Raw genomic sequence first — 72089 nt, 5'->3', positions numbered from 1 at the left:
ATAAACATACAAGAAGCCTACAGGACTCCAAATAGACTGGACCAGAAAAGAAATTCCTCCAGACACATAATAATCAGAACAACAAATGCACTAAATAAAGAGAGAATATTACAAGCAGTAAGGAAAAAAGGTCAAGTAACATATGAAGGCAGGCCTATCAGAATTACACCAGATTTTTCACCAGAGACTATGAAAGCCAGAAGATCCTGGACAGATATTAAACAGACACTCAGAGAACACAAATGCCAGGCCAGGTTGCTATACCCAGCCAAACTTTTAATTACCATAGATTGAGAAACCAAAGTATTCCATGACAAAACGAAATTCACACATTATCTTTCCACGAATCCAGCCCTTCGAAGGATAATAATTAAAAAAAAAAATACAAGGACGGAAATCATGTCCTAGAGAAAGCAAGAAAGTAATCCTTCAACAATTCTAAGAGAATAGAGCCACAAGAACAGAATGCCAAATCTAACAACAAAAATAATAGGAAGCAACAATTATTTTTCCGTAATATCTCTTAATATAAATGGACTCAATTCCCCAATAAAAAGACATAGAATAACAGACTGGCTACACAAACAGGACCCAACATTTTGATGCTTACAGGAAACACATCTCAGCAAAAAAGACAGACACTACCTCAGAATGAAAGGCTGGAAAACAATTTTCCAAGCAAATAGTCTGAAGAAACAAGCTGGAGTAGCCATTGTAATATTGAATAAAATCGACTTTCAACCCAAACTTATCAAAAAGACAAGGAGGGGAACTTTATACTCATCAAAGTTAAAATCTTTCAAGAGTAACTTTCAATTATAAATATCTATGCTCCAAATGCAAGGGCAGCCACAGTCATTAAAGAAACTTTAGTAAGCTCAAAGCACAAATTCACCACACACAATAAGAGTGGGAGACTTCAAAACACCACTTTCATCAATGGATAGATCATGGAAACAGAAATTAAACAGGGACACAGTGAAACTAACAGAAGTTATGAAACAGATTGATTTAACAGATATCTACAGAAAATTTTATCCTAAAAAAAAAAAAGATATACCTTCATCTCAGCACCTCATGGTACCTTCTCCAAAATTGACCATATAATTTGTCACAAAACAGACCTCAACAGTTACAAAAATATTGAAGTTGTCTCATGCATCCTATCAGATCACCATGGTCTAAAACTGATCTTCAATAACAACATAAATAATAGAAAGCCAACATTCACGTGGAAACTGAACAACACTCTACTCAATGATACCTTGGTCAAGGAAGGAATAAAGAGAGAAATTAAAGACTTTTTAGAGTTTAATGAAAATGAAGCCACAACATACCCGAACTTATGGAACACAATGAAAGCATTTCTAAGAGGAAAACTCATAGCTCTGAGTGCCTGCAAAAAGAAACTAGAGAGAGCACGTACAAGCAGCTTGACAGTACACCTAAAAGCTCTAGAACAAAGGGAAGCAAATTCACCCAAGAGGAGTAGATGGCAGGAAATAATCAAACTCAGGGGTGAAATCAACCAAGTGGAAACAAGAAGAACTATTCAAAAAAAATCAACCAATTGAGGAGCTGGTTCTTTGAGAAAATCAACAAGATAGATTAAACATTTAGCCAGACTCACTAGAGGGCACAGGGACAGCATCTTAATTAACAAAATCAGAAATGAAAAGGGAGACATAACAATAGATCCTGAAGAAATGCAAAAATCCATCAGATCCTTCTACAGAAGGCTATACTCAACAAAACTGGAATGCCTGTATGAAAGGAACAAATTTCTAGACAGGTACCAGGTAACAAAGTTAAATCAGGATCAGGTTAATGATCTAAAGAGTCCTATATTCCCTAAAGAAATAGAACCAGTCATTAATATTCTCCCAACCAAAAAAAAGCCCAGGACCAGATGAGTTTAGTGCAGAGTTCTGTCAGACCTTCAAAGAAGATCTAATTCCAGTTCTTCACAAGCTATTCCACAAAATAGAAGCAGAAGGTACTCTACCTAATTCATTCTATGAAGACACAATTATTCTGATAACTAAACCACAGAATGACCCAACAAAGATAGAGAACTTCAGACCAATTTCCCTTATGAATATCGATGCAAAAATCCTCAATAAAGTTCTTGCTAACCGAATCCAAGAACACATCAAAACAATCATCCATCCTGACCAAGTAGGTTTCATTCCAGGGATGCAGGGATGGTTTAATATACAGAAATCCATCACCGTAGTAATCCATTATATAAAGAAACTCAAAGAAAAAAAACCACATGATCATCTCATTAGATGCAGAAAAAATATTTGACAAAAATCCAACACCCATTCATGATAAAAGTCTTTGAAACATCAGGATTTCAAGGCCCATACCTAAACATGATAAAAGGTAATCTACAGCAAACCAGTAGCCTACATCAAAGTAAATGGTGAGAAGTTGGAAGCAATCCCACTAAAATCAGGAACTAGAAAAGGCTGCCCACTTTCTCTCTACCTATTTAACATTGTACTTGAAGTCCTAGCCAGAGCTGTTTGATAACAACAGGAGATCAAGGGGATAAAAATTGGAAAGGAAGAAGTCAAAATATGACTTTTTTCAGATGATATGACAGTATATAAAAGTGACCCTAAAAATTCAACCAGAGAACTCATAAGCCTGATAAACAGCTTCAGTGAAGTAGCTGGATATAAAATTAACTCAAACAAGTCAATGGCCTTTCTCTATGCAAAGGAAAAATAGGCTGAGAGAGAAATTAGGAAAACAATACCCTTCTCAATAGTCACAAATTATATAAAATACCTTGGAATGCCTCTAACTAAGGAAGTGAAAGATCTGTATAATAAGAACTTCAAGTCTCTGAAGAAAAAATTAAAGACGATCTCAGAAGATGGAAAGACCTCCCATGCTCATGGATTGGCAGGATCAATATAGTAAAAATGGCTATCTTGCCAAAAGCAATCTACAGATTCAATGCAATCCCCATCATAATTTCAACTCAATTCTTAAATGAATTAGAAAGGGCAATCTGCAAATTCATCTGGAATAACAAAAAACCTAGGATAGCAAAAACTCTTCTCAAATATAAAAGAACCTCTGGTGGAATCATCATGCCTGACCTAAAGCTGTACTACAGAGCAATTGTGATAAAAACTGCATGGTACTGGTATAGCGACAGACAAATAGACTGATGGGATAGAATTGAAGATTCAGAAATGAAACCACACACCTATGGTCACTTGATCTTTGATAAGGGAGCTAAAACCATCCAGTGGAAAAAAGACAGCATTTTCAACAAATGGTGCTGGCACAACTGTTGGGTATCATGTAGAAGAATGTGAATTGATCCATTCCTATCTCCTTGTACTAAGGTCAAATCTAAGTGGATCAAGGAACTCCACATAAAACCAGAGGCAGTGAAACTTATAGAGGAGAAAGTGGGAAAAAGCCTGGAAGATAAGGACACAGGGGAAAAATTCCTGGATAGAACAGCAATGGCTTGTGCTGTAAGATCGAGAATCAATAAATGGGACCTCATAAAATTGCAAAGCTTCTGTTAGGCAAAAGACACTCTCAAAAAGACAAACAGGCAACCAACAGATTGTGAAAGGATCTTTACCTATCCTAAATCTGATAGGGGACTAATATCCAATATATACAAAGAACTCAAGAAGGTGGAATCCAGAAAATCAAATAACCCCATTAAAAATGGGGCTCAGAGCTAAACAAACAGAGAAACAGTATTTCTCACCTGAGGAATACTTAATGGCTGAGAAGCACCTGAAAAAATGTTCAGCATCCTTAATCATCAGGGAAATGCAAATAAAAAAAGTCCCTTAGATTCCACTTCACACCAGTCAGAATGGCTAAGATCAAAAATTCAGGTGACAGCAGATGCTGGCAAGGATGTGGAGAAAGAGGAACACTCCTCCATTGTTGGTGGGACTGCAAGCTTGTACAACCACTCTGGAAATCAGTCTGGTGGTTCCTCAGAAACTTGGATACAGTACTACCAGAAGATCCCACAATACCTTTCCTGGGCATATATCCAGAAGATGTTCCAACTGGTAAGAAGGACACATACTCCACTATGTTCATAGCAGCCTTATTTATAATAGCCAGAAGTTGGAAAGAACCCAGATGCCCCTCAACAGAGGAATGGATACAGAAAATATGGTACATTTACACAATGGAGTACTATTCAGCTATTAAAAAGTATGAATTTATGAAATTCCTAGGCAAATGGATAGACCTGTAGGGCATCATCCTGAGTGAGGTAACCCAATTACAAAAGAACTCACATGATATGTACTCACTGATAAGTGGATATTAGCACAGAATCTTAGAATACCCAAGATACAAGATACAATTTGCAAAACACTTGAAACTCCAGAAGAACGAAGACCAAAGTGTGGTTACTTTGCCCCTTCTTAGAATTGGGAACAAAACACCCATGGAAGAAGTTACAGAGACAAAGTTTGGAGCTGAGACAAAAGGATGGACCATCTAGAGACTGCCATATCCAGGGATCCATCCCATAATTAGCCTCCAAATGATGACACCATTGCATACACTAGCAAGCGTTTGCTGAATGGACCCTGATATAGCTGTCTCTTGTGAGACTAGGCCGGGGCCTAGCAAACACATAAGTGGATGCTCACAGTCAGCCATTGGATGGATCACAGGGCCCCCCAATGGAGGAGCTAGAGAAAGTACCTAAGGAGCTAAAGGGGTCTGCAACCCTTTAGGTGGAACAACAATATGAACTAACCAGTACCCCCCAGAGCTCGTGTCTCTAGCTGCATATGTATCAGAAGATGACCTAGTTGGTCATCAGTGGAGAGGCCCATTGGTCTTGCAAACTTTATATGCCTCAGTACAGGGGAACGCCAGGACCAAGAACTGGGAGTGGATTGGTAGTAATGAGGGGGGCGGTGTATGGGGGACTTTTGGGATAGCATTGGCAAAGTAATTGAAGAAAATACCGTATTAAAATAAAAAAAGATAATAGAGATACAATTTTCAAAATTTATTTGATCATGTATGTATGTGTATGTCTGTGCATACATGGATACATTGTTTGCTGGTATAGTAACCATCTCTAAAAGGTTAGTAGAATAATAAAATTATGGTCTTCGTTAGGACTTACAAATTCTCTAGCAACATCTAGCTTATTTCAAAAAGCTCATTGCTAGTCTCCAGAACTTCATGGTAAAATCCCGTTGTTGCAGACACCACATACTTGAGATATAGATCATGGAAATATCAAGCTGGTCCTGGTTTGGAAAAGAAATTCCTATTGGGTAGCTTTCATGGTCCTGGGAGATGCTATGCATGATAGCAGAGAAGAAAAGCAATCATCAGTCAGCTTTACACAGCTTTGAATTATGCAAGCTACACTACCAACTGATACAGAGTGGCATATATTTTCTGGGACTAACTAAATATTTGCCTATTTGCTACAGTTTTCTTTTCTTCCCTTTCTCTTTTCTTTGTTTCCCTCTCTGTGTCTCTCTTTTTCTTTCTACGAAAATTTTTAATTTTTTTTAATTATGTGTTCTTGAGAGTACATGCTTGTGAGTTCAAGTGCCCATGTAGGCTAAAGGAGGGTATCAAATCCCCTGGAGCTGGAGTTAATGGAATTTGTCAGCCTGGGAACTTATGTTGGAGCTTCTGCAAGAGTAGTGCATGCACACCAATGAGTATTTAGTTCTAGATTGAGAAAGGGTAAATTCTGGTGGAAAATAATTGTTGAAGGAATTATCTTGAGTGGGAATGAGTTGGCAGAAGAGTGATGATGACTGACAACATCCAAGAAGAAACTATCTAAGGCTGGAGTTATCTTATGTTCATTCATAAAGGGCTGAATGTTCATTTGCCAAAACTCCCAGTGCTGCACTTGAAGTTTATGTATTGGATTTAATATAGTAATTGCCTTAAAAGAAACAACTGTAATTATTAAACTCTAATTGATGATACTGTACACTGGAGATGTTCAGTGGAGATGTGTACCAAAAGAATTTATTTTAAATTAATAGGATAGATTGATGGAGCATGGTAGTTAGGGGAAAATACAATAATTCAGTAAAATAAAAGATAAATTTGGAGTCTAGGAGATTTCACAGGTATTACATATAAAATTCTTACAAATCTTACATAATAAAATGTCAAGAAAGACAAAAAGCACATTTTCTTCAAGGTGCTCTGTTTATTCCAACTCCTTTTATCATGTTCATGTATAGCTCCTTTCTGCGTTTTCAACTCACTCATTTTACATAACCCTTGATTCATTCAGATTCTAGTTGACCACAGAACTCACAAACTCTCTTCTTTTTCTTCTTCTTCTTCTTCTTCTTCTTCTTCTTCTTCTTCTTCTTCTTCTTCTTCTTCTTCTTCTTCTTCTTCTTCTTCTTCTTCTTCTTCTTCTTCCTCTTCTTCTCCTTCTTCTTCTTCTTCTTCTTCTTCTTCTTCTTCTTCTTCTTCTTCTTCTTCTTCTTCTTCTCCTCCTCCTCCTCCTCCTCCTCCTCCTCCTCCTCCTCCTCCTCCTCCTCCTCCTTCACCTTCTCCTCCTCTTCTTCCTCCTCCTCTTCCTTCTCCTCCTCCTCCTCTTTCTTCTTCTTCCTCTTCTCCATCTTCTTCTTCTTCCTCTTCTCCTCCTCCTTCTTCTTCTTCTTCTCCTCCTCCTTCTTCTTCTTGGTTGTATAGTTATTTTCTGGCAATGCATGACCTATAATGTTCTTTTTTTTAATATGCTTTTTTTAAATGAGATATTTTCTTCATTTACATTTCAAATACTATCCCAAAAGTCCCCTATACCATTCCCCTGCCCTGCTCCCCTACCCACTCACTCCAACTTCTTGGCCCTGGCTTTCCCCTGTACTGGGCATATAAAGTTTGCTAGAGCAAGGGGCATCTATACCCAATGATGGCCAACTAGGCCATCTTCTGCTACATATGCAGCTAGAGACATGAGTTCTGAGGGTACTGGTTAGTTCATATTGTTGTTCCACCTTTACCATTGCAGACCCCTTAAGCTCTTGTATACTTTCTCTAGCTCCTATATTGGGGGCCCTGTGTTCCATCCTATAGATGACTATGAGCATCCACCTCTGTATTTGCCAGGCACTGGCAAACCTCACAGGAGACAGCTATATTAGGGCCCTTTCAGCAAAATCTTTCTGGCATATGCAATAGTGTCTGCATTCGGTGGCTGGTTATGGAATTTACCCCCGGGTGGGGCAGGGTCTGGATGGTCCATCCTTTTATCTTAGCTCCAAACTTTGTCTCTGCAACTGCTTCCATGGATATTTTATTCCCTATTCAAGGGAGGAATGATATATCCATGAGTTGGTCTTCCTTCTTCATTTTCTTGTGTTTTGGAAGTTGTATCTTGGGTATTCTAGGTGTCTGGGCTAATATCCACTTATCAGTGAGTGCATATCAAGTGACTTCTTTTGTGAGTTGGTTACCTCACTCAGGATGGTATCCTCCAGATACCTCACACCAGTCAGAATGGCTAGGATCAAAAATTCAGGTGACAGCAGATGCTGGAGAGGATGTGGAGAAAGAGGAACACTCTCCATTGCTGTTGGGATTGCAAGCTTGTACAACCACTCTGGAAATCAGTCTGGCAGTTACTCATTAAACTGGACATAGTACTACCAGTAGATCCAGAAATACCTCTCCTGGGCATATACATGATGTTACAACTGGTAATAAGGACACATGCTCCACTATGTTCATAGCAGCCCTATTTATAATAGCCAGAAGCTGGAAAGTACCCATATATCCCTCAACAGAAGAATGGATACAGAAAATATGGTACATTTACACAATGGAGTACTACTCACCTATTAAAAAAGATGAATTTATGAAATTCTTGGACCTATAATGTTCTTAACATCTATGGTTAAATATACCTATCACAACATTAGATGCTCTGTTGAAGGTTGTGGAGCTGTACATACTATGTACTTTTCTTACTGAAGAAGTAATCTTTGCCAATCACAAATACCTACTATAAATGCCTTAGTAGAAATAGACTTCTCCTGGTTAAGTTATATCTATGGGCTTTTCCTAGTGCAGTGTCTATTCCACTGACTTATGCACAACTCTCTAAAATTCACACTATTTTTATCTGCAGTCTCCAGCTTAAGCAGTCAGTTTTCAGAATCTATGCATGTGACTATCACACTAATCAGAATCTTTGTTCCTTGAAGGTATCAATAAAAGATGAATAATCATTCTTTTATCCTCTAAGTAAATGTCATAACATAGTGATAATGGGTCATCTTCCAAAATATAAGCCCAGGACTTTCTTAATAATTTCAAAGTAAGCAGATCAGCCGACTATGTCCCAACACAGCTAGGACATTTCGACCACTGAGCAAGCTTCCAAACAGGCAGCACCTGGGAAAAAAGGGAGTCTAATGGAGAAGATGGAAATATCTATACTACTCACATTTGTTCAATGTTAGGCCACAAAAAATAACAAAAAGAAGGGTATGTCCCTACTAATTCACTAAACTTACTAGTATTTTTTTCTAGCTGGAGCTGCATTTGGACTCAAGAATTTCTAGCAACATAGATATCTTCCTTAATTTCCAGCTGGCTGTTTCATCAGTGTAATATTAACTTAAATATAGTGTATTCTTGAAATACAACTTGATTGTTGATTTACTTTATTCTCTTTTTTTCCTTTTAGATTTCTTTTTTTTTAATTTTTTAAATTTTTTTTTAAATTTTTAAAAAAATTTTTAAATTTATTTGATTTACTTTATTCTTGATAATGAAGCAGGTTCCTAGAGGACACAGAATGTCAGTAGAAGAAAGCAGAAGACAATGACTGATGTTTTCCTGAGCATGGGTTTAGTGAAAGATATATATCTATGCCAGAACATCCCATCTTATAATATGCAGATGCAAGAAGTGGAAACAGAGGCATGTATACCAGTTTTAGTAGTAACATGGTATTGCTGGAGCTCATGTTAGCCATTAGGCTTCTAATTCTCAGGTGCCATATAGATTTGAGTTAGAAAATTATTGAAGGGACACAGGGCCACAAACCCAAATACCACTGGGAGAGAGCTGGCCTCCCAGGAGTGCCAATAAGACTGTGAGTGCAGGTAAAACCACCACTGCTGCTCAGAGAGACCCACGTGGAACCCTCAGAACACAGGAAGCAAGGAGCCATGTGAGACAGGAGCCTTCCAGTTTCCTTTTGCACCGGGAGCTGATCCTGTGCAATAGCACTACATACACAAATACCACCAGGAGAGAGCTGGTCTCCCAGTAGAGCTGAAACACCTGTGAACACAGGTAATACCATCACTTCTGTTCAAATCCTGGCCCAAGAATGACCATACCAGAGCCATCAGGAAACAGGAATCAAGGAACATCTGGGGACAGGGTACTTCTGGTTTCTGTCTTTACCCCAGAGCTGACCCTGTATGACAGCTCTTCATTCCCAAATTTCTCTCGGAGAGAACTGGTCTACCAGGAATACAGACACACAGGCTTGAAGGAGGGACAAACCACAGTCAGAAACAGCAAGACCAGCTAACACCAGAGATAACCAGATAGCAAAAGTCAAGGGCAAGTACATAAGAAACAGAAACTAAGGCTACTTGGCGTCATCAGAACTCAAATCTTCCACCACAGCAAGTCCTAGATACCCCCCCCCAAAAAAAAAAACCCAGAAAAACAGACTCAGATTTAAAATCACATCTCATGATGGTGTTAGAGGACTTTAACAATGACATAAATAGCTCCCTTAAAGAAATACAAGAGAACACAGGTAAATAGGTAGAAGCCTTTAAAGAGGAAACACAAAAATCCCTTAATGAATTAGAGAAAACCATCCAAGATCAAAAAAATGGAAATAGAAATAATAAAGAAATCACAAAGGGAGAAAACACTGGAGATAGAAAAACTAGGAAAGAGATAGGGAGTCATAGATTCAAGCATCACCAAGAGAATACAAGAGATAGAAGAGAGAATCTCAGGTGCAGAAGATTCAGTAGAAAACATTGACACAACAGTCAATGAAAATGTGAAATGCAAAAAGCTCCCAACCCAAAACATCTAGTAAATCCAGGACACAATGAGAAGACCAAACCTAAGGATAATAGGTATAGAAGAGAATGTAGATTTCCAACTTAAAGGGCCTTTAAATTCTTCAACAAAATTATAGAAGAAAATTTCCTAACCTAAAGAAAGACATGCAAATAAACATACAAGAAGTCTACAGAACTCCAAATAGACAAGGAAAGAAACTCCTCCCGTCATATAATAAATAAAACACCAAATGTACAAAACAAAGGAAGAATGTTAAAAGCAGTAAGGGAAAAGGGTCTAGTAATATATAAAGGCAGACCTATTAGTAAAACACCAGACTTCTCAAGAGAGACCATGAAAGCTAGAAGATCCTGGGTAGATCTCATACAGACCCTCAGAGAACACAAATGCCAGCCCAGGATACTATACCCAGCAAAACTCTCAATTACCGTAGATGGCAAAACCAAGATATTCCATGACATAACCAAATTTACACAAAGCTTCCCAGAAATCCAGCATTACAAAGGATAATAGATGGAAAACTCTAACACAAGGAAGAAAACTGCACCCTAGAAAATGCAAGAAAAAATCTTCCAGTAAACCCAAAAGAAGATAGCCACACAAACACAATTCCACCTCTAATAACAAAAATAACAGGAAGCAATACTCAATTCACTTGCATGCACCCTCCCCCCACCCCACCCCCACCCCCCGCCGCCACACACACACACTCTGAATGGATGAAACAAGACAGGCTCCAACAACTTCACAGGTAAACTTTATGGACATACCAATGCTTGCATTTTGTGGATGGCAGTGTGGGGTAATCAGTGGTGGGAAGTGGGAGTGGGTGGGTAAGTGGAGGAACACCCTCATAGAAACAGGGGGCAAGGGGATGGGATAAGGGGTTTCCAGGAGGCAGGGAAACCAGGTAAGGGAATAACACTTGATATGTAAATAAATTTTAAAAAATTAATTAAATAAAAAAGAAAATTATTGAAGAAGACAATTTCCTTTTCAATGTGATTAACAGTAACAAATAGGCTTGTAGATGCTGGCGAGGATGTGGAGAAAGAGGAACACTCCTCCATTGTTGGTGGGATTGCAGGCTTGTACAACCACTCTGGAAATCAGTCTGGCGGTTCCTCAGAAAATTGGACATAGTACTACCGGAGGATCCAGCAATACCTCTCCTGGGCATATATCCAGAAGAAGCCCCAACTGGTAAGAAGGACACATGCTCCACTATGTTCATAGCAGCCTTATTTATAATAGCCAGAAACTGGAAAGAACCCAGATGCCCCTCAACAGAGGAATGGATACAGAAAATGTGGTACATCTACACAATGGAGTACTACTCAGCTATTAAAAAGAATGAATTTATGAAATTCCTAGCCAAATGGATGGACCTGGAGAGCATCATCCTGAGTGAGGTAACACAATCACAAAGGAACTCACACAATATGTACTCACTGATAAGTGGATACTAGCCCAAAACCTAGGATACCCACGATATAAGATACAATTTCCTAAACACATGAAACTCAAGAAAAATGAAGACTGAAGTGTGGACACTATGCCCCTCCTTAGAAGTGGGAACAAAACACCCATGGAAGGAGTTACAGAAACAAAGTTTGGAGCTGAGATGAAAGGATGGACCATGTAGAGACTGCCATATCCAGGGATCCACCCCATAATCAGCATCCAAACGCTGACACCATTGCATATACTAGCAAGATTTTATCGAAAGGACCCAGATGTAGCTGTCTCTTGTGAGACTATGCCGGGGCCTAGCAAACACAGAAGTGGATGCTCACAGTCAGCTAATGGATGGATCACAGGGCTCCCAATGGAGGAGCTAGAGAAAGTACCCAAGGAGCTAAAGGGATCTTCAACCCTATAGGTGGAACAACATTATGAACTAACCAGTACCCCTGAGCTCTTGACTCTAGCTGCATATGTATCAAAAGATGGCCTAGTCGGCCATCACTGGAAAGAGAGGCCCATTGGACACGCAGACTTTGTGTGCCCCGGTACAGGGGAACGCCAGGACCAAAGGGGGGGAGTGGGTGGGTAGGGGAGTGGGGGTGGGTGGGTAAGGGGGACTTTTGGTATAGCATTGGAAATGTAAATGAGCTAAATACCTAATAAAAAATGGAAAAAAAAAAAAAAAAACAAAAAAAACAAACAAAAAAAAAAAAACAAATAGGCTTGTGAGGTAAATGTAGAAACATGAAATTTAACCATGGGTATTCTGTTTCCATGTTTGGTACATGTTGATGGATTACTAAATGTGAAAATAAATTCATTCCTACCCTTTACTTTCATATGTAGAGTTACAGTTATAAAAGTGTTATATTTTCATTTTATTGGCACATAATATTTATGCTATTTGATTAATTTCAATTATCAAATTGATTTTGCTACAAACACACAACATCAGTGAGGAAACTTTTGAGTGTGCTTGTGAGGGTATTTGAAAATGGGTAGCATCATTTCTGAGTTAATGCTCAGACCGAAGAATAAGGAAGAAGAACAGGAAAGCAAGCTAGGCTCTAGCACTTCCTTTCTTTCTACTTTCTCATTCCTATTGGCCATTTGCCCCTCTGCATTATTATCCCCTCAGGAAGAAGCCAGCCTCTCAGTAGTAAACAATAACCACAGAGTGTAACCAGCATCATAGAGTTGCTAGATTTCTTTTCTAATGTTTTGTTTTTCTTATTCAGCAGAATGCATAAGATCTGTTTTAAGTTATAAAAACATATATATATATATAAATTTCTTAATAAAATATGTTGAAGGCCAGCTTTGACACCACAGGATAAGCTGAGGAAGACCTAGTGTGAAGTTGCTAACTGATCACTCAGCAGACTTTTCTCTGAGAGAATAACATTTGTTTCACTGGGGTTGGCACTCCCTGTGACTAGTGAGAAATTCTTTGAACCCTTTAAAGTCTTTGGGAACCAGGAAAGAAGGAAAAGAGAAAAATGGGGAGTGGGGTGCATGCACACACACACACACGCACGCACACACACAGGCTCCAACAACTTCACATGTACAATTTATGGACATACACATACATGCATTTTGTGGATGGCTAGAACAAAGCTCCAATGACCAGGCTCCAACAAACTTCCCATACATACATACATATACACATACATATATTTAGTGGATGGAGCATACTTTAACAATTTGACTCCAACAACTTTATTTTTTCTCTTAGCCTTTTACACCACAAGTTACATATTCTCTAAAAACAATCCCCACAAAACCATATTCATCAGAAACAGATTAAAATCATTACACAAAAGGCAATTACAACAGAATTATTGTATTCTTCCTTTAAAACTCATACCTAACTAAACATTTACTACCTATCTTTTTCTCCACAAGTTCAATGTTAACTCCAAATCAATAAATTTTTGCCATTAATTAGCAATGTTTAAGCAAGCTGGTCTCCAGTGACACATTCTTTTCCTGTGCCTAGCTGCTGCCAATTTGTATTGACCAAGTAACAAATCATCATCAATTTTATGTTTTAGTTTTGAAGTTTTGTACAGCTAAACTAGTTAATCATTCATACTTTATTCTTATACTTATGATAGAATTATTTATTCTTTATTCATAACCCTGGTTGTTAACAATGTACACTGAAACCTGTGGGAATATCCCCAGATACAAGACCCAGGAACTCTGACCCAACCTAAAATGAAATGCTTTCTTTGATCATCAAATTGTGCCAAGCCTATTTTTCTTCCTAGTACAATTACACTCTTGTAAAGCATGTGTTGTGGATTTGGTCCCCAAAATTGCACAAGGATCCACACGTCTACCTATAAGACACTGAGGGACCCTGTTCCCAGTTGGATTTGATTGGTAAACAAAGTTGCCAGAGGCCAATGGCTGAGCAGGAGACAGCAGCTGGAATTTTCGATTCTCTGGCAAGTGACAGAGGAGTAGCAAGATGTGAGAGAGCTGCCAGGCCAGGAAAGAAAGAAGAGAAACATCAGGCCTGATAGGTGCAGAAGGCAGAGAGACAGTTGTCATGTAGGTGCTGGGGCATTCACGCTGAGAGGGCTGCAGGTCTGAGTCCGGGGCAGACAAGATGGAATATACATTTTTAGTAAGTAGTAACTCAGGAATATCAAAGGGGAGTGTTTTAGCTACATGGAGGTTTATGTGGCTCAGCCATTGAGCTGTTTAAGACATATTAAAATATAAGGCCCTGTATGTGTGTGTGTGTGTGTGTGTGTGTGTGTGTGTGTGTGTGTGTGTGTGCTCGTGTGCATGTGTACGTGCATGTGTGCATGTCTTTCACTCAAGAATCAAGAACATTGGGGCAGATATGGAGGAGAATGCCTCCACTACCACTGCCACCACTATCACCGGGCAGATCCAAGTACAGTTATTTGGGTACAGCAACACACATGAACACTTACTGTACTAATTTTCTAACATAGGCAGCCCTCATTATTTTATAAATTCTCTTAATTCTAAGTTTATTATATCTTTCTGTCAAAACAATTTAAAACAACTCCTGAAACTTCCATCATCTCCCCTAACTTCCTAAAGCTATTTAAATCAAACCAGAAATTCCATAAAATCATTAACGCATCTAAACAATATTATTTTATCAAAGTTCATCTTCATGTTGATATTCAGGAAAATTGCCCAAGAGAGTGGGCTATGACTTGGGAGGTATCAAACCAGGCTATAGGGAGTGAGTGTCTGACCCCATTGCCCAAATCACACCATGCCAGATACATGAGGAATATAGTTCTGATAAACATGAGAAGGCAAAGCAGTAGCAGGAAGCAATCCTTGGTTAAAGCCCCTGGGGCTGTGCCTGTCCAGGGTGTACCCATCACAACTGTGCAAAATGGTGGACTGTCTCCAGGCAGCTCACTTACCCACTGTAGCTCCTTCTGCATGTCATGTTCTAGAGATATGCTAAGGGTTAGAAAGTACAAAATTGCAGCTGGCTGGAGTCCTCTCCTATATCATCTCATGGGATAAAGATGAACAGAAGGTGAGGGGGAAAAAAAGAAGAGTACTCTCAAGCCTGTTGCACCTCTATAACCAACAATAGTCCATTCATGACAATAGAAGCCACACATCTGAAACACCTCACATTAGGGCCCATCTCCCCATACTGTGGCATTATAATAATATTTCCAAAACACACATGCAGCATGATTTCAAACTATGACCGTCCCTGTCTTCTTAGATGGAGTTTTTCAAACTTTGAAAAAACATTTAATGTAAGGTTATAGAATATGAAATGGACATACCTCTTATTATACCCATGGATTTGCATAGAATGTCTAATCCCTTTAGTCATGATTTATCTTTTATAAACTTAGAATGATAGCAATGCCTCATTTAGAGTTAAATAAGATAACATGAAAACAAACATCAAAAGAATACCACTTAGAGAAATAGTACACACAAAGTATTTCAGCAACAACAGTTATTGTTATTTCCTATAATGGTCTCAGACATCCTAATGGGAGGGTTTACTGTTGAGTAGAAGTTCTCACTATAGTGATTGCAATAATGACTTTGGCATATAGGGTCAATTTGAAACTTACATAGTGTCTTCAGATATTATGAGCCTATGACATAACACCATAGTGTAAAATCCATCCTTATGCACTCACACAGAGGTCTGTCTTTCTGATAAATAACTCTATGTTCCTTGGAACAAGTAGTTTCTATGGGCTTCTGGGAACACTGTTAAAAAGATCACTTGTCCATGTTCTATAAGAAAATCTTTTGCTTTCACTTCTTAGACAGTTTGAAATGGAGTGCTCTTGACCTTTAGCCAAAGCTCAGAACCAACCTTGAATGACAGTCAATAGGGATGGCACCAAATGTTCCCCTGGGACATAGAGGATTTCAGTTTTCTGGACACCTGATCTGGTACCTGCTGTCAGCAAACCTTCATTTTCTTATATATAAAAATAAAATAAAATAAGAACCAAGATAACCCTTTCATCTGCTATGCATATTTTGGCTTCCCAACTTCATATATCATCTCATAGTATGTTGTTGACAAGAAAGTTTGATTTTACTTTTAAGATAGATTATATACCTGTTTATATATAAAATCAAATATCCAGCCTGAGAGACTTTCTGTTCTTGTAATCAACTTATTTGCTCAAAATGGGGAGTATCAATGAAGAATTCAAAAGAAAAAACCTGTTATGTGACTTGAGGGTCCTCTTTACCACAGTCAAATGAAACTTATAATTCTGAAGTATTTTTTTTATTTTTGATGATTTTGAAATTGTTAAGAAATATTATTTGGGCATATTGTAGAATGTTCTTCATTAAAATATGTTTTCTATGTAGCATCAGGCAAACTTGATTGACCAGTTTTTTGAGAGTGCCTTAGTTTGGGTTTTATTGCTATGAAGATACACCATGACAAAGGCAACTCTTATAACGGCAAACATTTAATTGGAGATAGCTTACATTTCCACAGATTTGGTCCATTATCATCATGGAAGGAAATGGCATCATATAGGCTGATGTGATACTGGAGAAGGAGCTGAGAGTTCTACATCTTGATACAAAGGCAACCAGGAGAAGGCTCTCTTCCTCTTGGAGACTGAGCGTTGGGGACCTCAAAGTCTACCTACGCAGTGACATACTTCCTCCCTCTCCAATAAGGCCATACCTCCTTACAGTGGCATTCCATATGGCCACGCATTAAAACACATGAATCCATGGGGGGCCAAACCCATTTGAACGACCACAGAGAGGAAGGCCAAAACAAGCCATATTCTTATCCTATCATACCAAGTCATTGGTATGACTTATCAGTCTTTCTATCAGCCTTGGTCACTTGTCTGGGAGTTTTTACCTAGTTTTTCTATTAAACATTGTCCCCTTTTCTTCTCCTTTCCACATTGTACCCTTGAAAACACGATTCCTATTCAGAGCCCATACATACAGATTTGAAAGTTATATAATACTTAATGAAGAGACAGCCTCTTATATGAAATATTGGAATTCATTTCTTCATTCTGTGTATTTATTTATTCAGTTATTGATTTATGCTAGCATGGGTTCAAATTTATTTTGTTGCTCAAATTGTTCTATCTATTGTGATTTCATTCAAATGAGTCATGTCCTCACAGATACTTTCTAGAATTTATTTAGTGTTGATTTAGTTCTTTATTTTGCACTTTAAGATGTTCTGGGATAACTTCTATGTCAGACATGTTCTTTCAACTACTCAATTCCAATATACCTGTGTCATGCCATGTCATGTATCTATTGTTGCAGAGTGATGCTGTTTCACTGTCTTAGAAACTCTTGTATTTCAGCTACAAACTCACTTCTCTTTCTGATCTTATGATTAACAGTGAGATTTTAATCGTCATTATAGTTTTACCTTTCAGACTACCATAAACATCAGAGTCAAGTAGCACATAGTCTTACAGGGCTGACCCCTTTCACTTCATTGGTGTTTTGCAGTGCAATAGATCCTTTGCCATAACTGAATAGAATTCCATGATCGTAATACAGTTTACTCACTTGTTGATAAGTATAATGGTTAGCGTAATTAGTACTAACTGTGAATCAATTTGACACTAGCATGCATGGACAGACTTCCCTGTAGACAAGTTCTCAGTTCAGTCAGGTAAATACCTAGAAGCACTGTTGCTGCATCATATATAATGCTATGTTTACCTTTGTAAGGAAGGACATGGGTTATTTCAAAATATTTTCAACACCAATATTTCATGTTCCTACTAGTACACAAGTATACCAGTCACTGTACTATTGCTGTGAAATGACACCATGACCAGATAAATTTATAGAAGGAAGCCTTTAATAGGCGACTTACTTACAGTTTTAGAGGCTTAGTCCATTATGTCAGGGAACGTGGTGGCATACTTGGTGCTGGAGCAGTAGCTGAGCACTACATCCTGATCCACAGGTAGGAGCTAAGACTCTTCTTAACAACATTTTAGGTAAAAATGAAGGTAAAGAAGTCTGGGGAATGCTTCAATTTTTATCACACTCCACAAAGATATTATAACACACACACACACACACACACACACACACACACACACACACATACACACACACACACACACACACAGAGTCCTAGATATAAAAAGATAACATGGCCAGCAATGTTCATTGTTGTTTCACAATAAAGTCCATGAACAATCAATAGAGGTCTCTGCCTTAGTGGAAAGAGGAGTCTCAAATAGCAAGCCTTCAGTTAGGACAGAAAGGTAGCTGGAAGAGTATCTCACTGATGACACCAACCTCCACAGTTACACATCAGCTGGCTGATGTCACTGTGGAGGTGGCAATATTAGAATTGTCTTATAAAGGTGGTTCTCTGACTGTATGTATATGATCATGCACATATCTGTGCTTATATGCATGCATAAAAGAATATTATGGAAAATTATAAATGTTTTAGTTTTGTGTGTTTGTCTGCATTCCTATGAGTGCACCACATGCACGCCTGATGCCTGCAGAGGCCAAAAGGCACCAGATTCCTCAGAGCAGAAGTAACAGATGATTGTGATGTGTGCCCTGGAAAACAAACCCTAATCGTCTAAAAGAGTAACTAGTGTTCTTAACAATCTCTTCAGTCTTGAGTGGGGAAAATGATATATGATATCACTATGTAGCCCTGGCTGGGCTGTAACCCACGATGTAGGCTAGGCTGGCCTCAGAATCATAGAGATACATCTGCATTTGCCTCCCTGGTACTGGGATTAAAGGAGAATTCTGCTGCGTCTAGACTATGGGAAAATATTTTAAATTAATATAAATTCATATGCAAACTCAATTTTCATCATGAAAAATAATATACTTTTTAAAATTTTTCTAAAGAAATGAAGTTCTCTTTGTGTGTGTGTGTGTGTGTGTGTGTGTGTGTGTGTGTGTGTGTGTGTCTGTAAACTGATTTCCCAGTGATCAGTAATGTAATTTCAGGTCATTTTAATAATTTCTATACCATACACTGAATCTTAACATTCTTTCATTCATCACCTGCCATAAATACAGTGTGGGGTTCCCCACCAAGTTTCCAGAGAACACTCAGTGCAGAGAAGGGATGGCAGTGAGGAGTCTGCTTCTGAACCCCAGGCTCTCCCCAAGGTCTAGTGCCAGGATGCCTCCAACAATACTGGCATCTGTGTCTCTTCCATGACCCTGGCAAAGGAACAGTAGGGGCAAGAACAGCAACTCAATATATCTTCCACATCTACCTCTGAACATGCCACAGCCCAGAGGCCCGCCAGTATTTGTACCAATGCTCAGTCTCTACTAGGATTGACCCTTTGGAAGATGCCCTCCCCCCCACCCCTCACCCCCCGTGTGTAGAATTCTCCAAGTCTGTACATTTATATTTGGGTTTGTGTTCAGAGAAAATAGATTTATAGGTGTGTTGGATGATAAGTATGTGTGTGCTTGTTAGTTATTACCTCTTTGTAGAGAGTGATAAAAATTGAAACTTTACTCAGTCTCCTTCTTTACTTTCATTTTTACCTAAAAAGTTCTTCGAGGAGAGTTAGTTGAAAATATATTCCAAACAATTTAATTTTTGCAAACCTGGCTTTAAACCACTTGCCTCCTCCCGTGGAAGGCTTTAATGAGAGTTCCTTTTGTTTGGCCATGTAATCTGAAATCTCCACCTGTTTTAATTACCACTTCTCTTAGAAAAGGTAATTGAAATATCTTCATGTTTTGTTCAACTTATTTCTTTTTTATAAAGAGCAGCATTTAATTGGAGCTAGCTTACAGGGTCAGAGGTTCAGTCCATCATCAAGGTAGGAGCAGGGCAGCATCCAGGCAGGCATGATGCAGGCTAAGAGCTCAACAACTTCATCTGAAGGCTGCTCGTGGAAGACTGACTACCAGGCAGCTAATGTGAGGGTCTTAAAGCCCACAACCACAGTGACACACCTATTCCAACAAGGCCACTCCTCTAAATAGTGCCACTCCCTTGGCCAAGCATATTCAAACCATGACATTCCATTCCCTGGCCCCATAGGCTTGTGCAAACACATGAGTCTATGGGGGCCATATCTAGCCATAGCATAATAAAAATGTACATTCAGTTCAACTTCCAAAGTCCTCATAGTCTATGGCAATCTCAACAGTGTTAAAAGTCCAAAGTTCAAAGTCTCTTCTGAGATTCCTCAAATCACTTAACTGTTATCTCTGAGGCAAAACAGGAAACCAACTGGACAAACTCTAAACATCTCCATGTCTGATATCAAAGTGGTGTTCAGATCGCCACTCCTTTTTCATCTTTGTAGATTGCAATAAAGTTTTTTCTCCTGGATGGTTCCACTCCCTTTTAGCACCTTTTGTCAGTAAGTATCACACAGCTCTGACATCTCCAACATCTTGGAGTCTTCAAGTCAACTTCAGCATCACAGCTCCTTGTTTCATGTCTGGGATCCACACATGATCTTCTGGATTCATCCAAAGGAGTTGGGTCACTTCTCCACTCTACCCTCTGTAGCACTCTAGGTTCTGGTTGATTTCACTCCACTGCTGCTGCTGTTCTTGGTGATCATCCCATGATACTGACATCTCCAATACTCTGGTGTCTTCCACTGAAACTAGGCTTCACCAATAGACTCATAGACTCCCTTCAGATTGCCAAGCCTCAAATCCTTTGCATGATCCCTTCAGTCCTGAGCTGTCAACTACTACTGAGGCTGCACCTTCTTCAATGGCCTTCCGTGGCCTCTCACATTGCTAAGACTCAGCTGCTTTTCATGTCCCCTTCATGTCTTTAAAACCAGTACCACCTGAGTGACTCTTACACATTACCAAGTACAGCTGCAGCAGGAGGTACAACCTTTGCTATCTCTGGAACACAGCTTCTTTATGCTGTCCGAAAACATTTCCCAGAAGATTTCATGTCATTGATGCCGGTCTCTTCTTAATCACCACTAATTTCTTAGCACCGGCTAACCAGCATCAGTTTTCCCAGTAGTCCCTTCTATTTTTCACTCTAAAACCAGAGCCACATGGCCAAAGGTATTCTGCTGCTTGCTAGGACTGGAACATGCCCCCCCCTTATTCTATTACCAGCTTTCTGCCTTTCAACTCCCTCTCTACCTGGAATTTGCTCTGTATATTGACCTTGAACTCAAAAATCTGCATGGCTCTGTCTCCTGTAATGTTGGGATTCAAGGCATGTACCTCCATGTCAGATTTAAGCTTTTCTTCACCTAGAACCTGTTTTGTCCCAGGCTGGCCTTGAACTCAGAGTTCTCGTTTGCTTTGTCTCCTAAGATTAAAGGTGTTTTCCTACATCATTATCTCTTTGCTGCCAGACTTCCACCATCATGGGTCTCCTGCATGCTCTCAGGAAGGGTCTGTTCCAGTCAGCTGGCCATAGGGTCTTCAAGTGGCTCAAGATGACATATGGTGTGGCACAGGTCCATTTTTGTGACTGGAAATAAAATCTTGAGAATTCATAAGTGCTTCCCTGAGAATTCCTACCATTTGATTAAGAAAGGAGTTGCAATCCAAAAGCACCTTGAGAGGAACAGAAAGGGTAAGGATGCTAAATTCTGCCTAATTCTGATAGAGAACAGAATTCACCAGTTGGCTCAATACTGTAAGACTAATCAGGTGCTCCTACCCAGTTGGAAATATGAGTCTTCCACAGCCTCTGCTCTGGTGGCATAAACGCTGTTGTGTACACAAGCAATAAAATTAATTTGAGTAAGTTCAAAAGAAAAGAAAAGAAAAGAAAAGAAAAGAAAAGAAAAGAAAAGAAAAGGAGGGGAGGGGAGGGGAAGGGAAGGGAAGGGAAGGGAAGGGAAGAGAAGAGAAGAGAAGAGAAGAGAAGAGAAGAGAAGAGAAGAGAAGAGAAGAGAAGAGAAGAGAAGAGAAGAGAAGAGAAGAGAAAAAGGAAAAAGGTCAACTTATTATACTTTATAATACATTTTTAGGAACCACATTCTAGCAGAATACTAAGTTTGTATGTGTGTGTGTGTGTGTGTGTGTATGTATATGTGTGTATGCACTTATACATATATACATGTACACATATACCATGTATACATATTACATATTACTATTCCTTAAAGTGAATGTGAATTAGGGCTAATGCCAGCTGATGTTTACTCAGTTGAACCCATCTTTTAATTAAGAGCAAGTGGTAAACACAATAGGAAAATGCTATGTATAGTAGATGACAATGAAAAAAGATCAGTTAGTGGTGACAATAAGAAAGAATTGTTTGGGGGAATCTGAGAAATTGGGGTTTGGGATCACTTTCATTAACTAACTTTAGGGAGCTGGACATGTTATCTTTTTAGCTCTAGGACTCTGTGTGTGTGTGTGTGTGTGTGTGTGTGTGTGTGTGTGTGTGTGTGTGTGTTAAATAAAAAAAGACATATGTATACATCAATAGATTACCACACATAGCATTTTTCCTATTGTAGTTACCATCTGCTCCTAGTGAAAAGAATGGTTTCATCTGAGTTTCTTAGAATCCTAAGCCTTACATGCTACTAGTCCTCAAAGGGGATGTGAATTAGAGCTAAGGAAGTTTTGATGCAACTCTTGGAATGATGCTTTTTGCTTTATCACAAAGAGGAGGTTTTTGAGCATGTAATATTGTTAGGTGAACAATGGTGTATGAATAGAGGAATGTGGTAAACCTTGCTACCTTTTAGAGCCCAACCTTGTTTTAGAGACTCAGATTCAAAATACCCAGCTAAACTCCATGTTTTTGACTCTCGTTAAACAGCTTGCTTGCTTTCCACTGCAAATGCTAACCAGGATGTAGTTTTTCTGTGTTCTTTGTCTTTAAATACTCCCTGTAATATGCACTCAGAGCCTCTCTGTGAGAAGTGTTTCTCTCTAGGCAGTAGCAAGCCAGTTTAATGTAGACTCTCAATTTGAACTTCAGTTGTGTGGAGTAGCCTCTGGGCTTTTACTTCATAACATGATGATACAAAGTAGCTATCTTGTTAAGTTGACTGGTTCCAAAAGTGAGATATGTGGTAATAGTAAGAATCCACCAATTCACTTCCCATGTCTACATTTTTAGATGGAATGCCACAAAAGCTATTGCAAGAAGGCAGGGACTGGGAATGGAGAGAGTTGCCTTCACCCCTTTAGCAGATTATGCTGCCTCTGACTGAGGCCCTGGCAAGGTACTTCATTATCTTTATGAGAAGTAACTGGTTCCAAGAGCAATCTTTACACAAGTAGGTGACAGATTTTAATTTAGGCTCAGAAGCTCTCTACTCTGTGAACAAAGGCAGTGACTGTTATCTGTCCAGGCTCAAAGGAGATATCCTCAACCTGGATAAGAGAATCTTGTAGTGAAAAATATTATACTATTTCCAATGTGTGTTATACCACAGTGACTTGGGTTCTAAAATATTGTGGTGAGCTAATCTTGCTTGTCAATTTGATGACATCTTGGATTATCTAAACCTGCTAGGCAGAAATGTTAAAATTGTTCTTGATTGGATCATTTGAAGGTGGAAGACCCATTTTAAATTTGGGCCATACCTTCTGGAAAGACATGGAAGAAGAAACCTCTTGTTATTTGCCTTCTTGCTCTCAGTCTACCTGGCATGCTCATTCCTTCACTGGCACAGGAGTCACCTTCTTTGGAATTCTGGATTGTGAAGAATAGCTAGCAATGTGAAGTGAACAACTATTAGATTGTTGGACTTTTCATCAAGAGATAGCCATTATTAGAATAATTGGCCCATGGCCTGTAAGTCACTTTAATAAATAGCATATATGCATTTTACCAGTTCCGTTTCTATAGAAAACCTTGATTATTAAATTATAGACTTGATTTTTATCAGATGTCTTTTCCCAATGTAAGAAGAAGCATTAAAAAAATCAAGGATTTAGAATTATTCAGCACATATTATTCATAGCATGGCAAACACTCTCCCTGGAGGCTATTGAATGTTAAAGGTACATATATTCTGTATGCTTGGATTGTGGCTGCTACTATGCTTCTACACTCTAAAATTAATAATTAAAGACTGCTGAAGGATATTTGATCACATTGAACCCTGAGATTTATACTGGAAAATCCTGTCTCTAGTTGTGGTGTGGCTCAGCCCTAGCACAGAACTCTAATTCAAGATCTATTTTTTGTAAACAAGATTGAATAAAGTCATCCCAAGGTTAATAAATAGAGAAAGCAACCAGTTGAGAGAGGGTTAACATAGTTTAGAAAATAAAACCATAGACAGTGAAAGACAATTATGAGGATGGATCTAGAGACGTACATGAAGCAGAAAGGAAGGACATTCAGATGGAAGGTTTTTAGGACAGTGTGCAGGAGAACTAGCCTTTCCCTTCTGATACATTGGTTGAAAAGGAAGGTCAACTGGGTGCTTTTTCTGCCTCTCTGAGCTAGCAGGCTTTCACCCCAGAAACTGGATCCTGAGGCTTTATTTGGAAAAACAATCAAACTATTGGGATTTTGTTTAAAAATCAACAAAAGACAGCTAGTATTTTACTACACCAGCCAGTTGTTAGATTTATGGAAGGTAGAAAAGTCTGTTTCAGATGTGACTAGGAAACTCAGCTCATGTCACTTATTTGCACATCACAAAAGCATAGCAACACCTGAAGATGTAATCATAGCTACTCAAAGCAAAGTTTGGCTGGTAGGATTGCAAACTGGTACACTCTGGAAATCAATCTGGAAGTTCCTCAGAAAATTGGAAATAGATCTACCTGAAGACTTAGAAATACCACTCTTGGGAATATATCCAAGAGATGCCCCACCATGTCACAGGGGCACATGTAACACTGTGTTCATAGCAGCCTTATTTATGATAGCCAGAAGCTGGAAACAACCCAGATGTCCCAGGAAAGAAGAATGAATACAGAAAATGTGGTTCATTCACACAAGAATGAGGGCATCCTGAGTTTTGCAGGTAAATGGATGGAACTAGAAAATATCATTCCAAGTGAGGTAACTCAGATCTAAAAGAACTTGCATGGTATGTACTCACTAATAAGTGGATATTAGCCAAAAAAAAAAAAAGTACAGAATACCCAAGATACAGTCCACAGAACTCAAAAAGATTAACAAGCAGAAGGGGCAAAGTGAGGACACCTCAGTCCCACTTGGGAGGGAGAAGAAAGCAATCACAAGTGGGGAGGGAGGGAGGGACCTGTGAGGGAAAGTAGACTGGAGGTGGGAAGAGGAGATCTGGTATTGGGTGAGAAAAAAAGACTGAAGCCCTGAGGGCTAGCAGAAAGAATGGAAACAGGCAACCTCAGGAGGTAAGATGTTGGAGGGGGACCCTCCAGAATGTACCAGAGACCTAGGAAGTGAGGGACTTTCAGGACTCAAAGGAAGGGAACTTAGATGAAATGCCCAACAGTAGGAAAAGGGAACTTATAGAGCCCACTTCCAGCACAAAGACAGGGCATCAAGTGAGGGAGGGGGTTGCCATTCCACAGTCAAAATTCTCAGCCATAATTGTTCCTGTCTGAAAGAACTACAGGGATGGAAATGGAGAGGAGCCTGAGAAAAAGAAGGTCTAGTGGCAGGCCCAAAGTGAGATCCAGCTCAAGGGGAGGTACAAAGACCTGACACTATTATTGAGGCTATGGAGTACTCACAAAAAGGGCTGTACTGGCTGGTTTTGTGTGTCAACTTGACACAGGTTGGAGTTATCACAGAGAAAGGAGCTTCAGTTGGGGAAGTACCTATATGAAATCCAGCTGTGGAGTATTTTCTCAATTAGTAATCAAGGGGGAAGGGCTCCTTGTGGGTAGTACCATCTCTGGGCTGGTAGTCTTGGATTCTATAAGAAAGCAAGCTGAGCAAGCCATGAGAAGCAAGCCAGTAAGAAACATTCCTTCATGGTCTCTGCATCAGCTCCTGCTTCCTGACCTGCTTGAGTTCCAGTCCTGAATTCCTTTGGTGATAAGCAGCAATGTGGAAAATGTAAGCTGAATAAACCCTTTCCTCCCCAACTTGCTTCTTGGTCATGATTTGTGTGCAGGAATAGAAACCCTGATTAAGACAAAGGCCTATCATGACTGACCTCCAAAAGACCCAACTAGCAGCTGAAGGAGTCAGATGCAATTATTTACTCGCAACAATGGACAGAATCTGCTGACCCCTGTAGTTGAATTAGGGAAAAGCTGGAAGAAGATGAGGAGGAGGGTGACCCTGTACGAGGACCAACAGTCTCAATTAACCTGGACTCTCATGATCTCTCAAACACTGGACCATCAATGAGGTAGCATACACCAGCTGATATGAGGCCCCCAACACATATACAACAGACAATTACTGGGTCTGGGTTTAGTCAGAGAAGATGCACCTAACCCTCAGGAGACTGGAGGACCCAGGGAATTTAGAGGTCTGGTTGGGTGGGGGGGTGGGGGCATCCTCATGGAAACAGGCAGGTGAAGAGGAAGTATGGGATGTGGAACAGTTGGTGGGTGGACAGTGGTGGGGGGACAAAATCTGGAGTGTAAAAATTAATTAATTAATCAATTAATTAATTAAAAAGAAAAAAGAAAAGAAAAAGAGTGCTTGTTATTCTTGTAAAAGTCCTGAGTTCAGTTGCCAGCCCTCATGTCAGTGGTCTCACAGTAGTCTGTAACTTTAGCTCCAGGGCATCACATTGCTCCTTATTTCCTCTACAGAAATTGCACTCACATTAACCATTGCAGGATATTTAGTCACATTGTGAAGTCCAAAACTGTGTTAATTACTGAAAAAAATAAATAAATAAAAAGAACTGTTTCTAGTGTGGCTCAGACCTTAGGGTATACTATTAATCCCAAACAATGAAGGTAAAATTCGTTTATAGAAGGGAGCATCCTTGTTGTTTGAAAGTGTTGTTGAATTAAGTGGCACACAAAGTGAGGAATCAGAGAAAGATTTGACAGAATATGATATGCCCAACTCTTTGGAGAAAAGAGAGGAAAGGGAAGCTACTTGGGGAAGCAGTACAGAGAAAGGAGGCAGTTTTACCAGGACAGTTATAGAGATTTACAGAGAGAGAACAAGCTAGACACAGATGAAGACAAAATGCACCAGAGAATAAGAAGGAGCCAGAAGATTAGGGCATATAGCCAAAGTGAATATGAGATCAAACAGACCAATTCAGACTGAGGCTGAGAGAAGCAAGATTGAATCAGTCAACTTGGAGAAGAATTGGAACCAGCACAACTGAGTTGAACCAGCCAGCCAGAGCTCTGAAAGAACAAAACAGTGTGAACTTATTCAGTAGTGGAAGCTGAAAACATTCTAGGCCTGGATAAAAATTGTACAGAGGCTATAAGCTTCCAGAACTAGGCCAAGGTTAGCAGACCAAGACAATAAGCCACTGAGATGACAATTACATCAGAATAAAAGATATTTTTACAGTGTACCTAACTCCACACAGATACATATGTTTTAAACCATTACTCAAAGACTCATCTATTTCTATATTTGAAAGTAAGTTTGTAGGGAGACTGTCATAGATAAAGGAAATGGAATTGACACAGACCTTGTGAAGGTCATCTTGGATCACTGTGTTCATCAAGGCAGAACACCATAATGAAGATAGCTTTGGAAAAACACTGTTTAGTTTAAAAGGAAGGTCATCTTCTTAAAAGAAGTTCTTATTTTGTTTGTGGAATACAAGAATTCTTCATTCTCATCAAATTGTTCTGTGCTTTATTGGCACAGGTCAGAGTTCTGTATGCTTATAAGGAGGCTGGCAAAACCTTCTCTGTAAGAACCAAGAACACAGTATTTGACATCTTTTTTTCCTCAGTGTTCAAACAACCTAATCTCGTCTTCATATGGCTTTCAAAATGGCATCTTATTTAAAGGATAGTCATCATACACAGGTTCATGTATCTTAATGCCCACCATTATAGAAGACATACAATGAGCTTTAATTTCACCAAATGATTGTAGATTGTTTCTGTGGGTTGCACCATTCATAAAATTTCTAGCAGCTGCAAACATGCATTTACTTGTAACAAATTATACTGTGAGTCATTTATAAAATATGTTAGGTATTAAACTCTTCAGAAATATTTACCCTGTAAGATATGTGTTACCTTTTGCTTGCTAATTTTAAGAATCTTGTATTTATTTTCATTAATACAAAATTTGTAATTTTAGATGTTAGAATTAATAGGAAAATAAAAATTTTAGTGTGGATTTTCTTCTTGGCAATACACATGTCTAGAGCCCAGTTTGCAGAATGGAAGGGGGATTTCAATGTCAGAGCTTCTGTGACTACATCTATGGCAACCAAGAATACTGATTTTCTTACTTTATGCTTACTGCATACTTCAGATTACCCTACTTTTACCCACATCTGTAGTTCATTTTTACATAAAATTTGTTTTCAAAGATTGTCACTATAATTTTGTGTCCCCATAAGATTCATAGGTTTTCTCCCTGGTATCCTGCTGTGGAAAGGATGAGAGTTTGCATAAAGACTGTATATATTCACTCTAGTCTTTATACCATCCATTTCTCTTCTCTAGTATAGATTTTCTCTTTTGAATGAACATTCACACTATATGGTTCAGGAAAAAAATGGCCCATACTGTCTGTTCCCTGGTAACATACACATGCACTAAAGGAACTAGAAGAACACATGATGAAGGCTCAATATTTCAGAAGGGCCTTGGAGAGATATCCTTCAGACTCTAAGAGACCACAGATGTCAGCCCAGACTTTATACCAATAAAACTTTTCAATCACCATAGATGGAGAAAACAAGATATACCATGACAGAGATAAATTTAAACAATATCTATCCTCAAATCTAGGCCTACAAAAGATACAAGTCAGAAAAATCTATCCCATGGAGGTTAACTATACCCATGAAGACACAAAAACACAGGAAATAATTTCCTAACAGAAAAATACAAAAAAGAGAAAACTCTCTCTCTCTCTCTCTCTCTCTCTCTCTCTCTCTCTCTCTCTCTCTCTCTCCCTCTCCCTCTGCCTCTCTCCTCTCCCTCTCTCCCTCTCTCTCTCTCTCATACACACACACAAATGAACAAACACACACTACCACCATCAACAACAAAATAATAGGAATTAACAATTATTGTTCATTAATATTTCTCAATATCAGTGGTCCCAATTCCCTAATCTAAAGACACAGGGTAACAGAATGGAAGCAAAATACAGTATCCATACTTCTGCTGTATGCAAGAAACATACCCCAGCATCAAATATAGACATTACCTCAGAGTGAACAGTTAAAAAAGGGTTTCCAATCATATCAAAACAAGAAGCAAGCTAGAGAATCTACTCTAAAATCAAATAGATTTCCAACCATAATTAAACAAGAGTTGTGGAAAGACACAACTCTTGTTCATATTCATCAACAGAAAAATCCACCAAGAAGATGTTTCAATTCTTAACATTTATGACCCAAATTCAAGGACACTCACATTTGTAAAGAAACATCACCAAAGCTAAATTCACATATCAAACCCCACATATTAATAGTGGAAGACTTCAATACCCGACTCTTACCAATAAACAGGACATCCAGACAGAAACTAAGCAGAGAATTACTGAAGCTAATGGACTTTATAAATCAAATGTTCCCAACAGATGTCTACAGAAAATTTCACCCCAAAACAAATGAATATACCTTCTTCTTAGTGCATCATGAAACTCTCTTGGAAAATTGACTACATATTTGGTCACAAAGTAAGTCTTATCAGATACAAGAAATTTGTAATAACATCCTGTACCCTATCAGATCACAGTAGATTAAAACTGGATTTCCATAACAACCGAAAAAAATAAAATAAAAGCCAACAAATTCATGGAAGTGGCACAACTCCCTACCGAATGACTACCAGGTCAAAGAAGAAAGGAGGAACGAAAGAAAGAACGAAAGAGAGAGAGAGAGAGAGAGAGAGAGAAGGGAGGGAGGGAGGGAGGGAGAGGAAGGAAGGAAGGAAGGAAGGAAGGAAGGAAGGAAGGAAGGAAGGAAGGAAGAGAAAGAAAGAAAGAAAGAAAGAAAGAAAGAAAGAAAGAAAGAAAGAAAGAAAGAGAAAGACTTTCTAGAATTGGAAGAAAATGAATCCAAAACATATGAAAACTAATGGAACATAGTGCTAAGATAAAACTTCACAGAACTACGTGCCTTCATAAAAAAATTGTAGAGGCAGGTTGATGGAAATGAATTGAGGACCCAGATGTAAATTTACACACCTATGGACATTTGTTTTTTGATAAAGTATCCAGAATTGTGCAATGTAAGAAAGAAAGCCTCTTTAACAAATGGTGCTAGTCTAACTGGTTTCAGCATGTAGAAGATCAATGTCTAACATCCAGCACAAAATTCAAGTCCAAGTGCATCATAAAACCAAATATACTGTCCAAGTGCTCAACATACAACCAAATATACTGAAACTGATAAAAAAAAGAATGTGGTGAATAGCTTTGAATACATTGGCACAGGACACAACTTCCTAAACAGAACACGAATAGCACAGGAACTTAGATTGAAAACTAATTAATGAGATCTCATGAAACTGAAAAGCTTCTGTAAGGCAAAGGACACTGTCAATCAGAGAAGACAGCAGCCAGAGAATGTGAAAAGGTTTTCACTCATGCCACAATTGACAGGAGGTTAATTTCCAAAACATATAAAGAACTCGAGAAACTAGACAACAACAAAACAAATAATATAATGAAAAACTAGGGTACAAATCTAAACAGAGAATTCTCAACAGAGGAATTTCAAATAACCAATAGACAATTGAAGAAATGTTCAGCATCCTTAGCCATAAGGGCGATGTACATGCAAACATTTCTGAGATTCCATCTTCCACTTGTCAGAATGGCTAAGTGCAATAACACAAGTGACAGCTCATGCCGGACATAATGTAGAGCAAGTGGAACACTCCTCCATTGCTGGTGGGAGTGCAAATTCGTACAATGACCTTGAATATAAATATGGTAGTGTCTCAGAAAATTGGGAATTGATCTGCCTCAAGAGCCAGCCTTACCACTTCTGAGCATATATCTAAAGCATGTTCCATCTTACCACAAGAATACTTGCTCAACTATTTTTATATGAACTTTATTCATAGTAGCCCAAATCTGAACATAACCTAGATGCCTATCTACTGAATAATTTTTTTAATGTGGCACATTTACACAATGCAGCATTACTCAGCTGTGAAAAAATCTTGAAATTTGCAGGCAAATGACTAGAAAAAAAAATCATCCTGAGTAAAATAATCGAGATCCAGAGAAGCAAACACACTTACTCACTTAAAAGTGCATATTAGTAAATGATATTCATTATACAATCCACAGAACAAGAAAACAGGACTCAAGAGGGAAGAAGGGGAAATAGAATTGATATTGTTAGTGGACTAGAGGTTCATGGATATGAAAATGGAGGGGGGTCATTTGGAGGAAAATGGAGGGAGATAGTACTGAGAAAGACAACTGGAATTGGGGGGCATTTTGAGGTAAGGTAGAAGAAATTAAATTGAAGTTCCAGGAGTCTATTAAGGTGACCCTAGCTGAGTCTCCTAATAATGGGGGATATGGAGCCTCAACTGGGTACTTTCTGTAATCCATAAAGACTTACAATAGAGGGTTCAGGACACCAACTCATCCAACAAAACCTTTGACAAATAATCTGTCCTGCCTCCAAGGTACACTGTGGTAAAGGTGGCAGAGAAACTGTGGGAATAGCCAATGATTGGTTCAGTTTGAGACCCATATGCTAGAGGCAGCCCACGCCTGATACTGGCTAGCTGGAGGGCTGGGAATCAGAGTCTGAATAGCCCAGAGACCTAGGATAGAACCAAATACAACCAGAAAAAAAAAACATAAAAAATAACAGGAAGGAAGGAAGGAAGGAAGGAAGGAAGGAAGGAAGGAAGGAAGGAAGGAAGGGAGGAAAGGAGGGAGGGAGGGAGGGAGGGACGGAGGGAGGGACGGAGGGGGAGGGGAGGGGAGGGGAGGGGAGGGGAGGGGAGGGGAGGGGAGGGGAGGGAGGGAGGGAGGAAGGGAGGGAGGGAAGGAAAAGAAATTACTCCGATTGATACTCTGCTGCTATAATACTAGAGCCCTAATCTAATTGCTATCAGAGAAGCTTCATCCAGCAATTGGTAGAAACAGATACAGAAACCTTGTAGTGGTTTGAATAGGAATGGTCCCCATAGACTCATGTGTTTGAAAAATTAGCCCAGAGGGAATAGCACTATTAGTAGGTGTGGCCTTGTTGAAGTAGGTATTATTGAGCTGAAAGAAATGTGTAACTATGCAGGAGGGTTTTAAGGTCTTAGAAGTTTGAACCAGTTTACTTCCTATGGTCTTCTTATAACAACATGCAAGAAACCCAATGTTCGATCCTTAGCATCATGTAAAATTTGAACATATTGGCACAGACCTATAATCTAAGCACTTGGGAGATAGAGATAGGGGGATCAGAAATTTCTGATCATCCTCAGCTGTAAAGTCAAGTCAAGGCCAACCTGAACTACATAAAACTGTCTCAGAAACTAGTCGTGGTTCTAAAATTTCTTTTGCTTTGGAGAACAAATATCATGAGGTTATGAAGCAGTCCGCAGTAGTGATATGTTACAATGTTGATTAAAAAGGCAAAAAATTGAATGTATTTGTAGGTTGAATTTGATTTAAAGTATTTTGTCAGAATGCTTAATTTTAAAAATTTGCGTGTTTGCATATTTTTAAAAAGGAAATTTGTTGGAAAGGTAGTGTCTAACGTTGACTCTAGGATCTAGATAGCATTACACTGAAAATAGGTAAATTTGTCTAAGTTATCTACAAGTCTAGGAATCAAAGATTGTAGTCTGTTTTGATCTGTTCCCTTAATCATTGGCAACATTGTGATTGGTGGAAAGTTAATGACACTCACAGTTTCAAGAAACAGTTAACCTTGGTGTCTTAGTCAGGGTTTCTATTCCTGCACAAACATCATGACCAAGAAGCAAGTTGGGGAGGAAAGGGTTTATTCAGCTTACACTTCCATGCTGCTTTTCATCACCAAAGAAAGTCAGGACTGGATCTCAAGCAGGTCAGGAAGCAGGAGCTGATGCAGAGGCCATGGAGGGATGTTCTTTACTGGCTTGCTTCCCCTAGCTTGCTCAGCCTGCTCTCTAATAGAACCCAAGACTACCAGCCCAGAGATAGTCCCACCCACAAGGGGCCTTCCCCCCCTTGATCACTAATTGAGAAAATGCCTCACAGTTGGATCTCATGAAGGCATTTCCTCAACTGAAGCTCCTTTCTCTGTGATAACTCCAGCAGTGTCAAGTTGACACAAAACTAGCCAGTACACTTGGCCTTGTGGCTATTAGAGTCATCGCTGAAGCGACTGAAGAATAAATAACTTACCATCAGATGCTTGGATTTATTTAGCAGGTACAATTTTGGCTTTATTTCAAGGCACACAATCATATATACAATGTATAGTCATTCTCTAATAGTCTAAGATATAACCAATATTGACATGGTAAGAAATACAACTTTCTTTCAGATTGAAAACTGTCATGGTCTGAGCTAATTTTTAGCCTTATGGGACTTTCATATTAATGCCAACCCAGCATTAATTATTCAACAATTATTTCTTGAAAAATAAAATTTGCACAATAGAGGCACAACTTTGTCATAGGTTTTCCTTAAAATTCTTTCACTTAAAGCCTTTATTCTTTGATTGCTTTCATCTTATGACCCAGTATTAGATGGAATATATATATATAAATTGATAGATATAAGTTTAACAACGATCTAACATATCAATCACAAAATTAAACACTTTTCTCAAAAATTCTTGTTTTATCTCCAAACAAGTTACTTTTTCCCCAAAAGTCGCCAGTAGAATGGGAACATAGACTCTAGGTAGAGTTCATCTCAAGTCTCAGACATAGCAAGCCATAACTTCTTTGTTTGATGGGACAAGCTTCTGGGAACCTCAAGCATGGGGAGCCACTTGAGGGTTGCAGAATTAGACAAAAGCACTGGTTGCATTGCGCAAACATAGTAGTATAACCACTGCTTCCTAGTATCATGTACACGTGCACACATGTATGCACCTGTTCTCTTTTACATATACATGCAAATGTATATAGTTCAACAATAAAGCACATATATGTAAATGATACTATCCTTACAGTATATAAGTCTGTTTGTTATTCTTTAAATTAGTGTCCCAAAATAGCTGTTATCTATTCTTCAGTTTCAATCTCAGGATCACAGGGAAACTCAAAATAGATCTCAAGAGCAGTAAAGATACTCACTCCCCCCTCCATGTCACTCTCCCTCCCTGGGAGACACTCACTCTCTTTCCATGGGATTCCAACTTAGTTATCAAGAAATGCAGGAAACAGAGAGATTAGGAGGGCATATGGAATGTTAAAGAAGTCACTATTATAACTCCATCCTGAGGTTACGTGATAACTACCTTGTGGGCTTGGGGGGGGTGGATTTATGAGCATCTCCTGCATCTTACTGTCTTATAGAAGCTTTTCCGAAGGATTTATTCTGGAATTGTTTGGTCCACATAAATATCTCTTCAGCATAATAGCTAAAGTTTTAAACTATTGGGTTAATGTTTCTCAATGTTTAAGTCATTCTTATCTATATATCTAGTTTTAAGAATGTAAGGGTGGTGACTTTCTCTTATAAGAGAGCTGTATTCTGAGCTGGTAAGATTGCTCAGTGAGTAAAGGCACATGCCACATGAGAGTGCAAGACTGGCAATGTGAGTACCATCCCCAGAACCCATGTAAAGAAGAAAAGTAACTGTGAAAGCTATCCTCTGACATCAATATGCATCTCATAATGCATGCCTTCACGTGAAAAATAGTTAATAACAATAATAAGTTTTAAAAGAAGATTGTGTCTACTCTAGGGCATGTGCCTGTCCCTCTTTTACATTTCTCTGTTCCTGTGTTAGACTTCACGCTAAAATCTATATTAATACCTTTCTCTTAATAAATTCTAGCTATATCATTACAAAAGAATTCCAGAGCATCAAGGTATTCAGTGAAATTCAAGATATACTCAAAAGAGCACTTAATTTTCACTAAGAAGTATCTCTACAATGTCATTACTCACCATCAAATTCATAAGCATAAAGGTGTCATAGGGAGTTAAACATAAGGGCAGTGACTTTGTAGAGTGTGTCATATCTTTATGCAGGCCCTCTGTCTCCAGAAAGTGAAGGAGCGACACCTGTGAGACAGCTGGTGATGAGAGCTTACAGATGGAACTGTGCCTACAGTATCGAGGTTCACACATCTGATGCTCTTTTAGACTCTGAAGGGTGCTGCTCTAACCAGGTACAAGCTTAGAAAGGGGTGTTATTTTTAAATTATCCTTTTCTTTTTCTTTCAAGGAAAATTGAAAAAAAAACTTTCTTATCTCTGAACTATAAGTTTTAAAGTAAAGAATGGGGAATTTATGTGTCATTTGGAAGACTTAGCAAAATTATCCTAAATGGGCTTCTCAGATAGTACCCTCCACAGGTACCCCCTTAATCAATACCATGCAAATTGTGCTCAGCCATCTCAAGCCCCATTTGCTTTTTCAGCACACATTTTTTAACAATTCTACTTTCTGTGGAAAGCCAGAACATAATATTAAAAGATGTACATGATCAAATCAACTTCCTCTACAAGAGTAGAGAATCTGGCAATAGGTGTGTGTTTACAAACAGATGCTACCACAAAGTATATTTGATCAAAGCTAACATTTTAGAGTGAATTCAAAGTTTAGGGATAAGTTAACACCAAGGTAGAGTAAATGGTGTTTGAGGAATCCAGTGGAAATCATACCAAGACCAAATTCCAGAGAGTAGATTATATTGCAACAACATATCTAATCCTCAATTCTCCATGCCTTGGGGGCTATGTCTACTGCATCCTTGAGAAATGATCAGGCTGGACAAGAAAACCTGGTACTTATTTACATACAGACTACTATTTACAGATGAAATTACACACACTTTGCTGGTATTTAAGCCTCACACTTTTTTATATCAGTTCATGTTTCCTCAGAAGACTATCTACCTGAATAGCATGTTAAAAACCAGAGATCTTAAGGAGCAACTGTAGTTTTCAAGGCATTAGACACTGTGAGAAGACAACATCAACAACTCTAAATAGGTTCACAAATGTCAATATGGTGCTCTCCACCAGTGTCAGGGTCTGAATCCAAGTTCTTCCTAAGATATTCTATTATCATCACACATGAGACATGATCACCAGAAGACAGTGAGCTGGATATGACCCTTGATATGGCCTCATTGTAACTGAAGTTGGTTTTGCCAGTATCAACAGGCAGGTTGGGTGTCCAGTAAGTTTTGCATCCAATGGATTTTTTTTCTTTTATTTTCTTCTCTAGAGCTTTGGAATTATGTTGCATAGAAAGGCCACACAGATGGACATCCACAAAATCAAGGAAACCAAAAGAAAGAGTGTTGTCTTTGTTTCTCAAGGGATTGAAATCGGCTTGGCTTCTTTTCTGTCCTAGGAAAGAGGTGTATTGTTGCCAGGATCTGCTGTGCTCTGTTCTTCAGACTTGCTGCTCCTACTCAGCTAGATCACTAATGTGCCCTGCACCTTAATATTTCAGAGTATGACATGTCTAAGTTACTGAATACCTCACCTTTCCACTTCAGACTGCAGTTGTAATCTGGGTTAAACCAAGATCATTGAACTCTTCTCTACCTGGAGAACAATAAGAAGACATTTCCACGACTAGTCATACTGGCTTATTCATCCCTCCCACATCTCTCATGGAAGCAGGATCCTGAACTGTGTTTCTAACTCTATTGGTGCTCTGGCGCTCCATTCGCATCTTAATAGGGAAGCAGAAGTCCCTAAAACACCGCTTGAAGTTTTCATCCAGAAAGGCATAGAGAACAGGATTCAGGCTGCTGTTGGTATAACCCAAGGCAATACAGAAATAATAGCTGGAGAGGGCAGCTGTGCTGTGGGAGGTGCTTCCCAGAGCCTCCACCAGGATAAAGATGTGAATGGGGGTCCAACAGATGATGAAGACTGCAACTACTACCAGCACCAGCTTGGTGATGCGGCGGAGATTTCGGTCCTTCTCTCGGGAGCCAGACAGGAGCCGGACACTCTTCAGGCGCAGGATCATCAGGGTGTAGCAGACAATGATGATGAGGACTGGGATCACAAAGGCAAAGACGAAGACACAGATCTTCATGAAGAGATCCCACCAGGAATATTCATCATCAGGAAACTGCAAGGAGCATTCAATGACATCCACATCTGCCAGAGGTGATCAAAGTCAACAAAGTGTCAAGAGAATCTCGTTATTGTCAGTACTGTGACTGAAGATTTATACATTAAACAATACCTTTGCTTTCAGAGGTCCAGATACAGAGAGATAGTATTGAAAGGAGAACAGCAAAATCTGGCTAGCAATATGAGTCATCCAGGTGTGAAGGTTGGCTTGATATTTGTGGCTTTCAGAGGAGCTAAACTGTTTACTTTTACTGTGGCACTATTTGTATTTTTGTGTATTAACAATCTTCCCACAACCATAGCTCTGACAAGAGTTAACATTTTAAATAAGCCAGCATCTATTTCTAATAAATGACTAAACATTTTGAATCTCTCTACTGAATTTATCAAATACCAACTTGTCTAACAAACATCAACTGTTTATGTGAGTCCATAAGGACTGGTAATGAAATATGTCTAAATATAACTCAGGTGCTGTGATTTAATAGTATCTTTCAGCTCACTGTGATTAACAGCATCATTGAAATGTGAATAAAAAATTTGAAGGTAAATGAAGAAAAACCAAGAGAAATCAATGAGCATCGACTTCAATCTTTGTTTTACTGTTTGTATGAAAGATTTAAAGAGTCCTTTAAAAATCATTACCAATGTCATAGAAAACAAAATATTAAACAACCTTGGTGAGTGCTCACGAAACTGGAGGGTGTGTGTGTGTGTGTGTGTGTGTGTGTGTGTGTGAGAGAGAGAGAGAGAGTAGTGGAGAAGCTCTCTTTCATTAACTGTTGTTGCCTACATATGTATTATATTCTTAAATATATGAATATAGTCTGCTCAGTGTGCAGAATGTTAATTGTCTGTATATTTTCAGGGATGAGCATTTGGTATTGTATACCTAAGGACTATTCACTAGGGAAGGCTATTTCTCCCATTCTTGGCATTGTTTAGCTGACTATAGTTCTTTGTCTAGAGTTGTCTTTTATAGTACTGGTGATAGGTAGATTATGAGTTACTAAAATAAATAATGTAGACACATAATACTGAATATAAAATATATCCATAAAGTAAAAACATGCTGATATATACAAGAGTCCTCAGTATTGTACTGTATCAGTAGACATTGGTAAATTTATCAAGAAGCCACAACCTCTGAGGCTTATGCTGGTGACGAATGGTACTAGTATTCTGTAGAACAATACTAGCCAGTCCAGATCAGGTAGAAAGATGGCCTAAAATACTTACCTGTTCAACAGTCTTAACAGGAAGCATGGCACAACAGTACAAAACGAATGCAGTTCACAAAAACCATCATTCATAGTATAACCAAAATCCTTACTTGGAAAAACAAAAAACAAAAGGAGAAAACAGGTGTCCTATGAGACCACTTTAATTCTGTCTTTTGCTGCACAAATTAATCCTCACTGGCGTTGGTGCATATTTTCTTCTATTACATCTATGTATTCATCTCCAGCAATATCTACCTGAAAGAAAATCTCTCTTCATTTCTTCCCTCAAAAGCCTAACTGAAACCCATTCTTCTAGGGTATAACTCTCTCATAAATGTTAGTAGTAATACAAGTAGAACATCAAATATAGAACCAGGTCTTTCTTTGCCATGGAAAGTCATCTATTACTATATCTTACTCAGCATATTCTCCTCCTAGTTCGTGCGGAGCATTGCTTCTGAATGGGATTTGTGATCCACAGACACATGGCCTTGAGAAGAGTTTCTTGAAATTTATTTCCCTTTAATCTAGGCATCAAAACATATTCTTCTGTGTGATTAATCACCTTGTAACTGTTTGTTTAGTAAACTTGGAAAGTGCCTTAGTCTATCACCTGCTGTAGCTGTGCTAGGAATTCACAACACAGTTTGGGGGAAAATAAGCCATAGAGAGTGCAACACTAAAAATAGCTCCCAACATAATCTATCAACTTTAGATGATAGTGTATCAATTCAGAATGAACTGTGACAAACATGCCACTCTAATGGAGATGTCAATAATGGAGGCTGTGCATGTGTGGTAGTAAGAGACAAATCAAAACTCTACTAAAAATTTCAATTTTGCTGTGACCCTAAAATTTCTCTAAAGAAACCACCTAGAATGAACAAAAATAACCTACGCATGTATCATGTAAGATAAGCAATGATTTTAGCATCTGCCCCTTTACTATGTCCTGGAAAACCCTTGCTGTATATATATTCAGTTATCTGTACTCACAGGTACTACAAAACTCTCTTGTAAAAGGATACATCTGGATAATCTGTAATAGCATTAGATAGCATTTATATACCTCAAAATCCATTCTATTAAGATCAAACATATTTTACATAGCTTCAGTCATGGCTAAAAAAGCAAAAGTCTTGAGACAGCTGTTTTCACCTTGGTTGCAGGTCAGACCAACCTATATCACATTATAGCTCAATTAAACCAAACTCTTCAAGGATATGACACAGTGAATGGCATATTCTAAAGTACACAAGCAATTTCATCCCTCATCCTAATGTGATATAAACACAGTGAAAGTGCAGTTACCCTGTTTTCATAAGGTAAGAACTACAATCACCTATGAGCCTGATCATGAGCTTACCTAAACCAACAAAGAAAATATAAATAAGGGATAACCTTAAAGCAAGAAGGGAAAAAGAGCCCACATATGTCTCTGATAATTGAGAGAGAAAAAGAAGGTAAGGCATAGGATTACTAGGTTGTATTTTCAAAACCTTATTGACTTTACATCCTCAATTCACCATCATTCTTCCAGATTCCATTTCTCACAGACATAAGAATAATGAGTATGATGTGATCCAGTAATAGTTAAAGGTTTTATGTACACACACGTGTCTTCCTATGACCCATGAAAATACTGGCAAGATGATTGACACTTATTTTCTAGTTAGTTTGCCACATCATTTGTTAAGATATACATGTTGAGGCTACTAGTTTCCAAAGTGAATTTGTAGGATGGTAACCTCAACCTTACTGTATCAAAAGCTTCTGTGAAAATGTGGGAAAAAGAGAAATAAAAAGAAATCCAGGGCATATACTCTTCTCGCTCAGAATTTACAGTCCTTTCAAGTTCACTGAGCACTTCAAGAATCAGACTTCTGTGTATCTAGGCTCTGGCACTATCATCACCCTACTCCATGTTTAAAAGTGGAAAAAAAAACACACAATTGTTTCATTTCTAATCATTCATAGATTTAGGAATTATATTTTTACTGCTCTGTTTGGTTGTTTCATAATAGTTATGTGTTCAATTCATTTCCAAAGTAAAAGTTCACCTCATAAAGAATTCTACATTTGTAAATGGTATGAAAACAGTAGCTCTTACCTTCCCTGACTTTGGTGCCTCCAAGGACTATCGCTGATATACCAACAGATGATGCCAGGAGCCAAATGCAGATGTTGATGATCTTTGCTTTCAAAGGTGTTCGGAAGTCCAAAGCTTTCACAGGGTGGCACACAGCAATGTAGCGGTCCACACTCATCATGGTCAAGGTGAATATGCTGGTAAACATGTTGTAGTAGTCAATGGAAATGACAATCTTGCATAGCACATCTCCAAAAGGCCAAGAATTCATCAAGTAGACAGCACTCTGAAAGGGCATAGTGGTAGTAACCAAAGCATCTGCCAAAGCCAGGTTAAATATGTAGATGTTGGTTGCGGTCTTCATCTTCGTGTATCTAAAAAATAAGAAACAGTAACATTTCCTTCCATGTCTGCAACTTAAACCCAGAGTGTGAATGAGAGTGACAGCCACTTAATAATTAATTTTGCTTTGCAGGTACCTATTTCTTATGCACTCATTGTGTGTGTAGATTTTAAAAGGACTTCCTAGATACCAGGGTATTGAGAAACATAAGGAAAGACTTCAGGCATCATTAAGGTTCTATCTCAGTGCTTTGATTAAATAAGTTAAATAAAAATGAGAAGGAATACAGCATAGATTAATAGCTAGATGAATATGCAAACAGGCTGGAATACTATGGAGTCCTTCATGTCAGAGGTGATGATTCATTTTAATCCTTCACAGTGGTCTTGACTTAAGTATTCTTGAAGTATCTTTCTTTTCTGTATAAAAAAATACCTTAATGTTTATTTTTAAGAAATCAATAATTGTAATTATTTAACCTTTATAAAGTACAAAATGGTGTTCAATTTTAAAATATACCCATCTGCAGTGGCCAAAAGACAATTAGACTCTATGGTTTCTGCATGGCAGTATGCTACTAACTTATCATCATAGTACATTATATAAGTAAAACAGATCAAGATGAATTATATTTGATACAACAAAACCACAGTACATAAAACTGGTTTTCTCCATCCCACATCTGGAAAGTTTTTTTATAGTGCACCATTGTCTTACTATTCAGACAAGGGAACAAAATGTTCACGATAGGTCAGCAATATTGTTTGGAAACTGAAATCATTCTCTATACTACAGCAGTAAGTTTAGAGTGACAGCATTTTCATTCAAATCTGAATCAGCAGAATCATTCTCTGAAGGAAATGCTTCTTCCAGAAGTCATTGACCAGTAAATACCCGTAGTGTCTTACCTCTCAGAAGCCAAGAGGAAAAAGCTGTGTGTTAATTCCTTTCTCTGTACCTCAGAATTATGAACCTCATCACAATAAATTAATTTCTGTCTATATATATATATATACATGTATAAATATATATATACATTTTCTCTTTAAGATGTTAGCTGTCAGTGTCAGTGACATCAGAGTGATGAAATGGTGTTGTCTAATGTGAAGTCACAGTTCTGAGTCTAAATTTCCTGAGTCCGTTCCTGATGTGTAAGGATACTAAGCTGGGAGCTTAGAAGAGAGGCCAGTCTAGGCTCTAGCTTGATACATCTGTCAGACAGGAATGCATTCCACCCTCAGCAGCGTTGTCTTCCCGATCTATCCTTGTTCTGTGAGAAAGGAGAGATGTTATTGACTAGGTAGGTGGGCACTGCAAGGATTAGTACTAAAGACAGCATGTTCTGATTTGCACCTTTATGATCCATTTCAGAAAGAGTGATTTACTCTGGGGAGTGGGGAAATACTTCCTGGCCTTGGTCATATTATGGAAATATTGTTAAGTGGTTATATGTGTTAGAAAGTGATTAAAACTCTATAACAAAAGACTCATAATATCGTTCTAAACACACAGATAACTAAGCAACCACAATCGTGTAATATTTCTAATGAAAAAATACAGAATGCAATATACATGAATACTGCCTGTTTTAAAATACAATTTCATGTTTAAAAAGTTTAGGTTATAGATATAATATCCACTGCTTCAACTTCCTCTAACAGAATCTCTAATAGATTCCAGCAAGTAATAGCTTTGGCATCTACTCTTGTGTTTTGAGTTACTAAGGTTCCTGTGTCTGCATGACCTTATACTGGCATTCTTTGCTTTATAAAATTAGTGATACCTGGGTCCTGGTCTTTTATTTTTATCCATCCATTGAACAGATAAACTTTTTTAGGGTGTACTAGTCAGTTTTGCCTCATGAAAACACATACTTGAGCTTTCTTTCTTGGAGGTTCTAGAGCATGCCTTGCTGGCTTTGTTGTTTCAGGCCTATGACAAAGCAGCATCTCAAGACAGAAGAGCACAGCAGAGCAAAGCCATTCGTTTTGACACCAGTAATGAAGAATAGGAAGAGGGGCATGAAGTCCCAAGAATACATTTAAGGCCACACTTAAAATTATCCAAAGACTTCCAACTACTTTGCAACTATTAAAGGTTTGAGGACACATATTCAACATATAGATCTTCAAGCAATCCTCAAGGCCCAGAGAATAGCAAGGACTTATTAACACAAGTTTCAGTTTCTTGTGTACAAAATGAAACATGTGTGTTTATTGCATAGCATCACAAAGATAACGTAGGGCTAGGGAGTGAAATGTATTTCCCACTCTCCCAATGATTATGTCTAATTTATTTCATGTTTCCCAACTATTTCTCCCCTTCATATGTGGGGAGAATTTAACAGTTAGCTCAGAAAAAAAAGTGGAATGTAGCTTCGAGATAACATTCATGGCTACTTTTATCCAATTTAGCTTGAAAATAAAGATGGTAGGAAAATGAAACAAGCATAGACAAACATAGGTTCAAGAATATTAAGACTTCATAAAATAAGATATAGATCTAAAGTTATCATAAAATATTGGGGGATACCTGGCTTTCAGCTTTTCAAAGTTATTTATAACCAATAGGTGAACAGAACTGTGTAAGATGAGAGTTTATAAAGAACCCAAATTTTGTTATCAGATCTCTCATATTAAAAGAATTGACTACTGACAGTAATCACAATAACCAATCACTTCAAAATCCTTTCTGTCCATTATGTAGATATTACATCACTTAGGTCTCCCACTAACTCCACATGGCAGATCTTATGTCTTTTCTATAAATGAGGCATCTAACAATCATGGAGTTCTCTTTTAAAAAATCTTAAAGAGATATAATTACAAATGACAGTTCAAAAATTGCAATGCAGGAGATAGATGTCAAGCTATGTATTCCTATATCTGTCATTCAGCTTTTTACAGCTTTCAAAATCTAGTATTTTGACTTCAATTACTTGATTCTCGCACAAGTTGTCTTTGAGACTTATGTGTATTCACTCTTCTGGGTGAGGAAATTTGGGCTTCTGTAAAGCCAATGATCTATGCAGTGTAGGAAGAGCTAGACCTTGCTTTGAGGAACAGGGTAGGTCTCTAACCTACAAGTGCTTAAAAACCTGCCAAACTAATAGACGAGCTCACAATCAGAACAGAAGGAGTAAATAAACCAGAAGTTCAGAAGACATTGTCAACAGTCTACCAGGAAGAACACTGTACTGGACCCCATATACACTTAAGTGAAAACTTCTACTGCCAGAGAATCTATCAGAACCCTCAGAAGTTGCTTCTAGCTATCTGGAACAAACTGTTAACCAGTCTTTTCACTCAGTGTATGTCCACTGAGAAAACAACTAAGCTTTTTCCCCCCACTTCATCCATAAAGCTTTACAAAAATTTCCAAGCATTTCAAGTGAAATAGCACCAAGTAGATGAGAAGTTAGACTTGTGTGTAAAAGCTGAAGGTGGACTGGCTGCAAATGGTTTCCCTTTGACACACACATCTCAGGAGTATATGGAAATGAAGAGTGAAGCAATAACTAATCTCCACAGAGGTACAAACCTGAGTCACGTACTGTGTATTAGACAGGATGAGAAAGACAGATCACGAAGAAGGGTCAGTTACAGAGTGGAGATTTTGAGCTGCAATGGATATTACTCCAGAGAGCTAGAAATGTTCCCTCTGGACTCCTTAACCCCAGCCCATTTTGGAAACCACCTCTGCAAGTGAGTGGAATCCACAGGTACTTGTGTGACACGAAGGGATCAGAGTGGTGTTGCTAGATATCAAAAACAAATGTCATGGGGCAGAGTTTCTGTGAGAATTTGTCACTCACTGCTAGAGATGTGAAGTGCAGTGCCAGAAGGGAGAATGCTGGCGTTGGGACCTGGTGGATCCGGGGACTTTTGATCATTTCTCTGCCTGCTGCGTACAGACAACACAGAGGTGGAAGAGACAACACCTGTACTGTTGGCATCCTTTGCTAAGCAGGGATATCACCCTGTTTGATCTTGTTATTTTAATGTCAGGGATATTGCTTCAATCAATACTTAACTTGACCTTCAAGACAAAAGCACAATAAATCTGAAGACCTGGTACCTTGACACTACACACTTTGACATGTGCTGATATCTGTGCTGATATCTGTGCTGATATCTGTGCTGATATATGTGCTGATATCTGTTATCTTCCACTCTGTTACTGGTACCTTGACACTACACACTTTGACCTGTGCTGATATCTGTGCTGATATCTGTGCTGATATCTGTGCTGATATCTGTTATCTTCCACTCTGTTAGCCTTTACCTGCACTTTTCTTTCATGTTGGTTGAGTTCCAAAGCTATTTTCTCTTACCACTCATGCTTGTCTCCTCTCTCTTTATCCCTTCAACATGCTTACCCTGAGTTTTCAAAAGCCCACCCCTAAATCAGCAGCACACTAAAATCTGATGACTGAAAACCAGCACAGAGATGAAAAGAAGCTTGGAACCAAAGAAATCTGCACAGATGACATAAAAGAGAGAGAAAATTAAAAAGGCTCATGCGAGTTTGAGCCTGCCAGATGACAGGGATATACAGAGATAGCTTTGATACCCAGTATCCATTGCAGGAGGCAGTACAGATATGGACTTTCTGGGATTTGATAAGAGATTGGATGTTTTTGTGCCAGAGAAGACCTAGGACCCAACAAGTACAAAACTATTATAAGGATTTACTGGTAGCCTACAAAGCAACAGTACTGCTTTGAGAGCTTCATATGACCTGATGATAATTGGATATCTCTCTCTCTCTCTCCCTCTCCCTCTCCGTCTCCGTCTCTGTCTCTGTCTCTGTCTCTCTCTCTCTCTCTCTCTCTCTCTCTCTCACACACACACACACACACACACACACACACACACACGTCACACAGCTGGGACGTGGCCTATAAGTGCTCAGGTGATGCTGGTCTTCACTGTCAACATCAAGGCAGCTGCTACTCTTCTTATTAGTGTAATAACTTCCCATAGCCCTGATCTAACAAATCAAAGTATAGTCCTGTAAGATACTACTACTTCTATTTTTCCTGAAAAGGAAAATATTATAAAATAATCTTAGAAATATTCTCTGTGTTTCTTGAGGGCTCTTGGTATCAGTACTGTCTTTTTCCAAAGATGCTCAAGGAGCCAGGTATTCCATCAGAAAAATAGTGAGACTTTCTGATTCCTGCCATGTTTTGCAAATAAAAGTTGGAAAGCATTCTGACCAGTGTGGCCAAATCTACATTATGAGTGTAAAAAACACCTAACACCAAGAAAGATGGCATCATCCAGAGAACAATACTGCTATAAAGCACTGGATTGCTGGCCCCACAGAGCTGAAACACTGCCACACATTTATTGCAGTTGAGATTTTTCCATAGGTCCTAGCGTTGTCCCTTGGTATCTACAGAGGGTACCTCTTCAGATATTCTAATCCATGAATGCTTCTTGGGCTTTTGTATGATATAGTGTTCACACAAAGCCTGTGCATCTACTGTGTAGTTCCAGTTTATAATATCAAGTATAATACAAACACAATGTAAATAGTGTTTAAACTCATTGTTTATAAATATTTGGGGGTTGTTGGTGGGTATATAAATGATGACTATGGTTAGGAGTACTGTAATGTGGATCTGAAAGTTACTGAGGGCAGATCTTAAGTGTGCTTTCCATATAACTGGCACACACAGTGATGTAACTCCGTGTGGTAATGGATTAAGTGTGTGTCCATTTGATTAAGTTCAACATGTCACAATGCATATGTGTATATAACAGTGCTAGTTTTCTGTCACAGCAACAAAATTGCAAAGATCGTCAACTTATAATGAGGAAAAGTTTGTCTTAGTTCCCAGGTGAGAAGATTCAGTCTACTGTTGGCCTGTTTGTTGGGAGTATACTGTGATGGCTCAATATACCATGGTAGAGAAGGTCTGTTTACCTCAGGCTGCAATGGGCAAGAGAGAGAGAGAGAGAGAGAGAGAGAGAGAGAGAGAGAGAGAGAGAGAGAGAGAGAGAGAGAGAGAGAGATGTCATGGCTGCACACCCCTAATATCTCCTTCAAGGGCATGCACCCAATGCCCTCGATTCCTTGCATTAAACCATACCTTTTAAACATCTCACCATTTCACACATAAGTCTTCAACACATATGATTGCAGTAGACATTTTATAATGAACTCATAGCACAAATGACCTACACACACCTTCAGCATAAGTTATTTTTATTTGTCAATTAGTCTTCAGTGGGACGTGATAGGGTTGAACAACTCCAGTGGTAACTGTGCAGTGTGGATGACAGTCCTGAGTCAGCTGAGGTTTGCCAGTTACCTGATTCTGCCTGGGGCAGGAGACTTATGGAGGGATAATACATGCAAAGGGCAGGGGTGTGGAGGATTTATACCTTTTATTCATTTTTTTTCTGTGAACTCAACTATTATTTTAGAAAATTCCCTTTTAAAGATGTTAAATAAAAAATGAAATGATCAGGAATGAAGATTTTCCCAATATGACTTTTCAGTTGAATGATTTGAAAATGTAATGAGTTTGTTTCATTAAATTCTCTAGATACCTTCAGTTCATATAAATCAAATTAATTTGCTAAACATTCTTCTGGATTATTTGATATTGAAATCATAGTTGCTTACTAAAAGGCAGTAGTTTCTTCATTTCTGTAAAGCAAAGGAAGTGAGGTTCTTGATTCTGAGCTGCCTTTCACATTCTGTCAGTCTGCAGTGGTCTGTACTACCTGATTGCCATTGGAGCCAGGATGTTTCCAGTGCCCTGGCCTATGCAGAGAGCCAGCCCCATAAGAGGATGGAACAGGAGCACAAGCTTTGTCCTTCAGTTGCCACACAGTTAGCCATGTTCAGCAACAACCCAAGACAAACATTACTCCTGGCCCTGGGCAGGCTATCCCTGCAGAACTGTGCCCAAGGGAGACCGGGAATGCCTAAGAAACAATTTCACTGGAGTAATCAATACCTTAGAACATGTCATCCCTTCCTCTTGATATTGCCATGTGGCAATGAGCCCTAAGAACAAATTCCAATACATTCAGCAGGGCATTACCATCAGGGTAACAAAAGGCATACAAATATTTAAAATTATTTCTCTGACTTCATATAGAAATCTGAAGAGTGGACATAGCAAAGATTTAAATCTTTCATGTAAATTCTGACTCAGTTGTCCAGTTTGGATAATAAGTGTTAATCAAACAAATAAACAGTTACCCACATGTGTTTTTGCAGCATTAACCTGGTTCCTAAATTCCTTTTTTTTTCCTTTCTTTTTTTTTTTTTTTTTTTTTTTTTATGAGATATGGTAGCACAGGTCTGTAATCCTACTACATGGTAGGCTAAAGTAAGAGGATTGTGAGTTTGAGTACAGCTTGGGAAATTTACTTAGACTGTCTCAAAAACAATGACCACCATCATCTATTTTTCTAATGTAAGTTTTCTTTCTCTAAAACATAAGCCAGCACAGTCTTTAAATAGAAGGTGAGGAACAAGTAACTGTTATCTTCAAAGGCCTTGATACAGTTCTAAGCCTGTACTAACTGCCCCACTGAAATCTAATCTATCTTAGAATGACAGCAGTCTTACAGCCACAGAATTTTAGATTTGTAGCTGAGTTTGGAGCCTCCAGGGGCAACCCTTGAGGCCTGCATCCAGAAGTCAAGCTGGGGTGAAGGAGGTGCCACTTGCACAGTTCTCAGGAAGATATTGCCACTCAGAATACAGTGTAATAGCTAACATAGAAAAATTCTTCCTCCCAGTAAGAAACAAACTCCTCAAACTAGCTCTGAGATAGATGCCAGGAAAGTATGTAAAATCAAGGGAGCAGAGAAACAACTGTGAAGGCTTTGTCTGTGATCTGTTCAAATATAAAGAGCACAGTTTTGTTTTCCTTTTCTATGATGCTAGAGCCCCATGTGTGCTCAGTAAGTGTTCAAACACTGAGGCATTTCCTCCAGCTCTGTGCTTTTAGCTTTTATTTTGAAATTTATTTTGCGTTCACTAAGTTGTCTAAACAGGCTCACATTTCTTCTGCTTCCATCTGCGAACTAGCTGGGATTACAATCCTATTATACCACCACCCAGCTAGTTGACTGATATCCTATCCACCAACCTCTTTATATTTCTATCGATTTTAGTTTATGTCCTAAAATGGCTGTGCAGACTTCACACTTCATTGGGATCACATACTCCACTGAAAGAAAATAATCTTAGTTAATCCGCATAAGCAGCTACCATGAAACTAACTCTCTTTTAAGACATTCTCAAACATGTACAAAATACATGGAGAGAGAACGATAGGCTTTTAATTTCTGAGGTTGCTTTTGCTATGCTTGAGTAAAAGGAAATGTTAATATTATTCCAAGACAGGATGCAGAAAGGTGAGACCATATTGCTTCATTCAAAGCCCAGCATAAAGTTGCAGCAGCCCCAGCCTTCTTTATGCTCTTCTGCAATGATTTGTAATATATAAAAAGATGCTAAATTGATACCTATGAGACTTTGAAAGACAAGGACAGAACATCTAGTGCAGAGATTATGGGGACTTTGAGGAGGGGATGAAAGATTTGACATGGAAGGAGCAATGTTATTGCAGAATGTCCAGTTGGGGTACCACATGCCTTCTGAGACAGCCACACCATCTAGTTTGAGTGCTTGCTTAGCATACTCATTGAGCTTAATCCTGGGCACTTCAAAGTCATGCTAGTGGATATTCACAACACTAAATAGCCTAGTTGGTTTTCGTTTCATAAGCTGCACCATCAGTCTAACAAGTCACACACACACACACACACACACACACACACACACACACACACACACACACACACAAATCTGAATTATCTCCCATGCATTTGGTGGGCCCAGAATTTATTTAAAGAAATATTAGACAGGGCAATAAAGTGACTCAATCCAGAGCAGGCAAACAAGCAAGGGCTTACACAGATATTCTAATTTCTTTACCAGGAAACGACCTTGTGATCAGAACCCTGGCATTTTCTTGCGTGTTCTCTTAGCTGAGGTTTGTAGCCTCCCTTTTGATGTGGGCAGGTAGCTCTTAAATCCTAAAAGTACCTTGGATTAGCCCTGTATGAAACCCACAATTCCTGACAAAACACTCTCCCAGGAAATTCTTTTAAGATGTCACCTTGGAGAATCTCTCAGGAACCCTGAATAGAAGAGACCCTGCACTCACTTGGCTGTCTGGTATACACACACACACACACACACACACAAATTGTCTACTGTCAACACACCACCACCACCACCACCACCACCACCACCGAGACCTGTCCCTGAACTCACCGGATGATGACAAACATGACCAGAGAATTGCCCACTAAGCCCACCACAAATACCACAGAGTAGACAGCGGTGATGATAACAGGGATGGCCGGAGAGATGTGCGCGGACTCCAGCTGCTGATCCTCTGAGCCCACACTGCCATTACTGTCGGATTCTGCCCAGTTGGGGAACCAAGAGCTGCTGTTGGGGAGAAGGCAAGCACTGGGAGAGCAGGTAGGGCCTGGATCTCCTCGGAAGATCTGAATGGGGGACTCCATGGTGAGCGCTGCAGCTGGAAAGCGAGAAGGTGGCACTTGCGGGGCTGCAGGAGCAGAGAACAGATTGAACCCAGAGAGACAAACTTTGCCTGTACAGGCAGGGCTGGAGGCGCAGGAGCCCGCAACCCCAGGACTCAGTCTGGCCGCCCATCCCAAGGAAGGAGCAGACAGGTTGAAATCCCCTTCCCACCCCCTACCCCTACCTCCACTGCAGCTATTAAACTGAGAGTATTTGCACCTTTTTGGAGCCCTGAGGTTGCTTCACCCTCGGGCGTTGTGCTGTCCACTCCTGTGGCTGCCTCTACCCTGCCTGTCTGTGCATGCAACCCCAAGAAGCACTAGCCACAGCAATTTCCCCACTGTGCCTCGAAAGCCCCAAGCTCACCTCCAGATCGCTGATTGGCGACCTCCCTTCCCAAGTCACCGTCAGCTTTCCAAGTCACCACTTTAGATCCTGAGTAGCTGTTCAGCCCTGATGGGTCCACGTTCCTGATGCTCAATTTGTGCCTTCCAAGACTGGAAGAAGCTCTGCCTGTTTGGGATCAGCAAGGTGCGCCGGGGACAGGCAAGCTGAGAGCTGCAGGGCTGGTTGCCCCCGCCCTGCTCCCCATCTCAGCCTATCCCCGCCCATCCCCTCCTCTCCAAGCCACGCCCCCTCAGAGCTGACCCAGGCCAGTCTGCCGCTCTGCCAAGGCTCACTAACTCCAACTGCCCAAGCTGCTTGCCGCTTCTCTCTCTGCAGCTTCCTGGCGGGCGGTCTGATGCTTAGCTAAGGTCCAGTAACTGAAAGGGCCCTGTACAGTGACAAGAGTGCATGGGATCATTCCGTGTGTTTGGAATTTCTTTTCTTCAGAGTTCCCAGGACTAGTGTCTTTAAGCAAGGAAGCAAGTGGTAGCACTGAATTTTATTTATTGAAGGATACAAATAAAATGGCCAAATAATCTTGTCAGAATCAAACAGATCATATAGAATTAGTGGGTTAAGATCTATTAATGGAAAGCTACTGTGCATCTTGTCACCCTTTCTGCTCTGTCTAGAATGGCAGGTTGCAAGAACACTGTACTTACAGGTACTAATATTATTGCCTGCTATTACTGCACACATTCTCCTTTCCTAGGCTCTGCTGTTGCAGCAGGAGAGTAATTATTTATGTTAATCTCAGCCATGAAGTTCTTGCCTATACCAAATGCAGATAATTCAAACCTTTGTGAGAAACAGTCTCAACTATGTGTAAAATATTGACAGTCCAGGTGTCCCTGTCAGAATCTGTTGGGTAAAAGAGGCCCTAAGAGAAAGATGCTCTTGGGGATCCAGAGCTGGGTCCCTAAGAAATATTCCAAAAGAAAAAGAAGTGCTGTGGAACTGGAACCACCCAAGGGTGAGACACTCGAATTTTCCCAGGAGTTTCAAGGACTTAGATAAACCAGATCCCCATTGTTTCCCATAATGTACATCATGTCCACAGGTGGGCATTTTAGTGGCAGACTCAAGTCTATTCATGCGATGATGATAGGAGGGGGGCTCCTTGAACTTCTGCTGCTTACTAACTGAAGGAGATTTGGCCATCTGCCTGCACAGTTTACAGATGTACAATTTTTTTTACTCTGCTGCATATAAAGCAAGACGAACATTCTCCTTTGGCAACAGTGTTTTCAACTCCCAGCTCTGAGGACCATTTTCAAGTCTTGCAAATTTTCATTGCAAAGAGTGTGGTTGGTTTTTGTCAATATGACACAAACATAGTCATATCTTGGAAGAAAGGATCTCAACTCAGAAAGTGCTTCTTTATAAATGGCCTGTAGGGACCCAGAAGGAACAACATGGTATGTATGCATTTATTATTGGATATTAGCCATAAAGGATAATCATGCTACAATCCACACATCCAAGGAGGCTAAATGATAAGAAGGACTTACGAAAGGATGCATGGATCTTCCTGGAAAGAGAAAATAGAATAGATTTTGAGGGTGTACTGGGTGAAGGTTGGATGGGAACAGATGGGATCAGGTATGGTGGAGGGAGGAATGGAGGGAGAAAGTTCTGGAAAGATGACTGGAATTGTGAGACATTTTGGGGCAATGTAAAAACTTAATGCAATGGAAACTCCCTGAAATCTACTAGGGTGACCCTAATGAGGACTATGAGTAATGAGGAATACAAAGCCTAAACCAGCCATCTTCTGTAATCAGGTAAGACTTCCAATGGAAGGACTGAACACCAACTCAGCCAAAAACATACAGTTTGTCCTGCATACAAGATGGGGTATGGTGAAGGTCACATAGAAATTGTGGGAGTAGCCAATAAATGACTAGTCCATCTTGAGACCCATGCCACAGAGGGAGTCCACACTTGACACTGCCTGGAGGGCCAGGAACTAGAGGCTGGATAGGCCAGAGACACAAGATAGAGCAAAACATAACTGACAAAAAAAAAGTGAAAGAAATTATTCCTAATGATATTCTGCTATAGACAGGAGCCTAACATAATCATCATCAGAGAGGCTTCATCCAAATTTTAGGCAGAGTTTAGGGAACCTATGGGAAGGGGAGGAAGGATAGTAGGAGCCAGAGGGTTCAAGAATACCATAAGAACAAAGCCTACTGGATCAACTAACTGGGCTCATAGGGACCCACAGAGACTGAAGCAATAATCTCGGAGCCTGTATGGGTCTTAGATCGGACCTCTGCACATATGTTATGGTTGTATATCTTGATGTTTTTAAGGGACTCCTAACAGTGGGACCATGGCTATCTTTGACTCTTTTGTCTGCTTTGGGAGTCCTTTTTCTCCTACTGGGCTACCACATCCAGCCTTGATATTAGGTTATATGTCTAGTCTTTTAGTTACTTTCTATGCCATGCATGGTTGATATCCCTGGAAGGCCTACCATTTTCTGAAAGGAAAGAAGAAGACTGGATCAGGAAGAGAAGGGGGTGGCAGGAAAGGACTGGGAGGAGTAGAGAGAGGAGAAACTTCAGTTGGGAAATAATGGTTGAGAGAGAAAAAAAATGGCCTGTAGGCAAGACTGTGGGGCATTTTCTTGATTAATGATTGATCTGGTCTAGTAGACTGAGGGTTATGTCATTTCTGGATAGGAAGTTCTGGAGTACATAGGAAAACAAACTGAGCAAAACATGAGGAGCAATCCAATAAAGAGTACTCTTCCGGAAGCTGGCGAATTGGCTCAGAGGGTAAGATCACTAACTGCTCTTCCAAAGGTCCTGAGTTCAAGTCCCAGCAACCACATGGTGGCTCACAATCACCTCATAATGAGATCTGATGCCCTCTTCTGGTGGGTCTGAAGACAGCTACAGTGTACTTATTTATAATAATAAATAAATCTTAAAAAAAAAAAAAGAGAGAGAGAGTACTCTTCCATGGCTTCTGCTTCAGTTCCTGCCTTGAGTTCCTGCTCTGACTTCCCTCAGGGATGGAGTATTACCTGAGAGCTATAAGCTGACATAAACCCTTTAAACACTTTCCTCTTTAGCTGCTTCTGGTCATGGTGTTCATCACAACAGTAGAAATTTGAATGACACAGACAGTGTTTTGCAAGCATTAGCCTCCAATGAAGCACAGTGAATCTAAGGTGCCCTGTTCATCAGGAATATGGCAGAATCTTTCCTTCATGTCTTGAGGATCACTTCTTACCAAAGGCGTGACATGTTGTCAGCAAAGCAGTTCACCAATACATGTTTTGCTGGAAATGACAAAAAACTGAGCGATATTGAAAATGAGAAGAAGTTAAAAATAGTTTTCCAAAGAAAATATTAGGCAATACTGAATTACCCATCTCTCTTATCTTCTTGGTATTTACTTATCTACCATCTTGTGTATTAAGAGCATAACTGCCTTTTGCCTACACACTTTTGAAGCATGTCTGTATTACCTCATCTCTTTTTGCTCTTATTTATCCATTGCATGTTTTCTTTACTTAAATGTAAATCAATCACACAACTGCTAATGCAGAATCAGGGTTCAAATACAATGGGTTTTTTCATGTGCTTGTTGAAGCGAATTATCCATTCCAGAAGACAAAGAGAGCGCCTTCTTTCCACATCCCAAATTTAGGGGAGAAGTATTTGATGAAGACAGGAAAAAAGACAGACACGTTTTTTGACAAGATATACATGAAGTTTTAAAGATGAATGCTTCTGGAGACAGCATTAGGGAAGCAGGAAACCGGCCTGACCAGGGTCACAAGTCCCTTCCCATCTGTGCCAGCAATGGGTCACTTTGGGCACGGAGTCTGCGGACACCCCCAAGGTCCCCTAGAGTACTCTCTACACGATCTTAGGACCACCAGTGAGTGGAACACAACTTTTGTTCCAATCTAATCACGCATTAGGAAGCAGGAAACCTGGTCTGACCAGGGTCACAAGTCCCTTCCGGTCAGTGCCAGCACTTGGACACCTGGGCACAGAGTCTGTGGACAGCCCCAAGGTCCCTAGAGGACAGCTTCTGAGACAGACCCCTTTTCAGATTCCAGACATCCGGGCACCTTCCCTGCCAGAGGAGAGGTGTCTGCCCTGCCTGGGAGGGCTTTGCCGGAGCACCTGGGGGAGCCATCTTGGTTCCTGGATCCCTCTGAGACTAGTCTGTGCAGGTAAGAGTATGGACTACAGAAGCTAACAGCTTCTGTCACAGGCCGATGCAACACAGATTCTGGGACAAGTCCAGTTTCAGGTCTTCATCTTCTGCAAGGAGGGAGGTCCAAACGCCAGATATCTGTGCACCTTCCCTGTAAGGGGAGAGCTTGCCTGCAGAGAGTGCTCTGAACACTGAAACTCATAAGAGAGAGCTAGTCTCCCAGGTCTGCTGATAGAGGCTAACAGAATCATGAGAGGAACAATCTCTAACCAGACACAACTATAACAACTAACTCCAGAGATTACCAGATGGTGAAAGGCAAATGTAAGAATCTTACTAACAGAAACCAAGACCACTCACCATCATCAGAACACAGCACTCCCACCCCACCCAGTCTTGGGCACCCCAACACACCCAAAAATCTAGACCCAGATTTAAAAGCATATCTCATGATGTTGGTAGAGGACATAAAGAAAGACTTTAATAACTCGCTTAAAGAAATACAAGATAACACTGCTAAAGAGTTACAAGTCCTTAAAGAAAAAGAGGAAAACACATCCAAACAGTTGATGGAAATGAACAAAACAATACTGTATCTAAAACGGCAAGTGAACACAATAGAGAAAACTCAAAGTAAGGCAAAGCTGGAGATGGAAACCCTAGGAAAGAAATCTGGAAGCATAGATGCGAGCATCAGCAACAGAATAAAAGAGATGGAAGAGAAAATCTCAGGTGCAGAAGATTCCATAGAGAACATCGGCACAACAATCAAAGAAAATGCAAAATGCAAAAAGATCCTAACTCAAAACATCTAGGAAATCCAGGACACAATAAGAAAACCAAACCTAAGGATAATAGGAGAATAGAAGACCCAGAGATGAACCCACACACATATGGTCACTTGATCTTTGACAAGGGAGCTAAAACCATCCAGTGGAAAAAAGACAGCATTTTCAACAAATGCTGCTGGCACAACTGGTGGTTATCATGTAGAACAATTGCAGATTGATCCATCCTTATCTCCTTGTACAAAGCTCAAGTCTAAGTGGATCAAGGAACTCCACATAAAACCAGAGACACTGAAACTTATAGAGGAGAAAGTGGGGAAAAGCCTCAAAGATATGGGCACAGGGGAAAAATTCCTGAATAGAACAACAATGGCTTGTGCTATAAGATCGAGAATCGACGAATGGGACCTCATAAAAGTGCAAAGCTTCTGTAAGGCAAAAGACACTGCCAATAAGACAAAAAGACCACCAACAGATTAGGAAAGGATCTTTACCTATCCTAAATCAGATAGGGGACTAATATCCAATATATATAAAGAACTCAAGAAGGTAGATTCCAAAAAATCAAATAACCCCATTAAAAATGGGGTGCAGAGCTGAACAAAGAATTCTCACCTGAGGAATACCGAATGGCTGAGAAGCACCTGAAAAAATGTTCAGCATACTTAATCATCAGGGAAATTAAAATCAAAACAACCCTGAGACTCCATCTCACACCAGTCAGAATGACTAAGATCAAAAATTCAGGTGACAGCAGATGCTGGCGAGGATGTGGAAAAAGAGGAACATTCCTCCATTGTTGGTGGAATTGCAAGCTTATACAACCACTCTGGAAATCAGTCTGGCATTTCCTCAGAAAATTGGATATAGTACTACTGGAGCATCCCACAATACCTTTCTTGGGCATATGTCCAGAAGATGTCCCATCCAGTAAGAAGGAAACATGCTCCACTATGTTCATAGCAGCCTTATTTATAATAGCCAGAAGATGGAATGAACCCAGATACCCCTCAACAGAGGAATGGATACAGAAAATGTGGTACATTTACACAATGGAGTACTACTCAGCTATTAAAAACAATGAATTTATGAAATTTCTATGCAAATGGATGGACCTGGACGGCATCATCCTGAGTGAGGTAACCCAATCACAAAAGAACTCACATGATATGTACTCACTGATAAGTGGATATTAGCCCAGAAACTTAGAATACCCAAGATATAAGATACAATTTACAAATCACATGAATCTCAAGAAGAACGAAGACCAAAGTGTGGACTCTTTGCCCCTTCTTAGAATTGGGAACAAAACACCCATGGAAGGAGTTACAGAGACAAATTTTGGAGCTGAGACAAAAGGATTAACGCTGACACCAGTGCATTCACTAGCATGATATTGCTGAAAGGACTATGCCGGGGCCTAGCAAACACAGAAGTGAATGCTCACAGTCAGCTATTGGATGGATTACAGGGCCCCCAATGGAGGAGCTAGAAAAGTACCCAAGGAGCTGGGGGGATCTGCAGCCCTATAGGTGGATCAACAATATGAACTAAACAGCTCGTGTTTCTAGCTGCATATGTATCAGAAGATAGCCTAGTCTACCATCAGTGGAAAGAGCAGCCCATTGGTCGTGCAAACTTTGTATGCCTCAGTATAGGGGAACGCCAGGGCCAAGAAGTGGGAGTGGGTGGGTAGGGGCGTGGGGTGGGAAGGTATGGGGGTTTGGGGATAGCACTGGAAATGTAAATGAAGAAAATACCTAATTAAAAAAATAAATTAAAAAAAAGATGAATGCATCTAAACATTGATGCAATTTGAAAAATTCAAACTTTTAGACTTACACACACACACACACACACACCTTTCCTCAGAAACTCTGGGGGGAATTTGTTACAGAATCACACAGATAACAAGCTCCATAGATTCTCAAGTTATTCATATAAGTGCTGTAGTATTTGCAGGTAGCCAGAGTACAATGCCATTTTACTTTAAGCCATCTCTAGGTTCATCAAAAAAACTTAATAAGAGCAAATTCTGTATAAATAGTTGTATTGTGTTACTTAGGAAATGTTAACAACTTGTCTGTATGCATTCCATAGGAAAAAATAATTAAAGAAATGTTCTTTCAAGCTCTGATTAGTAGGGTCTATGACTGTAAAACTCATCAATGGAGATGATAGGATATAAAGTGAGGATAAAGGGACATCCTTGGGATATACTCTAAATACCTCAGGTGGCAAATATAAAAGGTTATGCCAAACTGCACCACTAGTAGGGACCCTTTCTAAGTTGAGATAGTTACTGGAATTTAGAAAAACACTGAAGATAATAAAAGTGAATTATTTTATTTTCACACTATATTCCTCATCCTCATTTAAATCAAATTAATATCGGAAATAATGTGAATTTAAGATAGAGAGGACACTGAGATGCCTTAGGTGTCTCCCACTGCCAGGAGACCTGCTGGCTCTGATGAGCTTCAGTGTGACTGTTTCTGTGGATTCAAGCTCTCAGGAGTATGGGATTTTTATAATAATATTAGGTAAACCATAAAGAAAGTAAACAACCAATTTGTTTTGCACTACTACACACTGTTATGAAGCACATATTAATTATAATTCCTAAAACTAAAGCTGGAAAGATAGTTCAGCAGTTAAGAGTACTGGATGCTCAGCAAGAGGACATGTTCTCAGCATCACATTGTAGCTCATAGCCATCTGAATCTCCAGTTCCATAGGACCCTCTGTGGACACCAGGCACACACTTGTTTCACAGACATCCATCCAGGCAAAGCACATATACACAAAAAAGTATTAAAATAAGTAAGCAAATAATTCATTAATACTTTGCTTTTACTTGCTACTGTACTCATTGCAAATGTCATGGAGAACTACAATGAAAGTCCTTTTACAAAGATAAAACGTTAACTCTATGTATCGCCTTAGGTGATGGGCAGCTTTGTCATTCCTGCCAGAAAGACCAGAGAACCTGTAGCTAGCTGTGCATAATTTGATTTCTCCTAACTCTTAGGACACATAAACCTGCTATGGGTGCAGAACTGAAGAGTCAGTATTAAGCCCCAGCTGAATCTACTACAGCTCACTACACTACACAAGGGTGCAAGCAGGACCAGCTTACATCATTTAGCACCTGCTGTTGAGGGTTCCCAAGTGGCAGAAGAAAGAGCAGGCCCTGAGAATGTGACAGGAAGCTAGACAAAAGCAACCTCTCTAAACTTCAGTGTACATTCAAGCATGAGAGATCAAATCAAAATTATAGAGTTTAGAAATAATTAATAGCAATTATGCTAACTTTGATAGGGGTGAAATCAAAGATAAAATAGGCTAACTGATAGCCAATGCAGCCTTTGTCTAAAATGTATAAAATGGCTTCTTGTTTGGTGATACCTTGCTTACATCTTCCAGTAAAATATCATCATTAATGTGCAAATCCCTTGTCTTGGTAATGACAGCATCATCTAAGATGCTACACTACCACTGTTCATGTATGTGGAAGAAAGGGGAGACCAAATGTCAAGAATTGTAAGCAGTAAGAGAATTAAGGGGCATCTTCTGGAAGAAGTCACACTGAAGTTGTCACTTGATGGTGAAAGGGGAAATGGGCCATAATAGTCAGGGAACAGTACATGTGAAAGAGACTGGTCGGCAGAAGAAGGACATGTTTTTGGTTTTGTAGCCAATCTAACTGAGTATAATGGGAAAAAAAACAACTAAGGAAAATTGGTAGATCTGATAGCTGGCCAACTATTTTTGATCTTTAATCTAAGAGGCACAAAGAAATGGTGAAGATGTTCAGACAAGAAGGGGAATGGTCCAACTTGGATCCTTTACTCTCTCTCTCTCTCTCTCTCTCTCTCTCTCTCTTTCTCTCTCTCTCTGTCTGTCTGTGTGTGTGTGTGTGTGTGTGTGTGTGTGTGTGTGTGTGTGTGTGTATAGGATATAGGTTTCTGCTGGTGTATGTAGAAGCTATGTGGGGATATCAAATGTCTTCCTTAATCAATTTCCACCCCTATTAAAACTGGTACTGACTAATTCTGACCAGCTCTTGGGAAAATCTCCCAAGGATTCTCCTCTGTCTACTTCCCTATCACTGGAACTTCAGAAACACACTACTTTTGCAACCTGCATTTTATGTGGGTTGTCGAGATTTGAACTCAGGTTCTCATGCTTGCTCAACACATTACCAATGGACCCATCTTCCCTAGCCCCAGGTATGGCTTTTGAAACACTGCTTTCTTCACTTTGGAGGAGGTGAGTGATGTATTCTATGCTGAACCAGCATGTTCATCTTTGTCATACACAGAGTATTCATAAGGGGTTAAAGAATGTGCCCATCTTCTTAGACTTAAATGTAAAACCTTTTTACATTAAGTCTTTTCAGTGAATCAAATCTATTCATGTAAAGCCCAGAGCCAGTCACATATCGGACAGTAGTGTTGGGGGTGAGAGAAACTCTTGCAACATAAGGCCAGAATGGTATATCATGCATGTGTTGGTTAGTTTTTGTTAATTTCGTACAAGCTAGAGTTATTTGGGAAGAGGAACCTTAACTGAAAATATTTCTTCATTAGCTCACCTGTAGGTAAATATGTAGGACATTTTTTGATTAATGATTGATGTAAGAGGACCCAGTTTCTTATGGGTGCCACAGCATTTGGCAAGTGATATTGGGTGGTATAAGAAAGCAGGTTGAATAAGTCACAGGGAGCAAGCCAGTAAGTACCAATTCTCCATGACCCCTGCTTCAGTTCCTATCCCAAAATACTTGTCCTGCTTTGGTTCCTCACTCAGTTTCCCAGGGTGATAGACAGTGATTTGGCATGTCAAACAAATCCTTTCCTCTCCATCTTACCTTTTGTTATGGTCTTTATCACATCAACATAAAGCAAACTAGAACAGTACCTATTGGCAGAATTGGCTCAAAATTGGCAGGATTTTTCCGTGATATGTTTAGCATGTAGGGATTGAAATGTGAGAGAGAATTTACCAAGAGGAAAGGGCACAGTGGCACACAGCAAAGGTGTGCAAGCCTGAAGAAGTGTGGAGCTTGCTGACTCACACAGCTTTATGCGGCCATTGTGAGGGAGCACAGCAGCACCAAGACAGCACAGGGCAGAAGAGAGCAGGCTGCTTGTGGGAGAATAAATGGCAAATCTATTGACTAATGGCTTAAAAGAGGGATGACTCCTTATTAAAGCAATGCAATTGCTAAGAAGATGAGGAGGAGATGGTAATTTTGAGAACCATTTAGGGAATTAAGTTGGCAGAAGCTGTAGTTTGAATGAATTTGGAAGTTAGGAAGGAAGAAGAGCCTAGAATTACTTTAGGATGATGCTTGGGTAACCAGAAAGAAAATTCAAGGAAATAGCAGAGAGCTTTGGTTAGAGCATACTGGCTGATCTCTAGACAGCTTGATTGAGGCATCAATGAGATACTCTACTGTCTATGTGATATGTGTGAAGGAGGTGGAATGTAGTCAATACGGAGGATGTTTGAATTCAGGTCTGTGAATAGGAGCATCTAAGGCAGGAATGGCCTGAAATGGTACTGATAAGACAACTAAAGATGTTGCATTGAGAGTGATTTAACAGAGAATACTGATAAGGAATGGAGGGGAATGGAGAAGAGAGAAACCCAGAGAAGAGAGACTTCAGGGAAGATGAACTAGTCAATAGGAGAGAAAAAGCAAATAACATTTTTGACAAGAAGGAAGTCAGTGGGTACCCAGAATTATCTACAATTTATATTAGATGTTGATTCTGACCATTGAAGCAGGAATGAACAGATAATAAAACATAATGAAATTTTTAAGGTGACATTTAAGTTATCAGTTGAAGGAGCCCTCAGGGCAAGCTGAATCAAGGTGCATGTTAAAGTCCATGAGGTGAAGGATGTCCTTGCTCAACTAGAGAAGGTCTCAGATTTTCTGGTTGTATATTGGGCCTTCAGGATTCAGACTGGACAAAAAACAGCAACTTCTCTGTTTGCCTCAAACTGGGCTTGATCTACATGAAGCCATTAATTTGGATATAGATGGAAGCACTTCAATTTTGAATTAGAAAAGTCATTTTAAAAAGATACACACAGACTCGTCACAATGTTGCTCTCTCTGTCTCTCTCTCTGTCTCTCTCTCTCTCTGTGTGTCTCTCTGTCTCTCTGATTTATTTTTATGTGCATTGATGCACTTATGCTTGTGAGAGGATTCCTCTGGAACTGGAGCAATAGACAGTTATGATCTGCCTTGTGGGTGCTGACAATTGAATCTGGGTCCTCTGGAAGAACTGCCAATGCTCATTCACTGATGAGCCATCTTTCCAACCCCCTCTCTTCAGTCTCATAATGTCACATTTCTGCCCTGACCTTGAATCACTCAGGAGAGTTTGGGAAGAACTCCAAGAGAATATTCAAGGAACTCATGGGAGACAGATTTCCCCATTCAGCTTTCTGTTGGTATGAGAATCTCAGCAAAGTCAGAGATGCACACTGTGTGCTCTGCTGAGGGAAGCTATCACACATCATATGACCAGTCTTTCTACCAAGCCTAGAACAACTGGTAACCCAGTCCTTGGTATAGTCATGGTCAATTTTGTGGATCCTCTTAAACTAATTATGACTACTATCTTGTGTGAAAAGAGTGAACAATATTTTACCTTAGTAAACTCTCATATTAACGCTGATTACTTATGTTTCCAATAAAATTTCTGACATCTAGAAAGGATATATGGACTAAATAACTTAAGAATAGAAATGGGTAATATTACACCTCACAATGGAAAAATGAACAGTAGATTGGATCAGAAATGGTATTTATAGATTATTAGCACATGTCTGGGAAGTGGCATTACACTGAGACAGTAATTATATTAAGTTTTCAACTTAGTAATGTCTCCTTTTTCTTTTGTTAAATAGATCATAAAGCAAAATTCTGATCAGAGCTAGAACTCAAGGGATAGTAAACTAGGAGAAAACAAGCCAAAGGGTTCCTTCGGGTCCTACAGTGCACTGTGCACATTTTCAAAGAGCAATAATTTCTCTGAGCTTGACAGAACTTAGGATATCAGGACTCTTTTTTTAATATTTTTTATTACATATTTTCCTCAATTACATTTACAATGCTATCCCAAAAGTCCCCCATACCCTCCCCCCCACTTCCCTACCCACCCACTCCCATTTTTTTTTTTTTTTTTTTTTTTTTTTTGGCCCTGGCGTTCCTCTGTACTGGGGCATATAAAGTTTGCAAGCCCAATGGGCCTCTCTTTCCAGTGATGGCTGACTAGGCCATCTTTTGATACATATGCAGCTAGAGTCAAGAGCTCCGGGGTACTGGTTAGTTCATAATGTTGTTCCACCTATAGGGTTGCAGATCCCTTTAGCTCCTTGGGTACTTTCTCTAGCTCCTCCATTGGGAGCCCTGTGATCCATCCAATAGCTGACTGTGAGCATCCACTTCTGTGTTTGTTAGGTCCCGGCATAGTCTCACAAGAGACAGCTATATCTGGGTCCTTTCTGCAAAATCTTGCTAGTGTATGCAATGGTGTCAGCGTTTGGAAGCTGATTATGGGATGGATCCCTGGATATGGCAGTATCTTCAAAAAATTAGAAAGGGCAATCGGCAGATTCATCTGGAGTAACAAAAAACCTAGGATAGCAAAAACTCTTCTCAAGATAAAAGAACCTCTGGTGGAATCACCATGCCTGACCTAAAGCTTTACTACAGAGCAATTGTGATAAAAACTGCATGGTACTGGTATACAGAAAGACAAGTAGACCAATGGAATAGAATTGAAGACCCAGAAATGAACCCACACACCTATGGTCACTTGATCTTCGACAAGGGAGCTAAAACCATCCAGTGGAAGAAAGACAGCATTTTCATCAAATGGTGCTGGCACAACTGGTTGTTATCATGTAGAAGAGTAAGAATCGATCCATTCCTATCTCCTTGTACTAAGGTCAAATCTAGGTGGATCAAGGAACTTCACATAAAACCAGAGACACTGAAACTTATAGAGGAGAAAGTGGGGAAAAGTCTTGAAGATATGGGCACAGGGAAAAAATTCCTGAATAGAACAGCAATGGCTTGTGCTTTAAGATCGAGGATTGACAAATGGGACCTCATGAAACTGCAAAGCTTCTGCAAGGCAAAAGACACTGTCAATAAGACAAAAAGACCATCTACAGATTGGGAAAGGATCTTTACCTATCTTAAATCAGATAGGGGACTGATATCCAATATATATAAAGAACTCAAGAGGGTGGACTCCAGAAAATCAAATAGCCCCCTTAAAAGATGGGGCTCAGAGCTGAACAAAGAATTCTCACCCGAGGAATACTGAAAGGCTGAGAAACACCTGAAAAAATGTTCAACATCCTTAATCACCAGGGAAATGCAAATCAAAACAGCCCTGAGATTCCATCTTACACCAGCCAGAATGGCTAAGATCAAAAATTCAGGTGACAGCAGATGCTGGCGAGGATGTGGAGAAAGAGCAACACTCCTCCATTGTTGGTGGGATTGCAAGCTTGTACAACCACTCTGGAAATCATTCTGGCGGTTCTTCTGAAAATTGGACATAGTACTACCATAGGAACCCGCAATACCTCTCCTGGGCATATATCCAGAAGATGTCCCAGCCGGTAAGAAGGACACATGCTCCACTATGTTCATAGCAGCCTTATTTATAATAGCCAGAAGCTGGAAAGAACCCAGATGTCCCTCAACAGAGGAATGGATACAAAAAATGTGGTACATTTACACAATGGAGTACTACTCAGCTATTAAAATGAATGAATTTAAGAAATTCCTAGGCAAATGGTTGGACCTGGAGGGCATCATCCTGAGTGAGGTAACCCAATCACAAAAGAACTCAAATGAAATGTACTCACTGATAAGTGGATATTAACCCAGAAACTTAGTATAGGGAGATATAAGGTACAATATGTAAAACATATGAAACTGAAGAAGAACGAAGACCAAAGTGTGGACACTTTGCTCATTCTTAGTATTGGAAACAATCACCCATGGAAGGAGTTACAGAGACAAAGTTTGGAGCTGAGACAAAAGGATGGACCATCTAGAGACTGCCATATCCAGGGATCCATCCCATAATTAGCCTCCAAACGATGACACTATTGCATACACTAGCAAGCGTTTGTTGTAAGGACCGTGATATAGCTGTCTCTTGTGAGACTAGGCCGGGGCCTAGCAAACACAGAAGTGGATGCTCACAGTCAACTATTGGATGGATCACAGGGCCCCCAATGGAGGAGCTAGAGAAAGTGTCCAAGGAGCTAAAGAAATCCGCAACCCTGTAGGTGCAACATTATGAACTAACCAGTACCCCGGAGCTCTTGACTCTAGCTGCATATGTATCAAAAGATGGCCTAGTTGGCCATCACTAGAAAGAGATGCCCATTGGACAGGCAAACTTTATATGCCCCAGTACAGGGCCAAAAAGTGGGAATGGGTGGGTAGGTGAGTCGGGGGGGAGGGGGGGAGGAGGGGGGGGCTTTTGGTATTGCATTGGAAATGTAATTGAGGAAAATACGTAATAAAAAAAAGAAAAAAGAGAGAAGAAAAAAAACTATGTCAAAGGCAGAATAAGTATTTTCAATAAAATCACAGAAGAAAAAAATTCCTAATTTAAAGAAGAAAACGCCTATTAAGTTGCTAGAAGCATACAGAACATTAAACAGACAGGACCAGAAAAGGAATTCTCCATAACATATAATAATCAAAACACAAAATGTGCAGAACAAAGAAAGAATACAAAAATAGCAAGTGAAAAGGCTCATATATATTAAAAAATCACGGACATTTCTGAAGCACTCTTAAAAAAATAATAAAGAACACTGAGCAAAAAGAATATTCCACACTCAAGGTAGGCAATCTTCCCTCCCTTTCCTGTCCTCTATTTCCAATGCCCCAGTTTCGTCCCCACCTCTATAACAAATCCTTACAATTGCCTGTCCTTCTTCTCAACCTTTAATGCCCCAAAAATTCTCTAGAACCATTTGGAGGGACACAGAATTCCTCCTTAACCCCATCCCTTTCTTTCTTTTTGGTTACTGTCTCTGTCTCTCTCTTCCTCTTTCTTCCTTTCTTTCTCTTTCTTTCTTTCTTTCAGAATGCCTGGAGGCATTCTATACCTAGGAACATACTAGCTACGCCTGCCTGAAAATCCAGTAAATAATGTTCATTATCCATTCAATTATCCATTTTATATTCCCCAGTCTCAATACTACAACTAAATCACTTGCAGGTATCTGCCCTCCCTCTCTGACTCCACTTGCTAAGGACTACACCAAACCTCCTGGGAGAGCCAGGTTTTCTCCTTCTTACAGACACTATCAGTCTCCCTTCCCCCTCTAGCCCATTTCTTTGTGTCAAACCAAGACGACCAGTGGTATACTTGGTACGGATTCAGAAGGACTTCCTACCAGGCAACCCACAGCCACCATATATTCCTAATATCAGGAGAGGGCAATAGAAGCTAAGGAATGGAATACTCACCTAACAAAGATCACATATTTAAAATTACTATTATCTCAAATGCAGATGCCAAGATAATTGGTCACAGACCCAATTGTACAAGACAATATGCCTCCCACAGGATCCAGCAACTGTACTACAATAGGCCCTGAGACATACAATAGAACAAAATCATAAGGCAAGAACCTAAAAATAGCTATTATGAATATATTCCAGGACCTCAGAGAGGATATTAATAAATCCATCAATGAAGTCAGTGAAAATACAATCAAACAGTAGAATAAAATGAAGAAAGGAGCTCAAGACATGAAAGTAGATAGAGCATCACTAAAGAAAACAAAAGCTGAGGAAAAATTCAAAATGAAGTAATTAAGAAGTCAAACAATAAATACATAGTTACAACTCACCAACAAAGTATAAGACATTCAAATACAGGCACTGAAGATGAGATCGAAGAAATATATACCCCAGTCAAAGAAAAATTTAAATTTGGGGGTGGAGGGTATACAGGCACAGAACAACCACAAAAACTAGGAGACTATGAAAACACCAAATATAAAATAATAGGGATAAAGAAAGAAGAAAAAAACAGGAAAAGGTAGAAAAATATTTTCAACAAAATTATATAAGGAAATTTCACTAACCTAAAGAAGGGGGTGCCTGTCAAAGGACAAGAAGCATAAAGGACATCAAATAGACTGGACCAGAAAATGAATTCTCCACAACATGTTATAATCAAAGCACTAAACGTATAGAACAATGAAAGAATATTAAAAGCTACAAGGAAAAATGAACAAATAACATATGAAGGTTGGCATACTAAAACAACATCGGGCTTTGCAATGGAGATTCTAAAAGCAAGAAGGACCTGCACAGATGTTCTACAAACTCAAAAAAACAAAAAAACAAAACAAAAAACACAAACACCAGCCCAAACTACTATAAGCAGCAAAACTTTGGATCACAATACATGGAGAAAGCAAACTATTCTGTGATAAAACCAAAATTAAGAAAAAAAATCTATCTATAATTCCAGTTCTACAAAGGGCATCAGAAAAAATTTTAACCTGAAGAGGTTAACCACAACTAAGAAAATACAAGAAATAAATAATATCAGACCACAAAATTCAAAGGAAGTCCCACACTATAGCAACAATATAATGGTAATCAATAAATGCTACTCATTCATAATCCAAAATATAAATGGCCCCAACCCTACCAAATTGGATTCTAAAACAGGATTGATACTTCTGCTGCATCCAAGAAGTACATTTTAGCACCAACATTAGACATCACCTTAGGATAAAAGGATAGAAAAGATATTCTAAGCAAATGAACCTAAGAAGCAAGTTGGTATGGCCATTTTAATATCTGACAAAATAAAAATCCAACTTAAACTAATCAGAATCAGATGAGATAGGGAAGGACACCATGTACTCATGAATGTTGCTCTATTCACTAATCACAAGGGCATACAAAAAAAAACCTATTACAGCTTAATTCACACACTGACCCTCACAAACTGATAGTGAGAGACTTCATTACCCCACTCCCACCAACCAGGCAGATCACCCAGACAAAAACTAAACAGAAAATTGTTGGAGCTAACTGACATTATAAAGCAAAGGGACCATGATTGTATTTACAAAACATTTCACCCAAAGAATAAAAGAATGTACCACCTTCTCAGAACCTCATGGAGGTTTCTCAAAGTGACCACATACTTTGACACAAAGCAAGTATCAACAGATGCAAGAAAATTGAAAGAAGATCCTATTATCTTTTTTACTTTATTATTATTTTTTGTTGTTGTTGTTTTTTATGTTTTTCAAGGCAGGGTTTCTCCGTGTAGCCCTGGCTGTCCTGGAACTCACTCTGTAGACCAAGCTGGCCTCATCTCAGAAATCCGCCTCTGCCTCCCAAGTTCTGGGATTAAAGGCGTGCGCCACCACGCCCAGCTGAAGATCCTATATCTTATCTGACCACCACAGATTAAAGCTGTATTTCAACAACAAAAGCAACAGACAGCTTACAGACTCATGGAGATTGAACAACTCACAATTGAAAGAAAGTTGGGTCAAGACAGAAATTATAAAAGAAATAAAAGACTTTTTTTAGAATTTAATGAAATAACACCACACTCCCAAAATTAGTGGATACAATGAAAGCAGTTCTAAAAGGCAAGTTCATATTACTAAGTACTGACATGAAAGATGGGAGCGATTTCATACTAGCTAATTAAGAGCACACCTGAAATCTCTAGAACACAAAAACAACAATACCAAGAATATCATACCCCAAAGGAGTATACAGTGTTCCCAAGGACTGCAGTCAAAAAATAGACAAAAAAGAAAAAAATTACAAAGAATCACAAGAGTTTGCTACTGAGAAAACAGTAAGATTGATAAAGCTTTAGCCTATTTATGTAAAACATAGAGAAGATACAAATTAACAAAATCAGAGATGAAAAGGGGACATAATAGCAGATCCTGAGAAAATACATATGTAAAAAAGAGAGTTTGAAACCAAATTGGAAATATAAAAGAAATGGATAATTTTTCTTAATAGATTCCACTTGCCAAAGTTAAATCAAGGTCATATGAGCAATCTAAACCTATAATCCCTAATGAAATAAAAGCAGCCATTAAAATCTCTCACCCACCACCTAAAATAAAATCTCTAGGCCCAGATTATTTTTTATTGTTTATTTTTATTAATTGACATTTCAAATGTTATCCCTCTTCCCCTTTTCCACTCCACAAACCCCCATCCTACCCTCCTTCCTTACTGCTTCTATGAGGGAACACACACACACACACACACACACACACACACACACACACCACACACACACACACACACACACCCCTCACCACCCTAGCTCTCTGGGAAATGAAGCCTCCACAGGACCAAGGACCTCCCCTCTGATTGATTCCAAGTAAGACAATCCTCTGGTACATAAGCAGCTGGAGCCATGTGTCCCTCCATTGTACTCTTTTGTTGGTCTTAGTCCTTCGGAGCTCTGGAGGGTCTGATTCGTTGACACTATTGTTCTTCCTATGGAGTTGCAAACCCCTTCAGCTCTGCCAGTCCTTCCCCTAATTCCTTGGTTGGGGTCGCTGTGCTCAGTTTGATGATTGCCTGTGAGCATCCACATCTGTATTGGTCAGGCACTGGCAAATCCTCTTAGGGGACAGTCATACCAGGCTCCTGTCAGCAAGTGCTTCTTGGCATCATCAATAGTGTCTTGGTTTGGTGTCTGCAAAGAGGAGGGTTCCCTAGGTGGGGCAGTCTCTGGATGGTCTTTCCTTCAGTCTGCTCCACTCTGCTCCTGCATTTACTTTAGACAGGAGCAATTCTGGGTTAATATGTTTGAGATAGGAGGGTGGCCCCATCCCTCAACTGGAGGCCATGCCTAACCTCTGGATATGGTCTCTACAGGTTCTCTATCCCCTTTGGTGGGTATTTCAGCTAGTGTCATCACCATCCTTGGAGGTTCTTGCTTTCCTGGCATCTGGGACTTTTTAGTAGCTACCCACAGTTTGCCACTCCCCACTGCTACACACCTCTGTTCAATTTCCTAATCCTCTGTATTTCTCCCTTTTCTCACCCCACACCTAATCCTGCCCCCTTTTCCTTCTCCCCTCTTGTCTTCCTCCCAAGTCTCTCCCACCCTCTACCTCCCACGTTTATTTTGTTGCCCCTCCTAAGTAGGACTGAAGTATCCACACTTTGGTTTTCTTTCTTCGTGAGCTTCATGTGGTCTGTGAGTTGTATCATGAGTATTCTTAGCTTTTTGCCTAACATCCACTTATCAGTGAGTACATACCAAGTGTGTTCTTTTGTGACTGGGTTACTTTACTCAGGATAATAATTTCTAGTTCCGTCCATTTGCCTAAGAATTTCATGAAGTCATTGTTTTCCACAGCTGAGTAGTAGCCCATTGGGTAAATGTATCACATTTTGTGTATCCATTCCTCTGTTAAAGGACATCTGGGTTATTTTCAGCTTCTTGCTATTATGAAAAAGGGTGCTATTAACATAGTGGAGCTTTGTTATATGTTGGAGCATCTTTTGGGTATATGTCCAGGACTGGGTCCTCAAGTAGTACTATGTCCAATTTTCTGCGGAAATTCCAGACTAATTTCCAGAGTGGTTGTACCAGCTTGCAGTGGAGGAGTGTTCCTCTTTCTCCACATCCTTACCAGCATCTGCTGACACCTGAGTTTTTCATCTTAGCCTCTAACTGGTGGAAGGTGGAATCTCAGGGTCATTTTGATTTGCATTTCCCTGATGATTGAGGATGTTGACCATTTCTGTAGGTGCTTCCCAAACTATTGACATCCCTCAGCTGAGATTTTTTTTTTATTTTGCTCTGTACCCCATTTTAATAGTATTATTTGGCTCTCTCTCTCTCTCTCTCTCTCTCTCTATATATATATACATATATATATAGAGAGAGAGAGAGAGAGAGAATATATATATCAAAGAAGTTAGACTAAACAGAGGGTAATATCCTATATATATATATATATATATATATATATATAATATTACCCTCTAACAGACATAGGGTTGGTAACGATATTTTCCCTATCCGTTGGTTGTTGTTTTGTCCAATTGACAGTGTCCTTTGACTTACAGAAGCTTTGCAATTTTATGAGGTCCCATTTGTCTATTGTTGCTCTTAGAGCATAAGCATTCTGTTCAGGAATTTTTCCCCTGTGCCCATGTGTTTAAGGCTCTTTTCCAGTTTCTCTTGTATTCGATTCAGTGTATCTGGTTTTATGGGGAGGTCTTTGATCCACTTGAACTTGAGCTTTGTACAAGGAGATAAGAATGGATCAATTTGAGATCTCTTACATGCCAACTGCCACTTGAGTGAGTACCATTTGTTGAATATGCTGTCTTTCTCCACTGGATGGTTTTGAATTTTTTGTCAAATCAGATGACCATGGTGTGTGGTGTTAATTCTGGGTCTTCAATTATATTCCATTGATCCACCTGTCTGTTAGTATACCAATACCATTGTAGTTTGTATCACTATTACTCTGTAGTATCCTTGAGGTCTAGGATGGTGATTCCACCTGAAGTTCTGCTACTGTTGAGAATAGTTTTTGATATCCAGGGTTCTTTGTTATTCCAGATGGATTTGAGAATCACTCTTTCTATCTCTGTGAATAATTCAGTTGGAATTTTGATGGGAATTGCATTGAATCTGTAGATGGCTTTTGGTAAAATGGCCATTTTTACTATGTTAATCCTGCTGATCCATGGTAATGGGGGTTATGTTGGGAGCCGCCCTCACATTTGCCATTATAAGATGGCGCTGACAGCTGTGTTCTAAGTAGTAAACATAATCTGCACACGTGCAGGGGCAGTTTTCCCGCCATGTGTTCTACCTTTCTCGTGATGACAACTGGGCCGATGGGCTGCAGCCAATCAGGGAGTAATACGTCCTAGGCGGAGGATAATTCTCCTTAAAAGGGACGGGGTTTTGCCATTCTTTTTCTCTCTCTTGTTCTTGCTTTTTCTCTCTCTTGTTCTTGCTTTTTCTCTCTCTTGTTCTTGCTTTTTCTCTCTCTTGTTCTTGCTTTTTCTCTCTCTTGCTCTTGCTTTCTTGTTCTTGTTCTTTTTCTTGCTTTCTTGCTCTCTCTTGCT

General features: G+C 39.5%; 1 protein-coding gene across 4 annotated transcripts; it reads right to left on the bottom strand.

Annotated features, from left to right (window-relative positions):
* Positions 1-33449: 33449 nt before the first annotated feature.
* On the bottom strand, positions 33450-51134 carry Oprk1 (opioid receptor, kappa 1). 4 transcript variants are annotated; one of them, NM_001204371.1, is made up of 4 exons: positions 50921-51091; positions 50279-50579; positions 40642-40994; positions 33451-37332 (listed from the first exon to the last, which is right to left on the bottom strand). In NM_001204371.1, exons 2-4 carry the CDS (start codon positions 50533-50535, stop codon positions 36800-36802), a joined length of 1143 nt encoding a protein of 380 aa, NP_001191300.1. In that variant the 5' UTR covers positions 50536-50579; positions 50921-51091; the 3' UTR covers positions 33451-36799. The 4 variants fall into 3 exon arrangements, with proteins under 4 accessions (XP_006495533.1, NP_001191300.1, NP_001305664.1 ...); NM_011011.2 differs by having other exon boundaries at positions 50279-50549; XM_006495470.1 differs by lacking the exon at positions 50279-50579 and having other exon boundaries at positions 33450-37332; positions 50921-51134.
* Positions 51135-72089: the final 20955 nt, after the last annotated feature.

Source organism: Mus musculus, chromosome 1 (genome assembly GCF_000001635.26).
Source record: "Mus musculus strain C57BL/6J chromosome 1, GRCm38.p6 C57BL/6J".
NCBI lineage: Eukaryota > Metazoa > Chordata > Mammalia > Rodentia > Muridae > Mus > Mus musculus.
Note: the sequence above shows the minus strand (reverse complement) of the source record. Positions and strands in the feature narration are given on the sequence as shown.

Coding starts and splice junctions, on each gene's coding strand:
- Oprk1 (NM_001204371.1), bottom strand. CDS start 50,535: ATGGAGTCCCCCATTCAGATCTTCCGAGGAGATCCAGGCCCTACCTGC. Junction 40,995..50,278: donor GTCATGTTTGTCATCATCCG/GTGAGTTCAGGG, acceptor CTTATTTTTTAG/ATACACGAAGATGAAGACCG. Junction 37,333..40,641: donor AGGCACCAAAGTCAGGGAAG/GTAAGAGCTACT, acceptor CACCTCTGGCAG/ATGTGGATGTCATTGAATGC.